General features: G+C 39.3%; 1 protein-coding gene across 6 annotated transcripts; it reads right to left on the reverse strand.

Moving 5' to 3' along the window:
* Nucleotides 1-4,006: 4,006 nt before the first annotated feature.
* On the reverse strand, nucleotides 4,007-54,139 carry pde7a (phosphodiesterase 7A). 6 transcript variants are annotated; one of them, XM_036558051.1, is made up of 14 exons: nucleotides 52,742-54,139; nucleotides 20,372-20,432; nucleotides 17,326-17,358; nucleotides 16,667-16,756; nucleotides 14,707-14,858; nucleotides 12,070-12,133; nucleotides 11,467-11,562; nucleotides 10,292-10,392; nucleotides 10,063-10,194; nucleotides 9,088-9,179; nucleotides 8,557-8,701; nucleotides 8,016-8,112; nucleotides 6,943-7,023; nucleotides 4,007-4,970 (listed from the first exon to the last, which is right to left on the reverse strand). In XM_036558051.1, exons 1-14 carry the CDS (start codon nucleotides 52,877-52,879, stop codon nucleotides 4,762-4,764), a joined length of 1,491 nt encoding a protein of 496 aa, XP_036413944.1. In that variant the 5' UTR covers nucleotides 52,880-54,139; the 3' UTR covers nucleotides 4,007-4,761. The 6 variants fall into 6 exon arrangements, with proteins under 6 accessions (XP_036413944.1, XP_036413948.1, XP_036413950.1 ...); XM_036558055.1 differs by lacking the exon at nucleotides 52,742-54,139 and adding an exon at nucleotides 29,951-31,447; XM_036558057.1 differs by lacking the exon at nucleotides 52,742-54,139 and adding an exon at nucleotides 24,268-24,375.
* Between the last annotated feature and the right edge of the window lie 5,599 nt (nucleotides 54,140-59,738).

The raw sequence follows: 59,738 nt of genomic DNA on the forward strand, positions 1-59,738 counted from the left end.
CATGGTGGACACTGGTGGTCTTAAGCCTGGTCGTTGAGAACCCCAGCTTTATGGGGTTTTTTTTTGTTTTTTTTTACCATTATCATACTTTTACCTAATCAGTAAGAATCTAATTTAATATTAGTTTGGCATGTATTTCTCCAGGTGCAGTTTTCCACAAAGGCATGTTTAATTTCTCAAGCTTTGTGGAAAACTGCACCAGGAGAAATACATAATACATAAGAAAACTTGGTAACACTTGACTCTTTCTACGTAACATAACCGCGCCATAAATATGTCATGGCCAGTGTCATATACTGTGATGGCTTATCATGACGGATTATGTCCTTTAATGTAACAGTGTTGTGTTACTATCACCGGTAAAATCAAGACAATGTGTCATCACAGATGCTACAGTTCTTGATTTAATGACTTTAAATTAGCATGTAACACAGTCTCTCGTGACGCCAAACGTTATATCAACTGTTATAACAATTACTAGTAATGGTAACATGGCACTTATGAACGCATATGATCTGTCATGACAACTCAAGACAGCACAAGACATCTGCCATGACATGTTCATAGCATGATTACAACAGTGTTATGTAGCATGGTTCAAATAACGTGTTACTGAGAATTTTGGACATTGCTAATAATACAGTGTGCAAATCTGCAATTCTGAACCATATATATAATATACTAGGATCATTTTGGGTATTTCACATGTAATTTTGTTACTGAGATTTTAAATCTAGTGCATTTGTATTAAAGTGTGAAAATGTGTGCTTTCACCCACAGTTAAGCTGATATATGTTCTTTTTGCTGACCAGAAAGTTAAGTCTAGGTGTAAGTAATAGATTTCTAGATGCAACATTTTGCTCTAGTAGACAGACAACAGAGAAAATGCTTTTCCATCACAGCAGCTCCTTCTTGTAAAATCAAACATTATCAGATGTGTCTCTCTCTAAACAGAAATATTGTCTTTTCTCTTTCAGTCATACAGACCTCAGCCTGCAGACAAAGTCATGAAGGACCTGAAGAGCAGAATCGCTCCATATTACAAAATACAGCCTCCAAAATCACTTCTTAACTGTAACTCAGTCACTCACTTTCTCCCTCACTTAGCTCCCACCTAGCTTCAATGTGTACAGATAATTGGCACTGAATAATACAAACTTCCAGTCATTAGAATGTACTTGTTGTCGGAACAAAACCTTGTATCTCCAGAATGATAACAATGATTTACAGGAGAAGGAAAAAACATGCTTTACTTTTAATGTAAGTCAATGGAACCAGACATTTTTTCAAGAAACTTTGAGCCCAATCATCATTTTGGTCCAATTTATACACAACGCATAGAGCAAAAGGGATTTTCAAATTTTGTCAAAAACTGAAAAACTACAAAAATTACGATACAAGGTTTTGTTCCAACATAAGCAATATGAACTTTTGTATCATCCACTATTCTGTCTTAGACTCTCCCTTAAAGTCAATTGAATTGCTTGGCTTTGTCCACGTGGTTTCTTTAAGAGTGTCAGCTTTTCTTGATTTTTTTTTTTGTTTGTTTACTACTCCTGAATGATTATATGTGATTATTATGATTTCTGTTGGTATAAAACAATTGTTTTTGACCTGAATAGAGAAATCTGAGACTCTCTCCTCAGTATGAGTATAGCTTACCTTCAGAAGATCTTGGACACCCTGAGGCCTCGTCAGCTGTTCTGACGTGCCTCTAGCACAGAGTTAGCTAAACACTGCTCTAATATGGTTATGACATCATCATCAGGTTGACTGCAAAGGTACAGTACAGGATTAATTCTTCAGTCATGGGGGTAGAGGCTAGAGGCTGGTTGAGAGGTTAAACAGGACAAGTGCACACCTCTGTAGCCCAAATCTAAAGAAGCTGATGGAGCAGTGAACTGAGACTGTATGAGCTGTTTGATTTTTTAGCCAGATAAGAAGTGAACACAGCGAATGTGCAGAGAGGAGCGAGCCTCTGACTTTTCAGATCATCTAAACCAATCAGTTTTAATCCTTTTTATATTATTGTATTACTTTTATTTTGGTGGGTTTTACTTTCCTTTCCATTTACTCCAGTTTAGCCTGTATTATCGTTTATTTTAAGCATTATAAAAAAACTGATTTTGTTGGAGCAGTTCTTTGAATAAATCTAAGAAAGGCATTTTGATTTTTTTGAACTCATGAACGTTTCGCCAAATCCAATTGTCATACATTTTACACAGCCTCCCATGGGTTATTGCTTTAGTGGACACAATCAGGAGCCAACAGAAACTTTCAATGGCTTTCACACTTACAAAATGATGGTTCTTCAAAGTTTTTTTAGTAAAGAAAGTGGTTCTATATAGAACCATGAACACTCAATGAATCCTTTGCATGATTAAGGGGTTCTTTGCATCATGAAAGGGTCCTTCAGATTGATGAAGAACGTGCTGTAGATGGTTCTATACAGAACCTTTTCTAAAAGGGCTCTTCTATTGTTACAATGTTAGGCTTGTAACAATAGAAGAACCCTTTTTAGTGCTATAACTCTGGAATCAGAACCCAGTTTCTGCTCAAGGAATGTTTTCAGTCACAGGTAGATGCAACTAGGTGGGCAGCAAGTTAAATCAACAGGTCTGTTAACTATAGCAATTACAAATCTGTGTACATGTCTGTGAACTGGATTCAAGGCCTGGCAGATAGTGGCCAATTTGTATGTGATTAGCATAGAAAATGCCAGTCTTGGAAATGAGCACTTCAAGACATTCTTGGCTCAACTAAAACCCACATTTACCTCTAACTTGTCTATCTGAACAGAAGAACCATCCTCTTAAACATGAGCAAAAGTGAATGTGACTAAATGTGACTACCAAACACCCACAGGGGGCGACATTTAATGAAAGCATTTCTAAATAAACCACAAGGTAACTGAATCGTGTCATCCAATAGCTGAAACATCGTGTCAATTTTTATTCATCAAAAATGCAACTGAAACGAGCACGTATCAAAAAGTCTGTACGACAAAAGCCTTTACAAAATGGCTTGACACTGAAGTCTTCTCCCCAAAATGGCTGTTACAACAAATTGTAAACAGTTTTGAATCAACAGTCTTACAGCACTTACAACAGAAAATACAAATCAGCTAAAATAAGAAAAAGCACCTGCTCTCCTTCGAACCTGAAAGAGGAGCACAAAAACACAACTGCGCCATCTGTACAGAGTAAAAAAAAATATACAATACGCAAAACAAAAACAATGGAATGTTCAATGTTAAAAATCAAATCGACTTATCCTCCATATATTTAAATTTTTTTTTCTCGCTTGACAAAAGGCAAAGGGCTGGACAATGCATTAAACAGACATGATGCACTTCAATGAAAAATACAAGCTGGTTTGGTCACTTAGCTTTGTGCATAGTTTTAAGGCATCATTTTTAGCAGTCTTCTGGAGAGAGAGAGAGAGAGAGAGGGAGAGAGAGAGAGAGAGAGAGAGAGAAAAAGAGTGAGAGAAAATGAGAAAGAGATGAGAGAGAGAACAATAGAGAGAGAACAATAGAGAACGATAGAGAGAGAGAGCGCGATTGTGGTTGAGAGACATTCTGAAAGGGAGTCTATATACTTTATACTTTTACAAAATGATAAGGAAGGGGTCAGCTACCTATGAAAGGCACCTTTTAGCTTCCTCATTCACTCCCAGCTGATAGATAAGCAGGTTGGCGAGACCCTGAGCGAATTCCATGGAGATTCTGGTCAGCTACATGTCCCGTGTCAGGATGCTTGTTCCAGGGTTAGGAGGGTCGTCCCGTCGCGGTGTGTGGGTCGGAGAGGGGGGCATAGGGCGAGGAGGGAAGCCGGTCCCTGGTCCTTTCACAGCAGTAGCTGCATGTCCGAGTGGCACCTTCTATTTTTAAATCTGGAGTGCAGGGAGAGGATACACAACGGAGCACAAAATGGCGTTTCGTATGGCATCTGGCGTGTGTCAGACTGACTGAGGTGCAGTCCAATTGTTTGTGTTTTTTTGTTTGTGTTCAGTACATCAGCAGTAGGACAACAGTTCAAAAACATGTAAAAGTGGTTCTTCACATCTGTGCTTAAAGGCAAAAAAATCACAGAACCAACATGATTCATTTATAACAATGACAACAAAAAAAGACATCTGTAAACAGTCTTTATAGAGGCAGCAAAATGACTGGGCTCTTCACATTTGTCTTTTTTTTCAGTTGTGTACACAAGGAGGAAGATTCATTTGCAAAAAAGAAACAAAAAAAAAAAACAGACACACTCACGTGCACACACACACAAACGCACACACACACCGTCTCTGGGTGCAGTCATTAAAAAAAGAAAACACAACTCTCATGAATACTCTTGGTGTTTACATCTCACTTGTGGAGCAATTCAAATGTGATGAAAATGGCACTTTTAACCCAACAAGAGGGGATCCTTCCTCTTTAGCATGTTTTCCAGTCTCTAGCAAAATGGCCAAGTTCAGTTTTCTAATCCATAATGCTCCCTCAAAAAAATTAAATAAATAAAAATACAATGACACTAAAAAAAGAAAAGAAAAAACTAACAAAAAAAAAACGCAGCAGTAGCCGAATGAGGTATCCATGTATTGCTCTATGTCAAAGGGAAAACAAGGGGTTAAAATTAAATAAATTAAATAAATCAGTGGTTGGTTTGAGATGGGAGGCGAGCAACTCATATGTGGCTTAAGGTACTGGGATGGGCGGGGGCTGTAGGAGTGGTCCTGTCCCCGCGGCGGGTGAGTGAGGGGGTGTCAGGATTGCGGGCTTCCCTGAGGTAAGGCTCTGGAGCTGGCCTCCTGCTCGCTCTCCAGCTCCTCAGAGCTGCCCGAAGCTTCGGGCTGCATGGCGTTCCAGCTGGCTTTGTTCAGGCACAGGTGGCCCAGCATGGTCTGAGAGAGCCGCGTGTCTGAGAAACGAGCCCACTCGGCAAACAGAGGCTCCACCACGTAGGTCATGAAACCTGGAATGAGAGATGATACGACTTACTGAGAGTGCTGGAGCTTACAGGAACATATGGGTCATTCTACTGAACTAGTTCAAACTGCGGTTCCACAAAATATCCAGGATAGACACCTTAGATATTTACAAGGATTACATTATGATTAATTTAAACCCAAGGCATTAATTTAGATGGTAATAAGCTAAATATATACAAAATCATCATGTATAAGGTGCTTTTCAATGGGAGAAGGCCTTAAATTAACACTTGTGACAATAATACTGAAAAGATGTAGATTCATCTTGAGTTTACTTTTTAAATAATAAAAAAAAACTTCCCATGTTTTCATGTCACTCCCGAAACAGAGTTTTAATCAATAGGCAGAGCCTTATTTCAGCCACACCCCTGCATTTTACAGCAGAAAGTGAGACTGCACCCCCGCCTCATGGCCACATGGTGAGCAGTTAGATACCTTTGTTTTAAAGTAACTGTGTCACGAAGTCTGAAAGTCAGTGTGTAACATTAAGCATTGTCAGTACCGAAACACATCTTCTGCATTTAAGTAAACTTTGTGTTTTAATGAAAAATGTAGATTTTTTTTTGTGTGCACACCTGTTCAAAGCTGTTTTTGCTAGTCATGTGCTAGCTAGCGTTTTTGAAATCTGCTCAAAATTACCTGAAATCGTCACTACCAAAACACACACTTCCCAAATATCTGGTAAAGTTTAAAAAGTGTTATGACTTTTGTTAGTGACAAAATGTTCAATCATTTGTTTTAATAAACATAATTAAGGTATGGGGTCACTCAAAGCAAAAGGATTTTAATGTAAAGTCCAAGTCAGTTAAAAGTCTGAAATGTGTTTTGAACTCTGACTTTGAACTAAATGGGTCCAACGATCCATATACAGTTGTCAAATTACATGTTTGGTTGATTTTCTAAGTGAAAATATCAACACATCCTCTACAGAGAACGCACTTTGCACACTTTTTTGTATTTGCTGAATTTAAGGTACTGAAGGAAAAACTGTCCAACTCTGCCCATAAACACTGTACTATAATTGTGCACTAACATTTGCAATAAGACTCAATTTGGTTGATTTAAAAATAACTACATGTGAAAACAATGCTAACATAAGTACTAGAAGCTTATAGCCATGTCAGCTGCATTAGCTTTGTAGCTCCAGTGCGAAAATAAAGAAGCAAACTTCAGGCATCAAACATGTCTTGGCAGATCTATTCTGTATGTTATTATTTTTTAATCATGGAGCTCTTCAGAATGACTTCCTGTAAATACAGCCTGAAACTGTGTCATTCAATCTGCTGCCATACATCCTAATAAAATGATATGCACTGAGTGAAAGCTGTGATTATCTTTGCATTGAGTGTCAGTTGTTGTCTTTTTACTCAATCTAATGTCCTTTTAACACTGTTTTCACTTGGTACTTTTAGCTCCATCTTGATAAGATCCTTGGAATTCATGTAAGTCTTGATTCAGAAACACTTACAGTATATAGCCATAACAAACATGACAGCCCTGCGAGCTGTGTTAAACTGTGATAAACTGTGATAAGCTCACCCTTCATTATTATTGCTGTGTCTCTCAGCCAGTCAGAGAACGGTCTGTGCCATCTGACAATTACAGGGCTGGAGGTTTCAGATTGTTAGTGTAGGTGCCAACAGCCTGATAAACAGGCCAGTAAAGTGGATTAATCAGATCACAGAAGATACATTCAGTGTCACCTCCTGATACAGTGAAATGTGAAGGACAATAACACAGCATCTCCTTGCCCTGTTAAGACACATCTTTATCATCTAGGCTGTCTGCTGTTTGTCGCTGCAAAGAACTAAACCTTGGTGGAAGAGTTGGCTCCAACATGCTCCTGCATTTTGTCAAGATTCTTGAGTTTACTAAGTGAAAACACTGCCAAGAACACTGTGTTCGTCCTGAATGTGTGAGAGTTGACACCAGTAGTCCAGGAAACCAGAATCTTACCAATCTGAACATCGGCTATGGAGTTAGTCTCGCTGTCACACAGTGGGCTGACTTCAAGTTTGTGCTTCTTCTCAATGTCTCCTAAACATTTGGAATGAGAGGACAAAAGTTGTCACGTTAGGGAAAAACCTCAGTTTGTGGGTAGCACCGAATTGTCAGACTTTATTTTGATGGTCCATTTAATTTTGTCCACTGCTGCTCATATTGTTCAACTAGCTAACAGCATTAGGGAGTTAGGGTTAGCATGAGAATTAGCACTGAGAGTTAGAACTAGGTTTAGATTTATATTCTGAGTTAAGTTTAGGGTTAGAGTGATCGGTTTAGGGTTAGTGACATGTTAAATTGAACTTACAATGTATTTAGCTTAAAATGTTAAAAGAAAGGTGAGCAGCAACAGTGGAGCATCAAAATAAAGTGTACCTAGAGCTGTCAAAGTCAGCAAGTTAACAAGAAATGATTAAAATCCCAGGGAACACAGAGTAAAATACAAAAAAAGGTTTGTATGATAAACAAAAATTTGATCAAACAGATTAAAAACCACCAATCTGACCTACTGGAGAACTGTGTGGGCGTGGCTAATGAGGAGCTTGATTGATACATGTCCTTCCAACACTTCTAGTCTGCTCTGCCGCTCATACAGAACTAACAACATAACTTCGTGCTTTTATTTGATGCTAACTGGATGGAAAAAAGTCACACAGACAAACCACTGACTGTATATATGATATAATCGCTCAATGGAACACGCAGCCACTGTTGCTCTCTCTGAACTTTGGTGATGAAAACGCTATGGAAATCATGAGGCTTTCCTGATCGGGTTCATGATGAAAATCTTACTGAGGTAATAAAGAATGTAATAAATACACTCTGATGAATCCTATTATGTCCACTCAAATAGCTATAACAGCACTGCTTTCAAATGAAAAAAACGTATTTAGGGTCAGATTTGATCGAATAAGACGAATGTGATTAATTCCAATAAACCAAACAAAACAATGTGATTAATCATGACTAATTAGTTCAACTGTTTGACAGCCCTAGTGTTTCCCATTGTCTTAGTGAGTGTAATGTACCTTGGCGGAAGAACTCCTCCGTCACCTTTTCACTCCACTGTTTGCTGAGCTCCCACGGCCTACATGGGTTACAAATATCAGCACACTTCAGGGCCATCTGCACACAGAGAGATCACACACACACACACACTGATTCAGGAGCTCAAGAGTACCACGAGAAGTGAGTATCTTGGCAGGCTGCAGAGACCTCCACCGTCTGCCAGGACTTGCAACAGAAATTTAATAAAGGGTGTCTGCATAACTTCACTTCAATAAACAGTTTTCTACTTCTGAATAACCTGTGCTGCTCATTTTAAACCCCCCAATAATCCATATTCTATTTTATTTTCTTGCCCACTGATTGAAATCAATCATTTTATAGTAAGTCCATCAACATGTTCGCCTGATGTGTAATTAGCATTTTGAAACTTGTTTCACGAAATTGTTTCGCTTGAAACTGTTGCAGTTGCAGGACACTTTACTTACACAACTCCAGTGTAATTTATTTTTCAAGCGTTAGAGTTCTTCCCTGTCAGTCAGAGTCCTGTTGGTGCTCCCTCACCTGTAAGATGAAGTGGCGATGCGAGGCGTTCCCCAGGCACAGGTCCTCCTGGTCCAGGTGTGTCCTGAACTTGGACAGGTATTCATTCTGCCTGCTGATATCTGTGGCTAAAATCAGAGAGCCCAGCTGCCTCTCCATGTTCAAACTGAGAAGATAAAGGAAAACTTTATTAACCAACTTAAATGTGAAAATGCTGTTGAAACACACCGAAAAGTTGGACCACTAGAAGTGAGCAGGAGTGCAGAGGTTTCTCAAACATGACAATGATTCACTTACAATTTTTTGATTCAGTGAAATCTCAAATTTCACCATATGGACTATTTTGCCACTAATTAAAATGAATATTACTTATATAGAGTAAGTATTTGCACAGTAGAATGTAAGTAAAGCGATACACAATGTATTTATTAGATTAGCCCTAATTCTAACTGACTGTAACAATCCAAAATCAATGCAGATGATCTGCATCTTCAGATCTATATTTCATTCATTTTTACACACCCAGACTTGAAAGTATGCTGTGATACACACCTGTCTTCTGCAGGAAGATGAGAGAAGAGCTCGGTTTCTCGGAGCAAACCCACTGCAGACCTCCAGTGGTGGTTCTCCAGAACTGAGGTATTCTGTACAGCCAAATACAGTGAATAAGACAGTGCTGGTTTGAGACTTGGATAAATATGCTCAAAATCAAATATTCACTATTTTCCCCCCTCAGCCCGAGTAAAGTCGACCACTCAAGTGATAACTGACCTGAGGTTTGCATCTTTAATTTTTCTACTGGGGCTACAAGGCTAATGAAGCTAACAAGTAAAGGAAGCTTACACCCCAAACATGAAAACTGTGCTAACTGCATGTCTAAATCATCACACACTTACTTCAGAGTTAAGTAAGCTCTAACAGACTCGCTTATTTGGCTCCTGACACTGTATGATATACAATGCTGTGCAAAAGTCAGAGACCATCCTTCATTTATTTACCGTCCAGTCAAAACATATTACGTACAAGCTCTTCATTTTTCAGGAAATATTTCTGAGGAGTTCAGAAATACGATAATCAACTTGCATTATGATGAGAAAAGTCAAAAGAAAATAAAATAAATGGGGAAAAAACAGGTTTCCTGAAAAGAATGGACGCTGTAATAAAAGGTGGACACACCAAATACTGAAAATGTGTATATTTAGTCTACAAAGCATCTGTGCAATTTTCTTTTAAGTATATGTTTTCTGCTTTTTTTTCCCCCTCATGCTTAAAAGTGGTCTCTCACTTTTGCACAGTGTTGTATTACTTTCTAAAAACATGGAAACTGGAACTGTGGAAATGTTAAATGACACTTGGTTATATAACAATTTGCCCATTTTTACAGGTAACATGTTAAACAGCGTCAAAAACATGAGTGAGTCTATTTAAGATCCTCCTGATTCACTACATTTGGTTTAGGGGGAAAAATTAGTGTAAATTCGATTTTTCAATAAACAACCCCTAAAATTAAAGGAGTGCTGCTCTCACCCTGTACAAAGCGGCTAGGTAATGGTTGGTTTTGATGAGGAAAGGTTGATTGACCCCTGGATGGTCCAGATCATGAGTGGCCGCTGCCAGAAGGCCCAAGAGTATATCACAGGAAGTAAGGGACTTGGCAAGCTACAGAGTAAACAAACACAAAACACACAGAGTAAGATCAGGTGCGCAGCTCAGTAAAGTCATGCTTGGTGAGAGTTTGTTTCTCCTGCGATCGTACCTTGGGCTCTTTCAGATAACAGTGCATCGCCTGGGTCACGTCTGCAGCGTGGACTGCATTATGGTAAGGATTATGATTGTGGTAGTCCTCTTGAACCAGAACTGAAAGCAATAAAACAAAGCAAGATGAATTCAGGTAAAAAAACTGACTCTTTTGCTTGGCAGCCAGACAACACTGAATAATGCATTTAGCCTCTCCCTCAGCTTTAGTCATGCTGTATAATTGATATGGTATAACTATCAGAAGAGGCTATCCTCCAAGATCACTTACCAGTTAACTTTTAAAACAAGAAACATACTTTCCAGTCATAAATTAAAGGAACGGTTTGAGGAAAAACATCTAATTTCCACTTACCCCAGACGGAGTCGAGCAGGCAAGAAAAAATAAATTAAGAGTTTAGCGCTGGACATACGGGGCTAACACTGCTACCAAACATTAGAAGTCTTCAGTCACCCAAATCACATCTGCAAATACATCCCCAAACATTCCCTCACCTTGCATCCAGCTCTTCGTTAAGGTTGTGCAGACTTGACAATGTGAATTTAGGCCACAGTATGACTTACTGTGAACTGAATGCAGCGGTCAGGCATTTTAAACAACCGCTGAATTATGAGTTCCTCACAGAATCCAACTCTTCTTCAGTGCAGGGACTTTACTAAGGCATACGGACACTAGGTTACCATCATGATATCTGTTGTTCCTATTTAGACTTAGGGCTTTAGTTTGGAAATTAGCAGATGGTCAGACAAATTTCACTTGTCTAAAATGACTGTCCGCAGTGTTCATCTACGCAGTGAAAGTTCTGTTTGTTTTTATAGTTGTCAGAAAGTCATACTGTGTCCTAAACCACTTAAACAAGTCTGTGCACTCTTAAAGAGTTGAATGTTTTCTGAGCAGGTTAAGAGAAGTACTGGGGATGTATTTGCGGAAAGAAATTGGGTGACTATTGACTTCTATTGTTTGTTAGCAGTGTTAGCCTCGTAGCTCCAGCATTAAACTGGAAAAAAAAATGTATAGCATGTCTTGTCTGATCTACTACAACTGGGGTAAGTGGAAAATTATAGAAATTTTTATTTTTACAACAGTATTCCTTTAACCTTAGTGATGGACTCTGTATGTTGAAAAAGTTTACACTGGAACTTGTGCAGTACCAGATCATATGTATAATCACTCACCTAAAAAGCGATGCACTTTAACCATGTCTAACTGGAAGAGCTCAATTAAGCCATAATGACTCAGCAGATATAACGTCAAGGTGACAAGACTGTTTCCTGAAAACAATGACAGAAAGAATACAATATGTTTCACGAGTATTAAAAACTGGGCTACATATTCGCTTATAATACAATTCTTATATTAACATTAACAAGTCTTTATGTATAACAAATTCTATTAACATCACATTAAAAGTTGGAAACGGAAAATAATAGCAAAATTTATTGAAAATAAATATAAATTTAACAAGAAAACATACATTCACAGTTTGATCATTTGGTAAGGTTGCACAGTAAAATTCATATGCATTATCTGGCCAGCAGATGGCAGTGCTGACCACAACTACAGCAGCAAATACTGGTCACGCTCAGTGCACTGCGACTCTTAAGAGGGGAATACCGGCACGATGCATGGCGCGCACACGTTCTCACACACACACACACACACACACACAAACACACATACACACACACACACACACACACACACACACACACACACTCTCTCTCTCACTCTGGCGTGACAAACCTGAATGCTCTTCAAAGACACTTTAAAGCATTTACCATTCGTCAGCCTGTCGAAGAGGAAAATGTCAAAATTCCAGCTTCCAACCTTTTCCAACATACACTGCAAAAGACACAAGAGACAAATTAAAACACAAACGAAAAGACACAGAAAAGCTAGAAGACATAATATATCTAAATAACTATCAACATACAGCACTGGGCAAAATTCAGTGACTCTCCCACCCTCCCACTCCCATCTATTTCATTTCCAAAATTCCAAAAGCCACTGAGTTACCCATTTTTCGACATCAGGAAAAAACAGCAAATCACTACCAACCAAACTTTTTCAGTATTTAGTGACCACCATTTTTCTTTTATTACAGCTTCCATTCTTTTCAGGAGACTTGCTTTCAGTTTGAAGAAATCTGCAGGATCATTTTCCCACATCTCCAAAGTTCAATCTTACAAGTTGGTTGCATTTTCCACTTCTCACAATCCAAGTAATTTCAATGTTTTTTTTCCCCCCACGTATTTTACTTTTACCTTCTACTTCCTTATACAAGTAACTTATCTTGTATCTAATCTCCTGAAATATCTTCTGAATAACTACTACGTTAATGGTCATTCTGATGGGAAATTACATAAATGAAGGATGACTTTTACACAGTACTGCACTTCCAGAATATACTGTAAATGTAGCGGCGAAATTGTGCTAATATGCATAAGGAATAGCAACACTGGCCTACAGAATATAATCAGTTATTTTAGATATGCATGAAAAAATCTTGCTTGCATACGTCATACATGTTGTCAGTAGTAACTGTACTATTATTTATTTGGTACTTTAGAATTGCTCACTGTTCCTAGAAGTTGTTTAAACCAGATTAATGTTTGATGCCTGAGTGAAAAGAAAAAAAAAAAAAACACAAACTTCAGCCCACATAGTGCTGCACACAGGACGTTAGACTGCTCAGTGTAATCTTTTAAAATGCAAAGCATCACTTTCCATAAGCTAACGGTCATCAGCTTTGCATGAAATTTACATTGCAGAAAAGGAACACGTGTAAGAGTCAATGGTATAATGACATTTCAATGTTATCTTGAAGGAAACTACAAAGGTTAATAAGGTTATTACAAAAGTGATAATAGGTTAGAGCACACACTAAAACTCAGTTCATCTTCAATCCACTAAAAAGGTCCACCTTAAGATGGTTCCCTTAACAGCAATAAACATTCACCATTACACTAAAACTAAGCACTAATCCGGTTTTCCTAATCCTAGATTTCAGTTTTTAATGTTTATTCAGTAGAAAAGCCCAAAACAATTGCTTTTGTTAGAAAAACCTGAATGCTAGAGAGCCGATTCAGTAAAGTGTCTACAATGTAGCCTCAATGACACGTTTCCTCCTAGGGTGTTGGCGCTGGCACATGTGGGGACTGAATGAAGCAGTCACCACAGAATATGCTGTCGACTGCGTAATCTACATATTTTGATTAGGAATGCACCAATCATTCATTTCTATAGTCGATTTGGCCGATGGCTGATAATAATCAGCCTTTTATTGAACCCAAAGCTCACACTGTGTGAGATAAATGATCACATGAAATAAACTTGCAATTTAAACATTATTTGCTCTTTAGTTTAGTTACAGTGCACCAGCGAACTGGAAAATTTTACAGGAAACTCTAAAGCTCTGCCAGCCAGTATCACTCCACCACTTTTAACTTTTCACTTCTAACCACCCCCACTCAGCCTGCAACTGTTTTATCTGATAACTGCATTTGTTCATTTAGGCTTGTTAGTTTTCATTTGTTCTAGTTTTAGTAGTTCAATTTGAACTTTTTCAATCCCTGTTTAAATCTGCTGATTCCGATCTTGGTCTATTCAGTTTGTCCCTAATTTTAATGATAAATCAGTTAGAGGTTTGTTTTTTCAAAGGGAATTTCTTCAAATCTCTTATGTAATACAATAACGGCGGTAAACAGTCATTCACAGTGGTTTGATGGGAAATCTTTCATTGTGAATCTTACAGACTGATTTCTTTACAGTGGTGGTGATAGAAACCAGGGGTCACATTGTCTACAACGGCTACAAATGTCCATTTTATTTACTAACCAACATGACCAGTGAACCTACTCCTAGTGGTAAAACAAGTGAAAAATGAAAACAAAGCTACCTACTATTTAGGTACTATGCCATAAATTGATTTTAAAAATAGGTCCAGTGCCAAAAGCTTCTCTCAAAACTACCATAAAACAATGTCTCAGGTATCAGGAAATGTATAACAACCATTTTGTACAGTAACGGTTTGCAGCTTTCAGAGGCATTAAGGGTGTTAGACGTCTGGTTCCCATCACCACCACATTTCTGACTCGTTTCATATACAAGCGCTCTGAATGACTCAGAATGACCTTTACCCTTTGTTCTTCTAGAAATTAAAAAAAAAAAAATTATGACAAACCATGCATAGCCTTTCAATCATTACCAAAAAAGGGGGAGGGAGTTGTATTTTATACAAAAAAGGCTATGTGGCAAAACTGTAGATAAATGGCTTTCTGATAGTACAAGAATTTTAAATATGAATTATCAACAAATCAATGCTGATTTTATTCAGAAAGGAAATGTAATCAAATTTTATTGAATTTAAACTGAGTTTAAATCAATTAACCATTACAGCCCTACACTGAACACACCTTGGCTTGGCCGCAGTAGTCCTCATCCAGGATGTGGAGGGGGTTGAGGTGTGGTGCTCCCCGGAGAAAGCGCGAGGACAGCAGGTGCCGCTGGAAACTGAAAAGCCTGCGGATCCTCCGGGCTGGAATCGATCCCGCCGACTCAGCACGGGCTGGACACACAGGGGAGGACAGTCATGAAATCTCCATGGCACACGCACAAACAGCATGACTTTTTAGGAGCGCGACACAAAAAATAAGCGTTCATACTAATCTCCTAATGCAGTTACTGCCTCAAGCTGATATTCTCTCCTGTTACATCAGGCTGAAATTTGCTTAATTGCTACCCACAACCTGTTAAATCTATGAGTAGCTTTTAGCTGTTTAACTACAAAAACCTGTTCCTATGTAACTTTCTCTCATTCCAGGGTGACAAAGAGGGAGCCAGTGATGAAAACCTGTTATGGCAAATAACTGCGGCTGCCTGAAGTTCTCAGTGGATTAAAAAGAACGTGAAAGGTGATTGATTAACAGTACATTCTCATGCAGACAGAAATGTGCTCAGCAGTGCCAGACTGCTGACGCAGCGAGCCTCTCTCAACCTCCGTTGCCAGGGCACTACAGTTAAAACTCCTGCTCGCTGTGTGCCTGCTGGGGCCACGCTTGGCTGGAGTGTCCAGGCCGGAACAGTCCAGACAAGTGAGGAGAAAAACCTTTAAAATATGACGGCAGCTTTACGACAGCAGCTCTGTGAGTGAATTCAGCTTTGTGGGTAAATTAAAACAGAGTCCAGCAGTTCATCATATGTGAAATGGCATCCTTAAAACAGTGTCCTAAAGCTTACGGCAGCGGTTCTCAAACTGAGGGAGGTCACAGGATAGTTTTTGGACATACAGTCGTGTGCAAAAGTCGGAATAACCCCTGATCAAATGGCATGTTTTGTCGGCTTTATTCGTGATAGTAAGTTAGCACATCTAGTCTCAGCCTTAAACACTCCGCCCACACAGAATCGGAGCATCTGAAATCTTTCACACAAAGCTGCCACAACTGGCAGGATTTTGGAAGTTGCATTCTGAGTGGCTATCTGTACTTCTGTGTATACGTATTTCCGTGCAGCATTTATCATTTGGACAAGAAACTAAGTTTCATTTTTTAAAGCTGAATTTTAGTCAGCAGTATCAAACAACTGCCTACACATTGTGATGAAGAAAGAGCCTTGTAGAGCAAGATATACATCAGTGGGATTTTTACAACTGCCACAGCAAAAAAGCTGGCTGTGATTGGTCATCCTGACAAGGTACGTGGTTCTTGACCACATTATGTGGTGAAGGGCACCAGACTGGCTTGCGAGACTATCACATCCTCTGCAGATTGGAAGAGAAAAAAAATGTACATAATAAATGTGCAAAAACTTTTGCACAAGCCACATTTATGGCAGCAGCAGCCAATATAGCAGCTAAATTCAGTATGTCACTATGTATATGGCATTTGGAAGACGCTCTTATCCCAGAGCAACTTCCAATTTGATCATTTTTGCACAGCTAGGCGAAGGTAGTGTTAGGTGTCTTGCCCGAGGACTCTTATTGGTATAGTGTAGGGAGCTTACCCAAGCAGGGGTTGAACCCCAGTCTACAGTGTAGGAGGCAGAGGTGTTACCCACTACACTCTAACAACCACTATATTTGCATATATGCACACCACACACATATATATATATATATATGAATTTAGCTGCTAGATTGGCTGCCAAGCATTGCGTGTGTCGTGATTACTATACTACAAACTATACTACAAAGCACAGACATCTTACTTTGTTCAGAACAGCAAGTAATTAAAAGAGTTGCAACTGTTTTCATACAATTTCGAAGTATACAATCAAAACAAATAGCTGTTTTGCTGATGATCTGCAATGGCATGTACTGTGCATGGCCATGTATGATTGAGTACAGAAGACTGAAGCGTTCTTCACGTTGGTACTTACAGTGCAAGGTCCGGAAATCAACACCCAGGTACGGGTGCGAGCCTCTTCGTTCAGGTTCAAAGCCTACCTGGCTCCTCACTCTCACATCTCCTAGAAGGCATCAACACAAAGGCCCTCAAGAGATTTGTTAGCATACACAACTAGCAACTTTTTTTTATTTTATTTTTTTTATGACCCAAGGAGCAGGGCCTGAGCCTGGCAATGAAGATACAGAAGGCACACAGAAACACATGCACACACAGCCAAAACGAGGAGGAGGGGGGGCTCGGGGGCAGAGGGAAGTGAGCATGCAGCTCCATGCCGGGAAGAGAAGGCATTAGTATTCAGACTGCCATGAGCGAGGTGGACACGGGAAAGAAAGACAAGCTTGTGCCTCAGTCCAGGTCAGAATGGAGAGGAAATCAGAGGGACTTCAATGAGGCTGGCCAAAGCTCTCAAGTCACATCTGTTAATTCTCATTCAATAGGCCTTTTCATGAGACTCTGTGTTGGGGAGGGGAGGGGAAAAATACTGCATAGACTTCTACTGAGTAATGGCAGCCTTCAACATGTCAGTCACTACTGATTGGTGTAAATGTGCAGTAAATAAGTGAATAAAGAAATAAACTCAAATAAAAATAAAATAAATAAAGACAGCCTCCCACCAGTACATTTACTTACTTGAAAACAGCTGTTTGAATATTACACAAGCCCCTATCAAAATACCAAAACTGTGAATTACAATTACATAAAAACACTATCGAAAAAAAGAAATAATCAGTCAAACAAAGACAGACATGAGTGTAAAAAACAGCATTCAAAGTTTTGACAGAATGTACAAAAGTGTAGTAGCACAACGTCACGCATGCAAACAGGAAGTACCACACATTAAAAACCAGACTGAAGCTCCTTGGACATGCAGTAGGAGGGAAGCTGCTGAGGTGGAGAAGCAAAGGGGAGGAGGCACATCCCGATTACGGAACCAAAGCAGCAACTTTGTTCTCCAGCAGCCCATTGTGGGCCATTTTGTTAGCGGTAGGACCTGAACTCTACGGTGCGGCTCTGACCGCCTCCTTGAGCATAGATCTCTGAGGTGTTGTCATTTTATAGCCATTAGCATCAAGATGTGTCCTGGGTCTAAGCGGTATTTCTCTATGGGGGAAAAATCAATGCCATTTTTGAAAATCTCATTTCACACTTTGTGGATAATCGTCGCTGGTACGTTTTGTTCTATGTACATTTTTATCTAGAATATCTTTGTTATTTGAATTATAAGATTGCTAAGTAGCCAAAATAGGAATATTACTACATACTTGCTACATCCAAACTAACACTCTTGCTAAGGCTGGCCCAGACAGCATTTTACAGGCTTTGAATATTTGTTCTCCAAATAACAATTTTAAGCACATTCACTACTGCATTTCTAAACATGCCCAGTAGGGGGCAATAATGTACTATCAGTGGGCTCAAGCGCTGCATGTTGCTATAGAATCCTCGATCGTAGCCATCACGTACAGCTTTTATGAATCACTTGCCTCGCCTGTATATTGTTTATGAGTCACAAGTAGATGCTAAAGGTGTAACAAATTAGAATTATCGTTTTGTTTATCACCATCATGGTTTTAGGTTTAGTTTGTTTAAGTAATAGCTGTTTTATTTATCAAGATATTTTACTAGGCTAGCTTCCTGGTTTTTTTTTAATGGAAAGCAGCAGTGAGAGGGACATACAGCCCAAGTTGAGCTCAGTCATAGCAGAGCTACAGAGAGTGCGGTACAGGACTGGGGAGCTCTGGGAGCTACAGGACAGTCTCAACACAAGGACCACCCTAGATAAGGCTCAGCAGGTACCTCACTCAGCTGGTGCAGCTGATAATGCAGTGTAGTTTAGGTTATAATTTATGTGGCTTGAAAAAGCCACCGAATTTTCAAATAGAGTTGAGCAATATGATAATATTTATCGCTATTGTAAATTACGACACAATATGCTTTTCTAAGCATATTGTTGATATCGTTAGTACTTCGACAACACTAATCACCTTCATGTTTCATTACAAAGTGAGTGTAATTAGTCCTGTTTAATTGCAGTGCAGTATAGGAAATGTCAAATAAAAATGATTTGTACATTGTATATTTTTAAATGAGGCACTTCTGGCTCTTTTTCATTGGTCAGAAAATAATTAAACACTGACACATTGTGTGACAGTAATTTCTTGCAATACCGGGACATTTTCAGCACCACTTCCAAATACTAAACAGGGTATTTTGAATACCAAATGAAATTTAAATACCAAATTCAAAGTATTCAGGATGACCGTAACTCCTACACCTTTAATTGACATCATAATAATTTTGGCATCCTCAACCAAATATCTAAACCAGCAGGCTGTGTCAAATGTGGTAGTCATGTGCTGTGGCAGTGATTGGCTACAATCTGAGAAGTCGGTGTAACAAAATAGAGCTCTAGTAGTGGGCAGTTGTAGTAGCAGCCTACGACTGAACGAATGAAAGCACAGGAGCATTAACTTGCTTCTAGCAAGTATGTTGCAATGTTCAGATACTGACAGCTTATTGATCTCGTAATTAAGAGCATCCAATGACATTAGAGCGGAAATATGCACATGCGACAAAACAAGCAAGTTTTGCGGCATTTTTGTTTACTGCAGGAAACGATAGGGGCAGATTTCTGAAAACGGCATTCATTTTTCCCCATAGACAAAAATGGCTCTTTTGTTTACTCTTATGAAAAGACTGTTTTATTGCTCACTGATTACAATCAAAACATCAGTCAGGGTTAGGTCACTGGTTTTAGCTACATGCTTTGGGGAGGACGGTTTATCAAACATTTTAAAAAGTTCATTACACATTTACACGGCCTACAAAATGGTAGTTCAACAGTAATGTTTGTGCAACCGCGAATTACAGCTCATAAATTCAGGCAGCGACACAGAAACAGAAGAAGTGAAGACTGCGGAAATGCAAATCACTTTGATCTGTGCAACAACTGTTTCTTCATCATCTGAACCGAGGGGTTCAATTTAGATATGAAACACTATAGCATTCAGGACATGCTAAGCCTAATGCTGGAGAATCCCCAGTAACAAAGGCTGGGATTAATCATTGGCCAGAAAATCAGTCCACTGTATTCTGTTGGGCTTAGCGTAGCTGTGGCAATGTGTAACTTGAACAATATGAGGTCCAATGAAGACATACTGCAAATAGCACCCCATTTAGATACTCTATAAAACTGGTCTTGAAATAATCATATTAAAAAGAAAAGGCATCTCTAGATGCACAGTCGGCAACTCTAGTTGCCATCACGACAAGTCTGCATGTGTTTTCCTATTTGACACTATACAGATTTGGATCTATCACCATTGCACCATTCTTAGAGGTCAAAAGGGCACTTAAAATCTGGAGAGGTTCCAGGTTGTAGTGGGTGGTATCTATGTTAATCAAATCCATGCTAATCAAATCACATATAATTTCAGGCAAAGGCGAAATACTTCTGGGGGGAGACGGGACCAAAACTAGTGTACTGACGAGATTAACAAAGACTGTGATTGACAGAGTGGCTTCTTTAACAATGTGCATTGTTCAAGTGATTTAGTGTAAAACGGCCTGCTCAGTTATATGAGCTATTATGTACTGCGTACAGAGCTTTGTTTAGGGTGACAGTGCTGGTGTGGATGTTTGTGTGCATGTGTTTCAATAAAAAAAAGGTGCTTACCTAGCATACGAATGTAAAGAGCAGTTTGATCAGAACTGTCATAGGAGATCGCGCCGCGTCTCTGTGGAATAAGAAGACTGGGTCAACGTTTAGATCAAACTCATACAGACAACACAGTGACAAATCCATTAAAGACTAAACACTAATAGTCAATAGGAATGCAGTAAAATGCCCTCCACCAAAAAAAAATGGGCCAAAAAAGATTAAATAGGTCAATGAAGTGTGAAATTCAAACACTTAACAAATAACCCAAATGATACCGAAAAAGAGAAAAAGTGCTTGTTTTTTTTTCACTCTTCTGGGCAGCGCAGATGCGTTCAAATAGTCTGAGCAACAGCAGACCAACAGTGAAACACTCAAACATATCCCACTGCAGCTGTGTTCCCTACGGCCTTTACATGTAAAAGCTTACATGCTTTTTTAGAATAAAGTGATTTAATGAGAATCTCAAATAATACTCAGTAACTCAAAATCTTCTGGTAATGAACTTGTCACCTATCATTCAGGAAGTTGTTACTGAGTGTAAAACCCTGCTGTGCTTCACGGCTGTTTCTTCTCTATATGACAAACACTAAAGCCGCTTGCATGCCCCCTACTGGAGAAACTTCAGACTGCTAGAAATGAGTTCCAAAGCTACGGCTACTTGCTTCATGTAATTAAAAAAAAATTTTTTTAAAAAGAAGGGGAAAAAAAAAAAGAGGTGCTGTCAGTCATTATAGCGGAGTCACTCTGGAATTCGGCTTTAGCTGCATTTGGAACATCATAAGCTATTATATTTTTCATCATTTTCAACTTTTGATGTTTAAAAAGGTGCCACTGAATAGAAAACTATTTATATTGGCATAGTTGAATAAGGAGAGTTCAGTACATGGAAGTGACGTACAGTGAAGCTCAAACACTGTTGTTCTTCAAATATAAATCCCGCATTTGCAAAAGAGAAACAGGCCAATTCCAAATTCCAAAATGGTCATGTAACAGTCTTGGGTCATTAATATTTACGGCACCAAAATGTACATACACCAGCCCACGTTCTAGCTCAGCAGGACCGACGACAACGAGCAACAGCAAAGAAAAGGGAGGCTATGTGAAGATATGTACCGTTACAGGCTGTGAAGGTGATGTCGGCACTTTTCATTTCCTTTCCAAGGAACCGAACTGTCAACAGGTCTGGCTGATGTTTATCTTTAAATGAGACTGAAGTTGGCTTCCTATTCACCAGCTTCTTCACTGAATGTGCCGTTCTACCTTAAATGCTACAGCTTACACAGAGACCAAAATGTAACTGTGTGACCATTTAAGGTGGAACGGAAAATTCACAAAATAGTCTGGAGAATAGGAAACCAATAGGATCCCAAACAACTTTAATTCAAAGTTGTTCGTTCGCTCTGCACGTTTCAATCAGGACAGTTTCTCAAACCTTGGACGATATCAAGGAGACTTCGCTCAGCATTTGACACTGAAGAGACTGAAGAGACGGGCAATTCCAACTTCATTAGCATCACAACCTGCAAACCCAACTTCAACCTGTAAGTAGCAGCCATGCTGAGTGATTTTATGAGTGACGCCAGATCATCTTAAACTGAAAGTTCAATACTGAGCTAATAACTTTAATTCACTTTGTGTGTTTTTTGAGATCGAAAGCAAGATAGCATAGGTGACATTAACTGCTAGCAAGCTCTAAGTAACTAGCATAGCTAACTAAATAGTATGATGAGCTAGCTTCTTTACACAGAGGTTCATTTTATTTTCACTCGTATCCATTTCAGCATGTTGCTTCTGTGTGAGTCATTGCAGTGCCTCGCTGAAAATCAGCAAATCAGAGCAGAGCTCATTAGATTATTCATGAGCCCACCAACCAAAAAGGAACAGTTTGTCTCACGCTAGGGCCAAATCACGGGGCTGTAAATGGGCATATAAAACCACATCTGGGCATTTTACGCCTCAACCAAAGTCACATAACTTCTATGTAGACATCAGAGAACAATTCAAAATGCTGAATAAATGCATTTAATGGCACCTTCAATATTATTTAGCAAGTTGTTTAAAATAGTTCTCAAGTTCTCTCAGTTCTCTTTCCCAACATGGTAATTACCTCCTTTGAAGCATTGTTAGCGTTTTTGCATTAATATAAAGGCAAAAATGTAACGGCAAATTATTTATAAAAGAACCTTTTCTTTTGGTTTTCGGCCAAGTGTGTGGTCAGTTTCGGTTTCAGACAAGAATTTTCTTTCAGTGCCTCACTAATAGGCTTAATCCTTGTCTGGGAAACTGACTAGTCTTGGACAACATTTTCATTTCAATTGAGAATCTCTATTTAGAATGCTGAGCAGTCTAGGACTAGACTTAATCCCTGTCCAAGAAACCAAACCTAAATGTTCATGTTGCATGATTAAATGAAATGACTTAAGTTGATACTGGTCATTTTGACTTTCATACAGATACCAAGCGTAGTCTCACAATATTATTACAATGCAATACTATGATTGGGTGTTTGACAGTCTAGGGTTGGCAAGTCACCCAGCCACTGATCCAGCCTTCAATAATACGATACTATGACAAAAACATTAAAAAGAATGTCATCATTGTTTCTTGGTTTTTGACCGTCTGCATCAATATTTGTCAAACGTTTAATAAATTACTATATGAACGGCCTGTAAATGTCCCCGTATACAGCCGAACATTCATCACAATGAATGTTTAAAACAAACACAGACTGGGCTTTATACCTTTTGTTGAATGTTTCTAGAAGCAGAAGGTCAAACCACACGTGACCTAAGAACAATAACATGAGCAACCAGTTGACAAAAGACCACAGATCAATCCTCCTGTACACGATGAGCACTCAGTCAATGACAGACTGGGGACATAAACAAAAGGCTGATGTTTTACTAAAGTATCTCTAAGGCGCCGTTCATTGGGGTGATAGCATGTGTGTCTTTCTCACATGATTATACTCCCATAGATTGGGTGTTTGTTTAACAGTCTGGGGTTGGCAGGTCACCCAGCCACTGATCCAGCCTTTAACATGTGTACACACACATACACGTTTGGTTTTATCCAATGTCACCTGTTAGGGTTACACATATGTCCCTTACAGAGACCATCATCTTTATTTACTTAATTTCCTGTTGAAACAGACATTAAGTACAAGTTCTTCATTTTTCAGGAGAGATTTCTGAGGAGACATTCCACTTACATAAAGAAGCTCAAAGACTCCTAACAACCATCCAAACCTGGTAGACCACTAAACCTGCCACCATCAGATAAACAGTGCTTAAAGCTTTCATCTTTGAGAGAGAGGAGAAAATCAAGCTCCACTCTTGCTTTAAATGTGAGAATATCCAAGTGTTTCTGTCCATCATTCCACTGTGAGAAGACAACTCAACTCTACGAGACTGAAAGGATGTGCAGATGTTAGATGTGCAGAAGCAGGAAAACCTGGAAATCAAGCTGCTGGTGTTTTCAGAACGGTGGACTGACCACCCCAGAGTCCAGACCTTAACATCACCTAATGTGTCTGGGACTTCAAAAAGCAAGTCTCTTGAAAAGAATGGGAATTATAAAGGCAAAGTGTGGTATCAGTAAAAATGATATTATATTTAGTTGTATAGGCCAGCAATAATAATAATCCTGTGTGTACTGCTTTATATGCACACAATAATTTTCATAATCTAAGCATAATTCTTCACCTCACTAAGAAAAATAAACTTTCCCCCTTTCAGTAAAAAAATAAAAAAAATATGTACACAGTTGAGGCGTTTTAAAAAAGCACTTTACAAAGTCAGGGCCATTGTGGTCCTTTTGGTTAGCCCTGTTTTTCTGTGCTGTGTATACAATGTCTGAACATTCTGTCCTGAAAAATGTATGAAAACAAACAAGCACAACACACGCAGTACCTTCAACCCAACAGGAGCAGACTGACCGCTGAATTAAACATGCCTCATCTCTCCCATTTAATCTGCTCGCCGCTTTCTTGCTCTACTACACTGAGCCATTCAGTGATTAACGCGAGAACAGCAACTCACACCTCCGCTGATGAAGCGCACAGAGCACGCGACAGGCCCAGTGCGCGAGAGAGAGAAAGAGAGAGAGAGAGAGGGAGAACTGTTTCTGAACAGTCCCGCCGAGCACTGAACACACAGCTAGCACCAGCTCAAGAGCCCGTCATTTTAAGAACAGCCCTGCAAAAAGACGCCCGGAGAGTGTTACGAAAGGGCTGAGTTACGAAATCGAGAGAGAGAGACAGAGAGAGAGAGAGACAGAGAGAGAGAGAGAGGTTCTCATACTATTCCATTGTCTTTGTCCCACTTAAACACACACAAGCATTTGTACTGATACCAAACAGGCCGATCGATCTGCTCTGTGAATATTCAGATATGGCAATGGTAACTTTGACCACATCAATGATGCAGTGGTATCAGGATGGAATCTGACCAGTGCTGACATCACCGTGACGTTGTAGTAATCACGTGCCTCGTGTCTTTTTTCGTGTCTTTTTCTCAAAGATAACAACACAAGTACAGCAAGGTAGGTTTAAACAATACACAGTGCTGTCAGTGCATATCCACCAGCTTTCAAAAACTGAAATCACCGTTTTCAATAACATAAAAAAATTTGTGGGTACATGAATAAAATTATTCTATTATGATGCTACTAATATACAACTTCACACATTTTAACTAATGTCCAGAGGGATGAAAAGAACTGTAGACGGTTCCTTAATAGAACATTGAGAAAAAAGGTAAAACAAAATAAACATGCAAAATACATCGTATTTGAAACATGGCGATTAATTTTGAGGCAGAAAACTTTGAAATCAAGAAATTACTAAAAACTGATAATTGCAATACATTATTTATCATTTAATAATTTCTTTATATACACTCAAAAAAAATAAAATAATGAATAAAACATCTAGTCTCTTGCTTAAAGTATTTTAATCTTCACTGCATAAACTATTACTGAATAAAATTACTATTAATCCAACGAGTGATTCTAAACTTTTGAACAGCAGTATAGCATATAAAAGATTTTAGATGTTTTCAGACCTGCAAAGTTTCATATGAGCATTTCTAACACATACGAAGGAAAACAATATTCACATTAGCAACAACGGGATGAAAAATGAAAAATAAAATAATCGAAAAGACAAAAACAGGCAAATGTACTACAAACACAAAAAAAAACTAAAAAACATTTTAGATTTAATGTATTAATGTGAGATTTTATTCTCTTGTCTTTTAGATCATGAATCCTTTCACATTATGTTCTTATTGCTTTTCCTTTAACTGTTAACATGTTCTTGCAAGTCACTCTGGATAAGACCGTCTGCCAAATGACAAAAGGGAAAAGTTTTTGTCATTTCAGATCTGTTAACAGTGAAGAAACGAGGGGGAAATAACCCTCTAAACTAGTACGAACCCTCTCTGCACAGTGACGGAGGGAAGGAAATGAGGATGGAGCTCTGAATCACTCAGAGCTCAAGACTGGGCTTGTCTTGTGTTGGCTTACCTCTCCATCTACAAATCACACACACAGTCACACTCTCGCTCGCGCTCACACACACTCCTCAGTACAGCGTGTAGATGGCTGGCCGCGGTGTCCCCAGATGGCATACAATTCAGCGTTTGACGTCAATGGACTGAACCAATTTGCATACTTGATTTTTAGCCATTATCAATCCTCCTCTCGCTCCAGGCCTCTCTCGAATAAAATTACAAAACACTTTGAAGCAGTGCATCTTTTTTTTCAGCAGAGGGAAAAAAGCCCTGAAAATATAGTATGAGTTTAACATAATGTGAAAATACTGTGCAAAATAAATATACAATCTTACACTGCATTGATTTTATTACATACTGGGTATAGATGGCATGGCAAAAATGTAATAGTGCAATACTAGATCTTTACAATGTAGGCTATAATGTGTTACAATATTCTGTTTCTGTGAGATTTGTTAGTATGTTGCAAAACATTTAATGCAACATTAAACATTCAAAAACAAAAACTGGAAATCCAGTATTCTAGAAACACATGCAATAAGCTCAGAAAAGCATATGTATACTTACACACACACACACACACACACACATATATATAACGTAAAAAGAAAAATTGGACAATGAGCAGAATACAATATTTGGGACCTTTTTTGCTTTACTTTTTTCTTCAGTTTGTAGAACTGTAGTACAAAAGCAACAGAACACTCAAAACTGTGTTTTATTGAGAATGACATCACCGAATAACAGCCCAATCACAGTTATGCTATTCATGATAACACTCCATCGTATTTTATTGCTTAATTAATCGAGATAATGCTGACATTTCACCATACTGCCCACCCATATCCAGGAGTGCGCATTATGGTGACATATTAATGCGGTTATGACAATTATGTCACCAATTAACAGAGCCTGACAACAACAACCAGTGTACAGTAAATACATAAACTGTATAGTAACAAGTAGCTGCTTGGATCAGTCCAACAGCTTGATTTGTCCTTCTAAAATAGTTTATTCATGAACAAAAAAAAACAAACAAAAAAGTTGCTATTTTTTGTTGTTTTTTTTTTTGTTTTTTTTTAACTGTTTTGCTTGTTTCAATCGCAATATTGTGATAAATATTGGAAAAATGTCTTCCAACTGTTATGAGGTTATATTTTTGCCTCACCCCATGACATAAAAGTTACAAGAAGTAGGTCAGAAGCTTTAACGTCGTTTCCAGTCTGAGAGGCCCCTGGTCTGTTTGCGACTCCAGTTAATTACCAGTGGAAAAGATAAACCCTAAAAAATTGCTTGCCAAAGATAAACAGCGAGGTGTGTCCACTCCCTGCCAACACAAATCCCAGCACCCTGCAATAACCTCATGTGACATCTGACATCAGTGCCTGCAACCGCCAGACTTCAACTGACGAGCGAAGCGTGCGTTGAGTCAGCCGCAATCCGCATGGCGTTATTTCGCCATCAACGAGCGCAGTGTTTACACACATCCCTTGGCGTTGGGTGGGTGAGTAATTTCTAGCAGGGGGGTGTTGAGAAGAGCATGGCCCATATGGCCTCTGCTCCAGGCTGGCACGGTACGGGCGCGCAAGGATGGCAGGAGTAGACCAGAGAGAGTCCGACGTTAGCACAAAAACACAAACGCTCTCAGCAGGGCTTGGACACCAACTGATGAGGACGCACCTGTGACTTTCAGAGGGTTGGCTGGTGATTCAGAAGAGAAAAAAAAAATCTTTTTTCAACACAACAAAACAGATAAATCGCTGTGTATGCACCACCAGATCACATAATACTGAGCGATATATCCTACATACCGGTTATATCAGCACTGGTGATTTTTTGTTTTAGCTGTATGTTTTTGCTATTAATGAAGTCAACTGCAACATACGTACTTCAGTCTATTTTACAAACTAATCAGGTTAAAATTTACAATACTGTATAACATTCTGTGAGGTGCAATTTCAAGAGAAGAAAGCAAAACAGTTCTACTGAAATTATTGGTCAGTTTTGTAAAATATTCTTTTAGAATATAGTACATGCATTCAGGAAGCATAGTCCCATTATCTTTACCTATGCAAATTTAAATGCCATTTGATACTGCAATATATATTTAAACAATACTGTAAATTTCATCAATATCACCCAGCACTAGTTACATAGAACAGCCTTGAATCCAAGCAGGACATTTCCTAGACTGTAAAAAACAATGTAAGAGTTAACCACAAAAATAAATAAATAAATAAATAAATAAAAACAATGTGAAATAAATAAATGAACAAACAAACAAACAAATTGAGGAAAGAAGAAAATGTGACTCACAGTGACCGAGACGCAGAATGCTACAAAAGGGAAGCATGACTACAACCATTTATAAAGTACATGGGGAATTTCAGCACTGCTTTGAGGGCTCTATTTGAACAAGTTAACCCAACGCGACTTTGCTTACCCACATGCCAATTGCTACACAACATTTGGATGTGAAGCATGTTGGAGGCTGTTGTGAAGAGACAGTTACGCAAAGAGGGTTTCCAACAACACGCCAGAGCCAGCAGCCAATCTAGAGACACACTATCATGAGAGGTTCAGTCAAGGCCCACGGCGAGGCTGTTCAAACACAAAACCTTCATATCTGCTACACTGGTGCCAGCACACAGTTAATTATGTAAAGTAAAAACTCTTCACCGACTCTACTTTTAAGCAGCTCAGATAAGGGCTGAACGATTTGGTGAAAATGCGTAATTGTGATTTAAACACAATTATTTTCTATAAATTCAGCTCTAGGCCCTTTCCCCCCCTCAAAAAGACCACACTGATTTTTGGGCTTAAGTGCAGACTGCCAGTTCACAAGCTCTGTGCTTTTGGAAAATTTCCCAGCTTAAAACTTGATATAATGATAATTAACTATCAATTATAGTGAATTATTTACAACTGTAACTCTCGCGATCTGAAAATTGCACTTTCAAATTGCAATTTCAATATAAAATCAAACATTTAATCAGACATCCTTGTTTCAATTTCACTCATCCAGATGCATTCTGAAATGAGCCTCCTGCTTCGTGTCTTCCACTATAAGCCACTGACCACAAGTCTGCTCACAATAGCGATAAGAAGCGTAAAGCTAGATCTGTTGATGGTGCACCAACAGCCATGTTCCAGTCCCAAACCAGTGCTGGTGATTATATAATCTCAATCTCAATAATGAGATTATATAATCTCATTATTGTATTCTTAGTTTTAGATTGTATTTTTTAAATGTGGAACTGATGTTTTTTGTCTGCTCCAATTTAATAAACTACAGAAAAACTAAACATCATACTGCATATTTAGTGCACTTTGAAAATGTCTTGAAGTAACATGATAGGTTTTTGGCACATGGCCCACTCTTAGCATTAAGATTTGTATGTGCCTATTTAGGATCTATATGACCAATTTCCATATTTACAAACAGTTGAATACAACACCACAATCAAAATATAATCACACTTCTATGCAAATATACAGAGATCAATGCACATAACAATAAGAAGGGTTAAACGACTGTATGCCTGAATAAACACAATTGTTTTCTATTCCAAGGTGACTGCTATGGCCGAAGCTGGGGCAAACACAAAGGAGCCCGTATTATAGGTCTTGGGGGAAATCCTCTCTGATCATTTGTGCCATTTAGTTACAGGCATTTGACCAATAAAGCTCTCTGCAAGCTGCCTTTAAGAAACAGCTAACTATAAGGACCGATACATATACGAATGTGTCAATATTAGTATGATACAAGCATATTCCTTTCTCAAAGAGTGGCAAAAGGCTGAGCTGTTCTTTGAAGTCACATCAAAAACTACAATAGCTCCACAATGCTGTTGTTTCAAAATATCAGAACTTGTTTTTTTCAGTTTTGATACCATTTAAAAATGCCAGCTGTCCTTCATTTCACGACAAATGAACCAACAGAAATGGTCCGAAATAACCGGGAATAAAATCCCGCTGCTTTAAAATCAAGGCCTTTTTCCTTCTTCTCCTATTAACCTTCAGTTTCAGAGATACAAGCTTTTGTTACGGCAGCAACGTTCAGTCACCTACTGAAACCTACCTTGGAGAAAATCCATCTGACGAGAATGGCAATTACAGACCAGATTACAGCTATTCCCATTGGACCTTACAGACACAGTGGATCATAGTCTCGGTCAGTTTGAGTGTGGGTGTTACTGTCTGTGTCCGTGCGTGCGTGTATAAGAGTGTGTGAGAGAGAGAGACTCTGGGCAGCTAAAGCTGAGCTCAAGGCCCAGACAGTGTGCACTCTGAGCTTAGTGCAGCTGTCTTAGCCGCGCTGCCGTCACCTGACCACACAATCATGGGATAGGCGCCATGGATGGACACAGACATACACAAACCAGCTGCCCATGATAGCCCTGAACGCCTCCCGTCCTTTCCGGCTCTCCTTCGCTCTCCTTCGCTCTCGTTCGTTCACACACACACACACACACACACACACACACACACACACACACACACACACACACGACGGTCTTATAAAACTCTCTTTGTGGGGATTTGCTTTGACTTATATATTAATATATACTGAGTGGTGGGTGAGTGAGAAAGTAACCAGTGACCAGGCCAGAATTGCCTCCAAAAGTTAAAAAAAAACCCCAAGAACTGTAAAATGGATGGGCAGAAATGGCCCATAATGAATCCCATGTAATATACAGTATTGTCCAAAGGTCAGAGACCATCACTGACTTATTTACTTTCCAGTCAAAAGAAAAAACAAACAAACAGAAAATACACAGAAGCCTAAACAATTAAACTCATCAATTTTTCAGTGTTTTTATCATAACTTCCATTCTTTTCAGGAGACTCACTTTCACTTTTTCAAAGAAATCTGCAGAGATATTTTTCCACACCTCTAAAGTTCAGTCTTAGAAGTTGGTTACACTTCCTGCTCCTCACAATCCGAGTAACTCCCAACACATTTAATGATGCTGAGGTCTGGACTCTGGGGTGGTTAGTCCATTGTTCTGAAAACACCAGCAGCTTCTTTGTTTGATTTTATTAATTTTTATCTATGTGCATTTTGTCAGTAACAGTTTCTTGACAGCTCTCACGTCCTTTCAGACCCATAGTGTTGTCTACTCACAGTGGAAGGATGGAGAGAAACACTTGTGAATGTTTTCAGATCTAAGGCAAGAGTGGAGCTTGATTTTCTCAAAGAGGAAATATTTCAACTGTTTCTCTAATGGTAACAGTTTTGATGGTCTACCAGATTCTCATTTTCTATGTATTATTTAATAATGTTTTGTAATTCAGCTTTGGAAGCTGTTACCCCCTTTTTCACTCTCCCCTTCTTCAAGTGTGGATTATCTTAACCAATTTCCACAGAAACATCTAAAGAAAATAAAATATAAATATAAAATATCAAATGTTTTCTGTAGAGAACAAAAGTCCAACATGAAGCCCAAAAACACCTGACAATCCAGAGGGCACAAAATTGATACATAATAAAAAAAAAATGCATTTAAAAAAAAAAAAATCTGACCCCCTAAACCTAAACTTAAGACGTACCATTTAAATGTTCCTCTCTTACCGTTCCTCTCTTACCGTTTCTAAATGTCTAATTGACTCTTTTAGTCCAAAAAAATAATAAGCTATCATAAAAAAAAAGCTGCAGTTCTCTTCAGCCAATGTTCTTGCAGCATCAAAATTCACGTTTTCCTATCATTCTAGGGACACTTGGTACCCACAAAAAGCTAAATACATAGACACACACAGACACGCACACACCATCACCCCCCTCAAACCCCCCGCAGCCGCCTAGCGACAGCCAACCACATCAGTAGCTCCATTGACGCACGCAGTGGGAGGGGTTGGTAGAGAGAGAGCACGCTTGAGTCTCCTTATCAGCAGAGCTAGAGTGCAGACTGTACACTCTATTTACTAAATAAAAGACTGCCGGCACCTCAACAGCTTCATAATGAAAGATTTGGGCTCAAGAACATGGAGCATATTTATTTTTCATTTACCCTGCTGCAACCTTAGGGACCCACCGCATTCAACACAATTCAGGCCTGCAGCAGCAAGACTTTACTGTACTAGGTCATTGTTAAAAAGACATTATAGGCTGAGGATTTTTTTGAAACATACATTCCTAATCTGACAGTCAATCAACCCATGAATAATGTGCAACATTAAAGCCACAAGTCCTTCTAAGGACTCAGTGATGATGCATAGCCTCATTGTTCCAAAACAACTCACATATACCAGGAATTCAATTTGTCGTTTCCAGTTCAAAATCATTTGCAAGTAACAGCTTTGGGTTTGTAAAACAGACTTGTTCTAAGAACAGGTGTGCAACGAACACACAGACCAAATTAGGCCCGTCCTAGCATTGACATCACCATACATATCTGTGGAGGAGCATTTCCACAAATAGCCCACAGTAAGTTAACCGAGCATGCCTCCGAACACCACAGCACGAGCCTACAACACTGAAAACTTCACAGCTTCTAACGGCCCACAAGGCCAGTTCTGCGCACAGTCGATTCGTTTAAAGTGTGCAACATTGACGGGAACACCACTCTGACTTCTACTATCCGGAAATAATCCTCTATTACACCCACCCACCGCCACCGTTACAGTTACACTGACCACATCTTTGCGGAACATGCATTCCCATCAACGCCTGGACAAAAAGAGAAGCTTAAGTTGCTTGACCACATGCTTAATCAAATAGTGGAGTACTACCGGCCAGTATAACAGTAACAAAGTACAAGGCCGTTATACACAGACTGCGATTTTTTTGTGCTATTTATTCGGACGACAACAAATGTATAACCGACGGTCTCTTGCACACCAAACACGCTTTTTCAGACACCCTCAGCTCGATTCCTGCAACAAAAAACTTACTGACCAATCACGGTCATCTCTGGCACTGTCATGACTCTAACCAAGATGACATGGTAGCTGTGTTCCAGCAAACCGAACTTCTTCACAGACGCTAAAAGGATTCAAATCTTCGAAAAGCAGCTCAAACTGAGCTACAAACATCAGGTTAAATGTGGGAGCACTCAACATCTTAACCTCTGAATGAAGTGATGATTCTCTTCTCACTACTTTCACTTTTCCAAAAAGGACAGTAGCCCAGGGTCACCCTTTGTCAACTGGGTTTTATTTGCACTTAAAGACATTCAGCTCATTTGTTTGGAGCTTCTTTTACTGTGGAGCTGCATCTCCAAATTCAGTTGAGTTTGAGCTCCTGAAATAAGGTGGAGAAACTCTGTTCTTTTTTTGACATAGTATATCAAATATATATTCTGCCAATATATGTTTAAATATTCTGCCCAATTTTTTGCAGCATGAAAATCACAGTGTCAGAATATTTCACATCTTTGTGCCAATTTTACGGGTCACGTTCGGTGGGAGCTCACTAATAGATGATGCTGACAGAAAAAGGGGAAACTCCGAGCCAGGAAAATCCTCAGAAAAACTAAGCATGATAGCATCTCAGCAACAGCTAAGAGGCCCACACACCACAGAACACACTGAACTTCAGCTTTCACTCAAAGCCCAGACAATCAGCTTTGTGTTCTCGGATATCTTCTAAACAGGTTTCACTTTAGCATCTGTTAGCTGGAACTAATCCTGTGCTGTGGTGTGTGGCCCCCTCTCACCAGCTAACTGAGCTATCATTAGCTTAGCCAAAACGCTACAGCCCCAAACAGAGGTTAGAATTTGGCTCTCTCTCACTTCAACACCACTCACTCAACATTTGCTCTCTCAGACTTCATCATCTACACTTGTGTCAGCAGAGCACTAGTTAGTCAGAATCAAACCTGTACTGTGGTGTGTTGCACTGTTTGGGTCTGTGGCTAAGCTAATGTTAATTCAGCTAATAACCAAACTGGGTAACAGAAAGTGAATGAGGCTGAGGTTGGCTTCTTATTCGCCAGCTTTTTGCTTAAATTTTGCAGCAGTTACACTCTGGTGCCTCAGTTTTGAAACAAAATGAGAAAAAGAAGCTGGCAAATAAGAAACAAACTTCAGCTTCATACAAAATAGTGCATCCTCTTTTTTGTGATTTCAAGACAAGGCTAACAGCTAAAATGGAGCTCTATTTGACCTCAATCATTAATCCTCATATTCATGACAATAACCTAAAATCCACAATGTTTTTGGTGATGGCCGAAGCATAAAGAGAAGGAAAATTAAGCCAAAAATACCTCTCGCAAGGCAGTGCGTTTTCTGTCTTGTTGGTTGGCAACTGGCAAGTTGAACGAACCCACTTTATTAGCCTAATGCCAGCATATTTGCCATTTAGCATGTTGGTACTTTTCGGAAGTGTGGCACTTGTCACACAATAATGACATAAACGCCCATGCAATGATGTTTTGATCCAGACTATTTAGGGTAAACGGGGGAAACTACAGAGATCCTTTATCACACACACAATATATCTCGCTGCTGTCGGAATAAAACCTCATCTCTCCATTTTTGACATTTTTCAGTTTTTGACCATTTGAAAATGCCTGTTGTCCTTTACATTGTGTGCAAAATTCATGATGAATGGACGAAAAGAAACGGCCCAAAATGATTTGGAGGAAAGTCTGGTTACATTGACTTACATTAAAAATAAAGTAGGTTTTTTCCTTCTCCTGTAAAGCTGTAAAGTTAGCATTTTGGAGATACAAGGTTTTGTTCTGACAACAGCAAGACATATTATATATCCCCATCCCACAGTTAAACATGCTGGTAACATTACATTTAGATCATTTAGCAGATGCTCTTGTCCAGAGCGACTTACAAAAAGTGCTTTGTCTATCCAGAGAAAGTATCTTATCAAAGTAGTTATCAATAGGTTAGAGAGAAAGCCAGTCCTAAGCTCAGATAGAAATCAGAAAGTCATTGACACCTAGTGAAAAAAGAACAGATTTAAACACAGAGCAGAGTAATACAATACAATACATAAGTGCTTTACAATACATTACAATCAATACTTAATTCAGAGCTCATTCTAACACGATGTTTCAGAATTACCATGGAAGAATGTTAAAATCACAACTTGCTGTCCCACAAATGTACAATATATATCCGCTTGTGGTTTTGACGAGTGCTTATGCACCTCTGCTAAATTCAGAAATCTGTCATAAGTGTGCACTTAAGCAAAACCTCAAACCGCAAGCATGGATTTGGGAAAGGACACTAATGTACGCAGCTGCAAATTCCACAGGAAGTATGAGTGCACCTCAGAACCTTCAAACCTGGGCCAAGCAAAATCCCTGACAACGGTCAACAGAGAAGTCCCACAACACGCTTCCAATAGAGCCATGTCATCGGTCACGAGTCATCCCAGGAGTTTCGCCTCTCTCCGGGAGCCACTCAATAAGTCTCAAGTGCATGCCTGCTGGTCATTAGCAGCACCGTGGAGGGAGACCAGCCGCAGCTGTGGTCGAAATGGAACGTCACCGGCCAGCGCTCGCTGCTTTAGGAGCCCCTGGCTGTGATTCAAATAGACGATGATTCTGTGGCCAGCGCACTCCATTAGGGTAGAAACCCCTAATCATCAAAGCGCTGAATGAATGAGTAAGCTGTTTAAAATAAGTCTAGTGGCTGTCACACGGATCACACTACTGATTACAGCTATACTGTAGACATCAGAGCCAGGTTCCAGCCACAAGACAGGATTATCTGCTGTCCAGTGCCAAGCTTGTGACCTTAACAGTAAAGTCCAAAAGAGGTCAAGCAGTTTAAAATCTGGACTTGTCAATGAGACCAAAATGCAAACGTAGTATTGCAGACTAGCATAGTCACCATACTCACCATACTCAATTTCTCAATGTATTAAATTTATATATTGATTACACTTTACCTTCTCAAAAAACTGCTGTGTTTTTTTGGAGAATTTGCATGAGAACACATATTTTAAGTCCTCCCACTGGTCTCCAGGCTTGTGCGATCCTGTGCAATACACTATTGCCTATGGGCGGACGATACGGGGGGGGGAAGAAAATATCACACTGCTTTAAGAAATTTAATGATGCACGATATTTATTTCTTCTGATATCTGAACAGTTGGAACAAACAAAAAAAGAACCAGTGGTACCATACTTGAAAAAATACTATCAAAAACTATGAGTACAATGATTTTTATTCTGTGTTTCACCCACAATTTTTAAAGCTCTTTCTATAAACAAACACACAGTTGGTCAGTACCTACAACATGCACAGTATGCTCAGAAAGCATATTGTGATATAGTTTTTCAGCATAACGGTAAATGCTGTCATATTACCACAGCCCTACTACTGTCCAATTGCAGTCCGTAATAATCACCAATTACCAACAGTATTGTATTGACAGTATTGACAAGGGACATGGAAATTGTACAATTAATGGTATTATTGTACGACGAGTTACATGGAAATTGTACATTTATTTTCAAATAAAACTATTTTACATGCAGAAGTAAACCTGTTTTTGTAGGTTAACAGTGGCTTATTATTCTGGAATGTCCCCTTACTCTTAATAGGAACCATTATTAACAAACAAAGACACTCTAAAATATTTTTTTTCTGTGCAAAAGAGTAAAAACTAAACTGAACAATAAGCACATAAACCTACATGAATACTGCTTACTAACAAAACAAAATGTTTCACGTATTAATCTCTACACAGCTGAATTTGGCTTCTTCAATTTTCCGTTCTGCCTTACGTGCAGCTGTTACAACCTGCCACCTGTACAGGCACTTGAACATAGCTGCTGCTCCACTTAAGGTGTGACGGGAATTTTGAATAAGAATGCAACTTTAACTTTGTCGTAATTTATCTTAAATCTTATATATGTGTCCTGTACGCTCATATCTCCAACGGTCAGAAAATATTTCAGCTATGCAGCCATTAGTACTATTTGTGGCATACTGGTATAACTTACGACAAAATTCATTCTGGAGGAAGAAATTCAACCGGTATACAAGATGAACATATTGCCCACTGCTAGTTTGATGTCTCACCAGAAAGAAATGTGGTTTTGCCACAAAGAAGCCTGTTTTAACTGGAGAAAAACATGTTCATGTTTTAAATCTGAAACTTGCAGGCTAAATATGTTCTTGCTATAGTTTGGAAGTTTATGGTACAGACTGGTAGTTCCTGCTGTCGGTTTCATAAACCGCACGTTTACAGCCTATAAATAATAATAAAATTACTTGGTTACTGTAGCCTATTGTTGTTAGACTACTATGCACATGTTTTTGTTTTAAATCACTGATGCAACCATAACATTAAAATAATTAAAGTTTATGGGGGAGGCATTCTGTGCATGGAAGGCCTTGTGCTGCTACAGAGTGTTCCAAAGCCAGACAACATAGACTGATATGACATGCATGCATGATAACAAACAACACAACAAAGAAAACATGATTACTTCTGTGCATCTTGAAGCCACGGACGTCACGTTCTGTGATAATCTTCTAATCGTGATAGATGTAATCTATGAGTTTTTCACAATACTAACGTCAATCGGCTCAAGCTTACCAGCAGAAACAGAGTCTGATGGACACTCATTTATGTGTATCTTTGGTCACAATGTGTTTTTTTTTAATGAAGTATATGAATGAAAACCTATACAAGTTTATTTTTATTGTTTTGTCCTTTTTAAGAAACTCAGATTCCTCAATCGTCCAGACGAACTTGATATTAGTAATTGAGTGATCATAAGTGACAGCCCTACTAGTGATATGACTTGATCCTATTTTCACTTCATTCAGGAAATGCTTTTGTCCATAGATCTCGCCAGTCTGCTCTTTAAAGTAAGCTACACTCACCTTGCATGGCTCTGCAGAATGGCTAGCAGCGTCATGCTAAGGTCTTAGGGGTGGGTCACGTCCTCTCCTTTAAGTTCCCGCTGCTTCCCCACCCCCCTCCTAGATGGACAACGGTCAGTTTATCGGCAGTTCTAACTTGTTTCTTCCTCATGTCTAATTGCAGGCACGCTAAAAAGGGAAAGCGTCCACGACAATACCGGCAAACAAAAGAGGAAGCCAGGCCGATTCCCATTCATTCTTATCCTTAAGCTGCAGAGATTAAAGCGACGGTGCTCGGCGTGGCCTCATAAATTCAGAGCTTCTTCATGAGTTATAGCACGGCACTGTGAGATGCTGGACAACGGGACCGCACATTCCTGTAAGCGCCAGGCCATAAAAGCTGCTTTTACGGTGCGGGTTTATATGGCCGAGCAGGTCGCACTACTCAGACAAACCTACTGACTGAGCTTAACCCAAATAAACCCTATTTTTTTTTATATACCAAACGCAATTCACCGTCTGTGAGCAATTAGTGGGCTTGTATAACATATACTCCAGAGAGACAGTGCTCCAGAGGAGTGGCATGCCAGTTTTCTGCCCAAACTGTGCCACTAACATCTAGAAGCATGTTTTTTAAACATCAGAACTGTCAGGACTTTCTGAAAACTTACCTAATAAATATCTAGGGCCTTCTGTCTTGTGCAACGTTCAAGACATGCTAAAGATACACCACAGTCCTACCAGCAGTGTAATTAATCGCTTGTCACATGTTGCAGCCGTCACAAAGTAAGCTTTAAACTAAATAAGCCAAACAACTCTGACAATCCAGAAATGAAAAGTGTTGGCAGATACAGCAAGTGATTCTTCCAAGTCCATGTCATCTGACAATAATTCTATTTCAGATTTCTGAGCATAAGCACAAATGAAAACTGGCCAAATTAAACAGCTTGGCTATAACAATAAACAATCGCAAGATCAACTCGGGATTTACCGCTGAAACGTCCATTAATTCAGCCTGTGAACTAGTGAACGCTTCAAATCCACCTTAAAAGCAGTCATGTCTGACTCAGTAAGGTCACTGGTCCATAAAATCCAGATATTATTGAGCGTCCTTAAATACAATGGATCATAAAAACACTGACAGCACCAATAGGGAAAGTGAAGAGCTGTGCAATGGTGGTTGTGTCATTTCCAAGGAAGGCTGAACTATGAGGCGTTTCCTTACTAAACAAATCGGACATCAGCTAGACATGATAGGGCAGGGTATCATTCAAAGTTTTTCGAAAGCCATACCAATGCAAATACCTTAATTTCAATAACAATTCCTGAACTGCAGTAAATTACCAAGTGAAATGTGTGTGAGCTGTTGGAAGTGGGTATATTTGCAGACAGTGAGTGCTGTTTCAGGGTAAATTTGTTACAGGATATGATCAGGTTCATTCCTTTTTCCCTCTTAAATCGTAGGCTGGCCTGAATAATTCAAATACTCGAGTACTTGTTCACTGTGTTCACATCTGTTTCCTAACTTGGTATCTGGGAGCTTCATCTTTTGTTAACACTTTAGACCCCAGTGAATTCTAGAACACTCTTGTGGATTTCTAGAGAGGCTTACTGGTCACAGCTTTAAACAAAACTTTTTAGCATAAAACCAGAAAAACTAGCAATTACTTACAGATGGACATAATATTAGGCTATAAAAAAGTGTCATACCCATGTATCGTTACCTAGGCTGAACACAGCCACAAGTGTCCCCTTTTCTTTGGAGGCCTGAAGCAAGATAAGTTAGAAAAAGATGATGAAAAGCCAACGTTACCAAAAAGAGAAACTTTCATTTGTTTGTCACCTGTTTAGCCACAGAGAGCCACATAGCCGCTGCAGAGCTAAGACAGAAACAGACAGAAGGCTCTAGTTGAGTCGTCAATCCTGAACGAGATGTATATTCACCTGTCAAAGTTATTTCACTTGCAAACTTGGAGCAACAATTTAACAATGGAACATGAACTTGGCTATCCATTCAGGTGTTAAAAGACTTAGGTCTTTACTTCTGTATAACTGCTACATCCTAGATATCCAAAAAATCAATCAGACTCCTCAGTCTCTTATGTTTTATCTGACAAAGCTAGAGCACTCTCTCAGCCTCTTTGGTAACACTACATTTAAATGTGTTAAACTACTTTTACAAATCAAAAACAATTATTTTGAGTAAAAACTATATAAAATAAACTACATAAGACAAACAAATGGACATACTTAAAGTAAGCTTAATTATGAAGATGATATTGCTCTTAAGGGTAGAACTGAGAATGAGTATTCAAGAAACAGTATTTGAGTATGTAAAGTATGCAAAAGTATGCGGCTGTGCTGAAATCTAATCCAGAATTTTTTCTGATACCGGCCCAATCCTGATACCTGGTATTGGGTCAAGGCAATCACTACATGCTTTACAATAGTGTTGCACCAATACTGATACCGTATCAGTGTCAGCCTCAATACTGGCACCTAAACGCAGTATGAGAATCAGTGATGGGGATACCGATACCTATGACCGATATCGCAAAGCAATTTCTGACGCACTCATTCTGTGGCATACATGTGCGTCAGCAACATGGCGGAGTGGGTTGACAAGCCACAGTAAAAATACTCATGGCAGAATTTGTAACACCAGTATTTCATGGAAAGGCAGTAGCAGTGGGTGATACACCAGCTGGAATTCTTCCTAAACTATTGGTTTCACCAGTATCTCACAAATACAACAGATAATGCAACATAAACATGCTAACGGGAGCCCCTTCCCTCAATCGGTGAGCCTCCTTTCAGTGATCTCTCATCTGCCACTGTGTAGTCAGTTACAGTCTGATTTAATGTTAGTAGGGGTTGTTATTGAGAGAGTGAACATAGCATTAAGCATAGCAGCCTGCTAGCCGGGACTGCATCCTCTAGCCCTGCTTGTTGGTCAGCTGCATAAAATATTTTACATTTAATTCATTTTTTTAAATATGGCTCTTTTTACTAACTATATGATAATAAATATTAAAGTAATTTTTAGTGACACAGAACAAGACCAAAATGAAATATTTAAAAGTGGAACTGTATTAATATCATGACTTTTAGTCTATTTAGACTAAACAGAATTAGTATCAGTACTCTGTATCTGACGATACTCAAGGATCAGGTATCGGTACTAGAAGGGAAAAAGTGGTATCGGTGCATCTCTACTTTACAACTACAAAACATGAGCACATGATCACAGCATTGTATTGGACAGGCAGACATTTAGATACTGATATTTATTTTAGATTGGCCTAAGTTCTAAGTTCAAAACTATCAGGTCCAAAGTTGCTTTAGCACTTGTAAAGAAATGCAAAAGGCCTACAGGCATCCAGTTATGCTGGAGTTAAGCTGAAGCAGTCTGTTTCATGCCACATGAAATTCTACTTTTGCTTTGTAGACGTTTCTGAAATTACACAATCATAAGCACAACAAAACATCAGCGCCAGTGCATTATGAGCACTGAGGGGAACCAGGACACATTCTTGCATCTGCATTTCGCTCTTGGACTGATAAACTTCGTCACAGATTATTTATGAACTGAGCGATTACGCAATTATATGAAAAACAAGAAGGAGGAGAATGAGTAAACAATGAGTAAACACACATACAAAAAGTCTAAATAAGCCTAATAGATCAATGGTTGCCTGATTACTTTATTTACAGTGTGAATTCAATTTTGAATACATTTTTTTTTTCAGGCTCAGGGATCATTCATGGTCACGGAAAATCCCCAGTTATGAGTTAGGTGGAGCCCCCGTCAAGCACCATCAGAAACAGATGTCTGTCCATGACCTCAAGTGACCTGCTTTTAAATAGTTAAATCAAGAGTGATTTACCTTCTCAAAGGGACAAAAAGGCACAAAAGAAATAAAGAACAGTACTGACTTTGTATGTCGCTAGTACATTATTTATATTCAAGCTTATTAAAAACAAGCCTAGTTTTATTATTTAAACATTACCCAGATGTCACTTATCACTTAATAACGAACTATATCAAGTTGTATACAACAAACTGTTCTGCTCAAACCAACAAACTCTTATCTACAGGTATATAAACTGATTTTATTCCAAAGCCTCAATACATAGTAAAAAATAATGGCAAATCATTTTATTATTTAAAAAAAAAAAACAATAATAAATTAAAGTAACAAATTATGCCGTATAAGATGTACAGATCATAACGTCATTAACTTAATGTGTGCTGCGTGGTGAACTGAGTATAGTCGAAAGTTTGATACAATACATCTTTGTATGTGAAAGTTTGTGAAAAAACACAAAAAGTTAACATATCCTCTACAGCGAAATCTACACATCTTAGACATTCATTGTTTATTTTATTACATTTTGGGCCAAAATAAAAACAATAAATGTGGCTATTTTAGGTTTTACTTTCTTAAATATGTTACACTCAAATAGAAGTTGTGCACTAAAATCTGCAAAACGTCACATTTAAACGTGTTCTCTGTAGAGGATACGCTTGTGCTTATGCTTATTTTCACTTAGAAAATCAACGGAACATGTAATTTGATCCAAACTGTATATCCTTCCACTCAGTTTACAGTAGTTTAGCCCATTCACATTGAAGTTATATGAAGTACATACAAACACACACCTGATATTCATATATTCATCTATATATATATATATATATATATATATATATACACACACACACACACACACACACACACACACACTCACACGCATCATGTAGAACATGCAAACAAAAAAAAAACAACAAAAAAAAAAAACACTGCTGTAAACATGCAGCAGTTTTAGTCTCATAGCATGTTCCCCCTATAGTCAGTCATTCTACAACATTGAATAATAAATAATAATAAAAAGGGATTCAGACTAGGCATAGAGAGCCTGTAAACAACAATCAGTGTGGTCACTATCAAATTAAAGTACTCAGCTTTTCAGATTTTTTTTTTTAATTTACCAGTTAATAATTTACAGTCCAAAAACTAAATACTAACGTGATACATGTAGATCCTGAAGATCCTTCAAATAATGCAATATCACAACAAATTGAATTGATTCAAATTTCTTGAACTTTCTTTTTAAGTTCACAGTGCATTTAAGCGATTAAGTCATTGAACTGACTACTAAAATAATGTTGGGGAAATGTGCATAGCATCATGTTATGTGCAAGTGAGTAATTGCAGTAACAGAGGTTGCGCGCACACACACACACAAACACACATACACACACACACACACACACGCGCGCAACAACTTGTGAAACACTGAACAGCTCCTTCAGCATTCTTACCACATCCTGAAACTACGTCAATCCAGCAGCTTTGCATGAAAACCTTATCGCCTCAGTTAAGATAAACAAAGTCAAAAAAGAACACCTTCCTCACTCACCCTACCCACATCACCAAACACCACTCATGTGGCCTGTGACACCACCACTCTGACTGCAACCAATGGCCAATTTTTGACATTTTAGACTCCCTAAAAACAAACACCTTTGCACAATCTGGTTTGGCCATCAATTTACATACAGCAGCTGCCAAGTAAACATACTGTGTTGGTGTTGTTAGCAGGGGGATGTACTTGAGTAGAGATGTGCACTTGAGTACTCAAATACTCTGTTAACCTTTCAAAATGTTAGTATTCCAATGCTGAAATCACTATTTGGGCGTTTGTTAAGTTTTACTGGAAGACGGAGAAAAAGATCAACGAGCGCTTTTGTTTTAATAGGCCTGTAAAATATGAAAGTTTTTCATCACACTTGTGAGTATGTTATACTTTGCTGCTCCAAAATGCAAGAGCCTTACTGAGGGAACACTGCCAAGGACGCGTTGTTAAGGACGTGCTTGAGAAAGCAGACATCGCGCAGCTTTTATCGCACAAGCTAGGCTGATGTTAGTTAGGTCCAGTAATGCTTCAGAAATATTTGATATTTAAACTAATATGTTGGCATCCAGTGCTGTAGTTCTAGCTCATTAGTGCATCTAAGGCAGCCTCTGTTATGTTCCGACTCATCCAATATGAGTACTTATCAGTTTCCCACAGCTATTTTTGAATAATAAAACTAAATTTGAAATGTATTCCTCAGTGTACTGGTAAATTGTGGTGCAACAATAGTACTGCCACCTACAAAGTTAAGCTCTATGTTAATTTAAGCTGAAATCTCTGAAAATTCGTTCATGAACACTGGCGGACGCTCAAACATCAAAATTAGTCAGAATGGTCATCTCTAGCCATTAGCAGGCCTGAACATAGTGGTGGGTGATAAACCTCAAGTACACAGTTATCTCAATATTAGTCCCCATCCCATTTCGCCCCTTGCCCTTACCTCTCTGTTTCGCACATTCACGCCCAGATGTAGGGTGTCCCGATGTTTGTTGAGATGGAGGGGTAGCGGCAAAGTGTTAGGGCTACATGGCCCTCCAAACAGAGGTTTTTTAGAGGCACACTCTAAAAAGAGTGTTATGAGAGAAGCAGAAAAACTAGCAAGATGGCTACGGAAGCAACCAAAGAAACCCACAAATGTATTTTTGTAAATTATGATAATTACAATAACCATTGTATTGTCTTAGTTTAATGTGGTTTCAATGTATTATGGTCCTTTTCTCCAGAACAAGCATATAAAGTCACTAGTAGTATGCTGATGTCTCGGTAGATAGCTAGCAAAATTTTGAACAAGAAGCCAGTTCTTCCAGTCTTTGAAGGCATATGATTCCCTAAATGTAACTAAAGCCCAGCAGTGAGGCTGCTGAACTTTACCCTCCTCTGCTATCACTGCAGACTGGCAGGGTCACCTACAGAGTACCGCTAATAGCCTGGTAATGAAGTAATGCTCTTTTTATTTGAGGGTCCCATTTTGTAGGGAAAGATTTCAACCACTACCCCTTATAACCCAGCTCCAAGGGGCAAGGTGACACTCGAAAACAAGGGGTAAGGGTACAAATAAGAAATGGGACTGGGCCTTAAATACCTAATACTGATGACCCTCCAACTCAACTGCTGTTATAATGGCAATTTTATTGGTTGGCAATAATGAACTGAACTGATTTTCTGATGCACAGCGATTGTAAATACATTTCCATCATATTTTATACTTGATTGTGATGTGAATTGTCTTATTGTCATATTTAGGAACGCACCGTTCCTAAAGCAGAAACATAAAAATGTTAAAACTGGGACTACATTCAGCCAGCATGGATGGAGAGATGCAACATGTATTTTCATAGTTATGAATGCTACATAAAGAAATATAATACAGCCTTTTTAAGCACAGAGGCCCAACAGCGCCTAAAAGTTCTTCCCTTCTGTTTTTGATTGTACTCCACAATAAATACGGTCACCAACAGTCTGCAACATCAGCCAAATCTCAACATCTGTCCGATGCCAATATATTTTTTAAAAGCGATTCTTTGCGCATACTGATACAATTTTGATATTATCGCACATCCTTAGTCAATTTTTGAATATCACTAAGGTGACACTGGCCTGCAGTAACGCCCGATCATAAAATATAAAGATATTTACATCATAAACCATCATGTTATGATCTTCAGCCAAACAATTGTGAAACATTTCCTTACTGTCTGATGTGTCATAGCATTAAGGTCAAACTGGCCTATTATAATGCTTTTACTCATTAAATATGAAGAAATTTATACAACGGTTATGATATTTTATTATTTTGATATGAACTTTCTTACTGTCTTACTTTGCTTAAAGCCAAGGTTACACTGGCCTGACATTTCTATCATAATAAAGTGATCAGGAACTACTGTTCCATAAAACCTGATTCAAAGGCAAAGCATGCGGGACAGGTACTGCATAGAAACTCAAACCTGACACGCCAGGATGTTTCATAGCACATGACCACATACGCCAGCTCCAGCCGACTGCCAAGACAGCCACAGTGATACCATAAGCAATGCCAAGAGACATCACACTGAAGCACTGAAGAGTATTTAGATGACTGATAGTGGAAATCTTTCAAGAGGCCAGCTGAGATATTACTCTAAATACAGATATTACGCATTTTCTTTTCACTGGTAGTTTGTTTGTGGAAAATCTTTTTCCACCAGGTGGAAGAGGGAGTTGAGCAATCAGGGTGGGCGACATGAAGATATGTTATTATTATCGTAATAAACTTCATCACACAAAGCATTTCTGAGTTCTAACAGTATGTAAGGGACGAACGGTTCACTAAAGAAAGTTCAGAAAAGGATCCAATGCGGAGTAGCTGTTTAAACCAAGGCATTCACTGTGGCATTGTAGCCCAACTTCAGGATCCGACTGCATCTCAGCTTCATCGGCCATCGTGCAGGGGGCTAGTGATGCCTGAATAAAAAGCTCAGATGCACCACATTGTACTACCTGCCCTCCCCCCGCCAGAGACCTTCTGCTGGAGCAACACTGTGTGCAGTAGCTTTTAGTCAGCTGCAGTAGTCTTTCTATGGATCCTTCTTTAGACTAAACATTAAAAACTTCAGATTCATAGAAGGCATAAATGTTAGTAACAAGCTCTTTTCAACTTCCATGACTACTACAATACTCGAAAACTTTCCCTAGTTATTAAAGATTTTACAATTCTGTATACTTTCAGCAAAAATAACTGTACATAAAAATAAATTGTTTTAGGTCATTTTTTTTTAAACTGCCTATTTGCATGAACTAGACACCAGGCATATTTTATTTTTGTGTAACTGCTAAACCGTAGATGAGAGAAGGGGGTCAGAATGCACACTATGTTGCAGTGCATGCTGAGGACTGTAGTGCATCTCAGAGTGAAACACGCTACTAAGAACAAAAAATCAAAATAATTTTGTGGGCTGAATAGGACTGTGTCACAGGCCTGACTTGGTCCAGGGGCCTTGCGTTTGACAAATGGGGTATAGAGAGATAGTATTATTCTATACATTAAAGTTATACATCATCTTATTTGTCTGGTTTTATTGCTCAGTGTGGAAAGTTAGCAAAGCAGCATTGTTGTACAGTGTGAGCATACAGCACTTGGCTTTAGCCGTACACAGTGGGCTATTCAAACCTGCTATGAGAGCGGACACCAATAAACAAGCTTTTCTGAAACTGTACAGTTCAAGCCTGGCTTAAGAGTTTGGCATACTGTCGTGCGATTGTGAGTTTGAATATCAGGAGAACAAAACTGGCCCTGTTTAATTGGATGTAGTGATGTGCAGTATGTGAATGACTGGAAAGAAAAACATTCTATTCAGGTTTTTCTGCTTTTTACATTTTTTTTGTTAAAAATGAAAGACAAAGGCAAAAAGGCAAAAAACTCACTAAAATATAGTGTGATGCTGCTGAGACTCTGTAAAGCATGAAACAGTCATTAAAAGTCAGAGGCAAAGGGTCCAATTTCGCAAGAGTTTTTCCAGGTCATACGCCTTTACGTGTTAACGTCGCACACATAGGCTCAAGAAGAAGGTCCAGCTAGATGTTTATGTCTCAAATACACAATCAGCGACAGCAACAGTACATAATTCACTTACATCCTCTTTTTGACTGAGTTCTCTTTGAATACTCTTTCACAATATTCACAAATGTTAGATCCATTACACCACAGGGGGTCCGAAGCACAACCAACGTTACAAAATGTTTTCCAATAAGCTGTGTGCAATTACAGATTTCCATCAGAGAGGTCTCCAAATCCTACATAGTGCAGCTTTAAATGTGATACTACTGGTACATTTGGTCTGTTCCAACTTACTCAACGACAGAAATTTTGTGAGGCATAACTTAACAATATTGCTGCGAGAAATTAAAAAAAATCTATATAGTGATATTTTGGAAAATATAATGATAGAGTGTTTGATACTAAAATCTGTATTAATAAAGTTAATGAACTCATGCTTCTTGACTACTGCTATGCAATGATAAAAGAATGTCTTACAAACCTGTTCACAAACTATTTTCTTCTGTTTGCTTCTCTTAAAAATCACACTAAAGGGAACCTTATTCAGTACTGTAAATGTTAACCAGACACAAACCACATTTCCAAAAAGGAAACTGTTGGTACTTGTGACTCGCCTCAATGACAAGTGGGTGGTTCATGTAATTGGTAGTACTATTTAGTGGGTTGGTGGCTAGAATGCTATTAGCATGCTGAGGAAGACTGTGTACCGGAACTCGTCTGTGCTTAATCTGTGAGTTCAATAAACATTTTGGCAATTACACAGATGCTGTCTGAACTTTCTCTTTTTGTTTACCTTTTTTTGGATTCAGCAGTTTGAAGAGCAGCCTGTTCATTTTTTTGCTGAAAAGTAAACTTGCAATTTGTCTAGTTTTACTGTATTTAATGAATTGTAGTTAATGTATTTCTTTCTGAACAATTTATAGCATCCAGCAAATAACATACACTGACGTTAACCGCCTGGAAACAGGCACCAGGTGTACACACACGCGCACACACACGCGCACACACACGCACACGCGCACACACACGCACACACACACACCACACACACACCCCCCATCTAAATCGCTTATCCTTCTGGGGGGAGCTGGAGCCTATCCCAGCTGTCATCGTGCGGAAGGCAGGAAGGCACCAAGTACACAAGACAGGATTTAAGAAACTAAAAACAAACTGCTTGTCAACAAAGACGCCACTCTATTATGAAACAGACTGTAATCATAGACACAATGCTTGAAATCTATCAATTTAGCAAAAACTGACAATCAATATCACAGTGAGACACCAAACTGGTATACCACATTACTTGAAAATGTCAAGAATCATTTTCTAAAGATTCACTACTATTGGAATTTGGGGACTGAGGCTGATATCTGATATTTTTCAAGTATATATCTGCCAATGCCAATGCAGAAACGTTTATAAACGTGGAAACTGGGACTAAAGTAACTACTGCTGACACCAATATGACCAATCATTGTGCCCCTAATATTTTTGCCATATTGCCCAGTATGTTGTTAATGAATATATTGACATAACGCTTTGTTTTGATGTTTCTCTGTGAAGCCTACACTCTTGCCCTGCCTCTACTGGGTAACATACTGCTGAACACCCCCCGCTCGTGAGAAGACATGTTCTTTCACAAAAACGTGCCTGTTTGAGAAAAACAAGAGTGGGAGAGTAAAGGGTTGAGGGAGGACAGAGCGATAGTAGCGGAACAGTGTGAAGAATGCCGAGAAGGAGCGAGAGAGAGAGAGCGAGAGAGCAAGAGAGAGAGAGAGCGTTGTGGCCATCTGTGATGGTGGCAGCTGGCCAAACCACTGCCCCTAAAGCCCAAGCACATGTTTAACTGTCTCCCTCTGCAACGGTAGCCTACCTCAGCCCTGACAAACACAGCAGCGTGGAGCAACCACACATACGCTGCAACAGCCTCTCGCGCTTTACGAATGCACACGCACGCACTCGCCACCGCAACAGTCACTCACGTTTTATGACTGCGCAGACGGGGAAACACAATGTTTACAAAAAGATAATTGCTCCACACAGCCTGCAAAATATGCAGTACAGATCTGCTTTTTTCCTTTAGCTTTAACTGATCAGATTTGCTCAGGCATTTTTGACGAAATCGATGGCCGAAATAACTTCTGCATGCGATTGTAGTTAAGGTCAGAATCAGATAAGATGATTAGATTTGACTTCTGTTTAAACGTCAGATAAGCATCACATGTACATCCATACACAAACAAATTGTATTGTGGCCCGTCTAAATGGAGCCTTTACACTACTGTACTGCACCATTTTATGAAAACACCCATAAGATGGAGAGTTTTTACACCAGCTAGCTTCACTTAGCCTTTGACAAAAGCAAATTACATGTACATGCTGGGTCGAAATTGAGTAACTGCTGGTCAAATGGTTTGTTACATGGTGCGTCACAGTATCTAAAGGGGAATCAAACCCAGTTTAACCTTGATCACTCACTGCAAGCCTCACTATGATGAATTCTAAACCAGGTAGGCCTCTTGGAGGACAGCCTGACTGCTGAATTCAGTTCCAACCCAATTACACTTCATCTGGCTAATTAAGGTCTTCAGAACCAGCTAAATACTACTTAAGTTGAATCTACAGGTAGGTACTCAAGTTTGTTCAGTACCCAAACAAAGGTACCCTGAATAATAGGATTAATTACGCTTTGTTGTGAAACATGCAGTTGGTCAGTGTCTTTTAAGCACTGATATCCATAATACGCTCAGAACAGCATGTTGTGACAAAGACTGTTTATCGCAATAGCGATAAATATCCCAAGGCCCATTCCCAGCAGGCTAGACTTGATTAGCTATACATTTAGGTTCCATGGATTAAGCCTAGTTTTGGACTCAATTCTAGCACCAAAATTATCATTTGGAACCTTTTCATCAAGGCTTAAGCTTAATCTGGGTTAGAGAAACTGGCTCTTAGTTAACTAAACATTACAACTCAACTAAAGACAAGTTTCAAAAGGTTTTAAGCTAATAACAGCTGAAACTTCTGTTACTGAGTGCTCTCAATAATGCCACCACTGCATGAAACTGCCCATAAAGTTGCAAATGTAGCCCAAAACAAGCTAGTTAACTCAAATTTGGCTTGATAATACATACAATACTCCAGAACTTGATGGTCACCAAGGCCTCCCTTATCCAACCTGCTTCTCTTTTCATAGCGTTCTTGCCCATCTTGATGGCTTTGAAGGCCAGTCACAGTGCACTGCCCGAAAACAGGGCCGTTAATGTGACCTCAGAGAACGGGCCCCTTCGCCATAACAGAATCGCTGCACATGCATCATTTCCATATGGTGGGAGCACAAAGGCCTGGACAAGTCTGCGCTTGGACAGAAGGGCCGGAGAGCCACTTTGGGTCTACCCCACATTCCACTGACAGATGAAATTCCAGCTAAAAGCCAGGGAAAGCCTTGGAGGCATTCCCATTTACAGGCCTGGCTCAGTGGGCCAGAAAGCACCATGTCAGTCATTTGTCCTGATTTGTCAGTGCTCTAAGAGTATGAGTGCCAAAGGCAGATCCATTTTCGCCTTTAACATCTTAACATTAACATCTGGACTAGTAAATGATCCATAATTCTGCTACACTATGCTAGATTAGTGGGCTACTGTGTTTTCAGGGTACAACAGTAATATCGGATGGGCATGCAGTCTAATGAGTCTTGGGAAGTCTAACAAGTCGATAATTCTAACACCAAAGCTCAAGACAGGAGACAGATATTCAGATGCTTCAGGGCTGTCATAAAAGCAGTTGCTGGGTGACATGACTTCTTTTACAGTTGCAAGTACTTTACAGTTCTTTTACAACTCTACAAGTCAACGCCTCCTAAAGATTCTTACAGCATACATGAAGAACTTTTGATCATAAGATAAATGCAACAACCTTCACCAGAAAACACAAGCAAAAATATTTATAACTAGAGGTGGACAATATGAAAATATGATATCATATAGTGATAAATTATGTCACAATGTGCTTTCTTGATCACAGAGTGGATATTGTGGTTTCATTACAAGGACGGCATAATCAGCAAGGATGCATAAAGATATCAGAATCATTAAAAAATGCCATTCAACAGATGTTTAGATTTGACATGTGTTTCAATCTGATATTTGACAAAGTATTATACTCCATAGGAGCAGAAGATTTAGTTGACTCTGGACTACTGTGCTAAAATGTCAATGTTTTTATTCATTGTACTGCATTTCTAAGCCTTTACCAATAAATCGCTGCTGTCAGAACAAAACCTTCATATCTCCAAATGGTAACTTTACAGGAGAAGGAAAAAAACATACTTTACTTGTAATGTAAGTCAATGGAACCAGACTTTTTTCCAAGAAATTTTGGGCCATTTCTTTTGGTCCGTTCATCATGAAATTTACACACAATGTAAAGAGCTTCAGGCATTTTCAAATTATGCCCAAACTGAAAAACAACAGAAACGGACATACAAGGTTTTGTCCTGACAGCAGTGAAACGTTTCTTCCTAATCCTAATCCAGGCAGATCTAGTCCCAAATTCTACAATTTTTTCAATGTTTTCGTATCGGTAGACATGTACAGGAAAAATATCAGGCATGGCCATTGGCCTAGAATTCCCATATTGGTGCATCCTGAATAATCAGTCCTGTTAAACTGGAATTACTGTAGTAGGTTTAGACTGAAATGTGGCACTACTGGGGCTTTTTTGCTGTTCCAGCTCATCAAACCTGAGAAAATGAAATATCGTAATATGCAAAAATGTCTTCAAGTATCATGAGGTTTCGTGAGGTTATTTTTTGCCTTATCAACCACCACTGATCACTGATCTCTTTTTGCTGTTCCAGCTCATCAAACCTCAGAAAAATGAAATACTGCAATATGTGAAAACGTCTTCAAGTATCATAAGGTACTTTTGCCTTATCAACCACCGCTATCAATAACCAACATGAAGCAATAGTTAAACCTAATGAAAGCTTGACGGATACAAGATTGTTTCTTTCAACCTGTTGGCTCTAACTTGACAGCTGAAACATTTCAGTGAGTGAACAATCTGGGCCTAGAAAATTCTACGGGAGCTGTAAAGATTTTTTTTTATCTCCGTTTGTCTTTAGCCAGGCTAAAAACACCTTAAAACAACCTTAACTATTACATTTGCCACAGATCCAGCATCTGTGCTCTAGAAAGTCTATTCCTTTAATGACAGTATGCGACAACCTGCAAGAGGGGTGAAAAACTACTGTTTCAAAACTTGCCTTATCTTGGGCCACAACTGTTAAGAGGTAGACAAACATCTGATACAGAACATTTGCTTGGACAGGTCAATGGCAACAGGCCATGAAGAAAAAACATCTGTGACTTCTGTCCACTTCTGTTACTGCAGGCCCACAGCAACTTAACAGGGCATAGAGCAGTGTTTCCCAACCCTGGTCCAGGAGGCCCACTGCCTCATTTTAGTGCTTTTACTAACACTTTCACTCAGTAATGAGTTGTTAATGAGCTGATTAGTTAGATCAGGCGTGCTGTGGGCAGGGAAAACACTAAAAATTGCAGGGCAGTGGGCCTCCAGGAGAACAGCCCCTGGGAATAACTAGCACATACAGACAGTGAGCGATGCCCTTACCTGCGCCAGCTGTCTTGGGTCCGGGGCACCAAACAGAGAGGAGCTGGAGCTGAAACTGATGGCTCCCCTCCGGCTGAGAACATGCTTGGGAACCGGCCTGTCTAGAGGCAAAACCGGCAACTGATAACATACTTCCATTGAACACTATCAACGCTGGATCCGGATCAAAAGTTTAAATTAAAAAAGAAGAAGACAAAATAGTAAATCACTAAAAAAGAACGAGGAGGAGGAGGAGGAGGAATGGTAAACTTCAACGTTGCCTTTCTGCAAGTGAAAACCAGATTTCTTTAATCTTGAATGCAAATGAAAAAAGAAAAAAGAGAGAGGGAGAGAAAGAGAAGCGAGATGTTCACGAAGACAAGTACTTCATTTTGTTCGGATGAACGTGAAACTCGCACGGATACTGTCCGTGTTTCCCCGTCGTCCACTCCATTATTATTATCTCTTTACTCGGGTTGCGCGCTCACCAGGCTCGGGCCCCTTTCCTCCTTTTCTGACTCGGCTCGGGGCCTGCGGACGACGAGGCCTGTGTCTTTTTGATATCTTTTAAAAAACGCTTCCTCATTTTTTTTCCTCTCTCTCTCTTTTCTCGCTCTCTTTCTCTCAAACTCGTCTCTCTCTCTCTCTCTCTTTCTCAGCCGTGCCTCATCGTGAAATGGCTCCTCGGCGTGTCAACACAAAAGGCATGAGCACTTCTCCTCTTCACATCGGCAGCGATGCTCGGAAAAAAAATTAAGGGTATCAACGGGAAAAACACGAGCGAACCGAGAAAACGTCCGTTCGTTTTCTAAAGAGCTTCGCCGCTTTTCACGGCAGGTCTGCAGTGCTCATGTATTCAGTCCTTCTCTCTTTCTTTCTCTCTCTGTCTTTCTTTCTTTCTCTCTCTCTCTCTCTCCCTCTCTCTCTCTCTCTATCTCTCTCTCTTCTTTTGCTGTCTTTCCTCAATGCAGACACGGGCAGCTGCCGTACTTCACCACGCACCGAAGCTCAGTCGATGCAGCGCGGCGGTGCGCTGAGCAGGCAGCGGCGGCTGGAGGAGGGAAACAAAAGCACCTCGTGCATCGGGCTTGGCACATGCTGGCCGTATCAAAAGCGAAATGGATGAAGTAAAATAAGATAATTGAGTAGAGACCACCTTAGGCTAGCTAACTTAGGCTTTCCCCCTAAAAAAAAAAAATACTGCAAAAGCTGCAGCACCTCGCCAGAGATGGAGCTGTTGGCTGAAGCGCTCACGAAAAAACGTCCCCGCACCGTTTCAGCCAATAGGCGCGCAGCTGTCCATGTAAGGCCGCGTCTGATTGGGCGAAGTTGGTAAAGGTTTTGCTACGAGCCATCCGATTGGTCGGATTTTGAGGGGCGATTCCAGGACTGATTTATGCAAGTCTTTCACCGACTGCATGGACCTCCATGAGGGTATTCCACCACAACGGGGTTTGCCCTGCAGCCCGTCTGCATCACTGCCTGTGATTACCTTTCCTGCATGAGTCATCCGCTTGTTCGTGAGCAGCGAGCCTCACTTAACTGTAATACGTGTGTACGAGGGTGTATAAATGTATTAAATGTCATTTCAGCGCCATGTCCACTGTCTTCACAGGCCTTGACGGCTGCCTACTAATACCTATAGACAATACATGGCCAAAAGTATCCAGACACCCCTTCTAATGAGTGAATTCAACTACTTTAAGGTGCTGACATCAACATTCAGCTAGTATGATCTCTATATTAAAAGAAGTGGAGCGGCCCTGACGCCTAAAGTCCCCGTGCCTGATGCCAAGTGCCAGCTAGAGGGCTATAGCGTTGGGCTGTGGAACTGTGCTCTCTGGAGTGGCCATCCAGTTCCTTTGAATGAGTTTGTGGTTCAGAATTAATCATCCAACGTCAGTACCTGACCACACTAATGCTCTTGTGGCTGACTAGTCAAAACCTCACAGTTCCATCATCTAGTGGAAAGCCCTCTCCAAAAGATAAAGGCTCCTACTGCAGCAAAGGGGGGTAAATTCCCTACAAAATAACCTTTATTTGAAAGGAAACAATCTTTTTGTAGACAGGTGTCAACAAAGTTCTAAAGATATAGCGATTTGGCCCCCAAAGAATTGCTATAGTCATATTAGTAGGGCCTGCTTAACATGTTTGTCAGCCTAGATGTTGACGCAGACCATGCATTAGGCCTGCAGAGCTTATAGCATTCATGCTGTCTTTGCGATATCTGGAGACTTATATATAATGCTGTTGAAATCACAATGGAGGCCTCGTCTTCATCCAAACTCTGGATGGCCGCATTGCTACACCATCTTTCTACACTTACACAACTCAAAAAGGGAAAAACACTGAAATGCGCAATAGTGTGACCCTTTGGAGTTTGATAACCATGATTTAGGGTGATGTATACTGTGCACAGTTATGTCTATTAAACAAGAATTCCACAGATGTTTCAAAATTTTCATTGTGATGTGAAAGTCATTGTAAAGAAACGTGCTAACCTAGATTTCTTTACAGTGGTGATAGGAAGAAGGGGCTGCAATGTCCACAAAGCAAATCTTGCCATTCAAAACCATAATGTGTCTTCCGAGTTTTTATATGTATTGTTGATCATGGTAAAATAGTGGTTAATATGGAAAAAAAAGTTTTCTTTGGGCACTACTTTGGTCCATAACGCCTTGCATGTACCCCTTCACCATGAATGTATTTTCAAAGATACATTTTAGACCAAAACCTTATCCTAAAACTACCATAAAACAATGTCTCAGGCATCAAGCAGCATATTCGTAACCAATGTAATGTAATATATTACCATTATAATGTAATACCTGTTACTGTAAATGTTTCAGACATCTGGTTCCTATCACCATCATTGTAAAAAATTCTAACTCTGTAGGTTACTTTATAACGGAGCATTTCACATCAAAGCACTCTGAATGATATTGTTTACTTCTTGACTGTTTAATTATCCAGAAATTTTGTTTAAATATCAGTGGAATGAGCAGAAAAAGTGCTATGAAATTCACGCTTCGATTTAGTAAATTAACCATTTCTCCTGCATTAAAGTCTCAATTGTAATGTCTTTGGAATACATTCTTTTTGGGCTCATTTCTGATTTGTTTGTCCTGAATCGACCCACAGACAACCTGTGGGTTTATTTGCCTGGTACACTTTCATATTTGCATGTCAGCCTATAGATTGAGTTTGCTTACACTGAGGCAATGCTTACAATGCACATGTAATTGCTTGCACTCCAAGTCATCACTCAGGGTTTTTTGGGTGGGGGGCATTCAAGTTGTTGTGAAAACATGACATTAGTCATGTTTCTTATAATGGACTATTTGTACCTCTTGACATATTAATTACAAGCAGATATTAGAGCAGCCATTGTTTGCACATTCATGAGTTGATTTCCATCTCCAGTTTCTTCATGGTTCGTTTATTGTTACAGTATAAACTGAGTACTCCATTCAGCCCTCTAATCTCCTGAACTTCCAGCAATGGACAATAACACTAACGCATTGTTTGTTCTTTGTATGCCCAACAAATTCTTTATGCATACAGTTACACTTCACATACAACAAAATAACAATAACTCATTGTCTCATTTAGGATCTGAGGCTCATTTAGCTTAACAAATTAATCTTTGTCAGGCCAGCCTATGCTTTGAGCGCACTTAAATGGAGCAGAAATGAGATACAGCTTCAGAACGGTAGAATGTTTTAAGTTGAATTGCAGGAGACCAAGGGGACAATGGTGAACTGTGCCATGGCAACAGTCAGGCTGTATGCCAGTAGTAGGTACAATGACTCCCTCCCACCTCCTCCCCAACAGCTTAGAATACAATTCAGCACAACCCAACCCCCTGCCATGCAATCCTAAGCCTTTTCCAGGCAACCTGGCAAAACAGTGCCAGATCAATTTCACCCTGCCAAGGAGCAAAACCTGGACCAGAACACATGTTGGAATACTACACAAACCAAACTATAAATTCACTGTCAGAAAAAAAGCTACTGTGCATTTACATTTTACATTATCATTCATCAAAGTACCGACAATGTAAATGTTCCCTAAAAGGTACAACAGTGGCTTTTAAGGTACAACTTTGCGCTTTAAATAAGTTTTTCCCAGTAGAAAAGTGTGTATTTGTATCTTGTCATAACCTAATGTTTTAAAACAGAACAAAATAAAAAGCCTGGAGACAAGACAGGATGTATAGAATCAATACAACTTAAAGTGTATAATTTCAATGGATTATGGTACAGTTATGTTCCCTATAAGGCATGGAACATATACCCTCAAAAATGAAATTGCTCTCTTGTTGGTTTGAATCAGTTTTCTCTCATTAATATACTTAACAAAAGCATGTAAGTCAGTGAAACTGAGTTAGTTGTGTTGTTCTGATGAAATTAAAGCAGCACTATGTAATATTTGTTTGTTAAAACAAAAAAGTAGCATATGGAGAAAAAAGAACACACTAAAATATGATGTGTGTGCACCACTGTGAGTCGCCCTGTAAAGAAATAAGCATTTAAAAGTGTTGGGACGGATTTGGTGGGAGTTTTACAAAACACGTTGTATGTCTTTACACATTGTCATGCGCACAGGCTCAAAAAGAAGGTCCACCTCGATGTTTAGGTCTCAAATGCAAATCATTTTATTGCTGAAGATATGATGACTCTAGCAAATACTTCACTCACTTCCTCGAAAGACACGTGTTTCACCAAGTTTTGACTGAGTTCTCTTTGAATACAATGCTCTCGCAAAGTCAGATTTATCTGCTTGTGGGGGTCCGAGGCACAACCCACATTACCAAATGTTCTTCTGCACATTGTGTGCAATTACATATTTTCACCAGAGAGGTCCCTAAATCCCCAAATCCTACATAGTGCTCCTTTAAGTTAACATTTTTGCATATTTTTTTATCAATTTAAAACGACATTGTTTTGATCTACAGTATGTAAGTAGTGCTCTTACAGTACACTGTAAAGAATTTCTGTAATTTCTACAATAATGTACAGTACTGAAGCCAATATGATCATTTCAATGTGTTTTACAGTTTTATACAGCATCCAGTTTCATTTTTACACTTTAAAACAATTATGACACAAAGTGAACTAAAAAGTTCATTTACACTCTGCAAAGAAAAATAGCTTGAATTCATCTCTACTGCATAGACCTCGAGGCTATGCAAAGCAGCCATACAAAGAGGGTCCTGGGAAGCGCTGCACTTGCAGTAGGAGAGACATTTTTTTGTGGTTAAATTGTGAATATTAATTTCACATGTGTTTCTAAGTTATGTGTGCTGGGCTGTGGGGCAGTTGAGTGGGTTAATGTGTCTACCATGGAGTGAAAGTACATGGCTAGAAGTTTTCCTGCTATCCTAGCCACTTAGTTAGTTGACCCTTATTAGTCCCACAACAGGGAAATTTCACCTCCGCATTTAACCCATCCATGCAGTGAAACACCACATACACACTAGTGAGCACACACACTAGGGGGCAGTGAGCACACTTGCCCGGAGCTGTGGGCAGCCCTATCCGCAGCGCCCGGGGAGCAGTTGGGGGTTAGGTGCCTTGCTCAAGGGCACTTCAGTCACGTACCGTCGGATTGAACTGCCAACCTTCCGGTCACAAGGCTGGTTTCCTAACCAGCCTTCTAAACTGTATCTACAGAACCATGGTTAACTTCTAACCATTTAAGGATGCAACAGCACCACAAAACTTCTGTCCTTCCCCACTGATCATGCAATAAAGGTTCATCAGTGGCTTTTCATTTTAGGGAACTGTGAGAACACCAAAACCATTAGCTTGAAGGTTTGTGCCAAGCAATTCTACTTGCTGCAAATGGGCCACAGTACCCCATCTCTGAATTTGGATGCTGCACCCAACCTTTCTAAGGGTCTTCCTGTAAGTAGCATAACTAAGCAAATCTATATGACATGGCCTACTTAGCTGTGTTTACTGTCATCAGCTAACCTAAATTTGTGTGTGCCATTGCTTGGTGAAGTTACATATAAATGAGCCTATATAGCAGGGTTGTGGGCACATTTGCATATATCCACCTATTCAGCTTACAAGGGTTTAGTCCCACCCACTCACACTGAAGTTATAAGGAGCATTTCAGCCAGGACTACTTTTTGAATAAGACATAATACAGGGCATAATTAGAACAGAGGTCATTTACATATATAAGTCTAAAAGCAGAGTAACAAATGAACAAATCCCTACGATATCTGGGGGCATAAAAAAGAAGACCATTACTTTTCACTGTATTTATGTTCATTTGCATCTATTGTAATGTTTTATTGTATTTTTATTGGCAAAAACATATGGCAGGATAAATGGTTTTAAACCATGTGCTTAGGTGTCTAAGGCTTTGGCAGAGTACTGTATGTTCCCTTATTCAGCCTACAGGCGGTTAGCACCCATCAGTGTTGAAGTTATAAAGAGTGTTTCACCTTGGAGTCATAATGCAGGGCAGCCAATCAGAACTTTTTTTGGGTTGACTTAAAGGCACAGTAACAAAACAGCCTGGCATTAGCGAGGTTGGAAAGTACTCATGTTAAAGTGAACTGGTACGTAAACCCTCACAAATGTCAATGTTTGTTTGCTATGTTTACAGTTATAATGTTTATTATATCAGGGACCATGCATAAAATAAATTACTATCAAAAGAGAAGAGATCCTTTGCAGCAGCTAAATACCTAATTTCCATCTGCAGTCCCTGTGTAGGTAAACATATGACTATTACTAAAAAACATAATACACAATGGAAAATTACAATAAATACTATAAAACCAACGATATCAATTAAACATATAGCCAACTCACAACCCCAACTTTATCTTCCCCAACCAACCCAAATGCATACTAGGCCCTCAGCAGCCATTATCTATTCAATGTTTACAGTCCTAATAAAAAAGCACAATTAACAGAGTCTGATTACGTCAATGCAAACATGACATAAATGGACCTCAGAGACAAGACAAATGTAGGATATGGGCCCTTTAATGCAG

The sequence above is a fragment of the Colossoma macropomum genome, unplaced genomic scaffold (genome assembly GCF_904425465.1).
Source record: "Colossoma macropomum unplaced genomic scaffold, Colossoma_macropomum, whole genome shotgun sequence".
NCBI classification, from domain to species: domain Eukaryota; kingdom Metazoa; phylum Chordata; class Actinopteri; order Characiformes; family Serrasalmidae; genus Colossoma; species Colossoma macropomum.

Bases quoted from the DNA above. Each gene is read 5' to 3' on its own strand.
- pde7a (XM_036558051.1), bottom strand. From the start codon at position 52,879: ATGGAAGTATGTTATCAGTTGCCGGTTTTGCCTCTAGACAGGCCGGTT. The intron at 9,180-10,062 runs GTGAGAGCAGCA...TTGGCTGTACAG, and splicing joins ACCTAGCCGCTTTGTACAGG to AATACCTCAGTTCTGGAGAA. The intron at 4,971-6,942 runs GTAAGATTCTGG...CTCTCATTCCAG, and splicing joins CATAGCCGATGTTCAGATTG to GTTTCATGACCTACGTGGTG.